At 39.9% G+C, this 72,089-nt stretch overlaps 3 protein-coding genes across 3 annotated transcripts; 1 reads left to right on the top strand and 2 right to left on the bottom strand.

Annotated features, from left to right (window-relative positions):
- The first annotated feature begins 9,947 nt into the window (after window positions 1–9,947).
- On the top strand, window positions 9,948–17,104 carry si:dkeyp-34c12.1 (uncharacterized protein LOC570187 homolog). Its single transcript, XM_056269737.1, has 8 exons — window positions 9,948–10,300; window positions 13,260–13,368; window positions 13,519–13,640; window positions 13,984–14,082; window positions 14,190–14,386; window positions 14,701–14,764; window positions 14,858–14,920; window positions 16,125–17,104. The coding sequence occupies exons 1-8, from the start codon at window positions 10,061–10,063 to the stop codon at window positions 16,977–16,979; spliced, it is 1,749 nt and encodes a 582-aa protein (XP_056125712.1). The 5' UTR covers window positions 9,948–10,060; the 3' UTR covers window positions 16,980–17,104.
- Window positions 17,105–41,772: 24,668 nt separating this feature from the next.
- Window positions 41,773–42,561, bottom strand: LOC130103504 (uncharacterized). Its single transcript, XM_056269750.1, has one exon. The coding sequence runs from the start codon at window positions 42,559–42,561 to the stop codon at window positions 41,773–41,775; it is 789 nt and encodes a 262-aa protein (XP_056125725.1).
- Window positions 42,562–42,732: 171 nt separating this feature from the next.
- On the bottom strand, window positions 42,733–54,641 carry LOC130103485 (uncharacterized). The gene is made up of 5 exons (XM_056269736.1): window positions 54,393–54,641; window positions 53,237–54,310; window positions 47,795–47,808; window positions 46,630–46,863; window positions 42,733–43,422 (listed from the first exon to the last, which is right to left on the bottom strand). Exons 1-5 carry the CDS (start codon window positions 54,639–54,641, stop codon window positions 42,735–42,737), a joined length of 2,259 nt encoding a protein of 752 aa, XP_056125711.1. The 3' UTR covers window positions 42,733–42,734.
- Between the last annotated feature and the right edge of the window lie 17,448 nt (window positions 54,642–72,089).

Genomic DNA, 72,089 nt, shown 5'->3' with positions numbered 1-72,089 from the left:
CCCCCTCTTCTGTCTCTTGTATTGATTGGTTAATGGCATTATTTGTGGAGTGTGCCTCTCTGGACGTAAGCCCTTTTTGGCCCCCTCGCTGTATTTGTGTGTGTGTGTGTGTTTGGCAAATAAAAGGCCATTGAGGCCTGACCGATGGTCATCTTTCAGCGTTATTTGCTTTCACACCAAAGGTCAGGGGGGGTCAAAAGAAGTCAAAGAGTAATAAGTTTAACCCTGATAGGGCCAAGGTCACTCATAGCGTGACTCCAACGACACCTAATCAATACGCCCCTCACACCATACTCTTCCTCATATTCTGAGCAAGACTCTTTCCCTCTAAACAAGCCTCTCATACCACCATGTGCAGACCTAAAGGTGTTACAAATATTCCTTGAAATACCTTGTTTTATTTTCAGGCTTATGCCATTTGTTTTACGTCAAATGTTCTGTGAAGGCTTTTTACAAATTTTTTTTTTGGTTTTAAAGCCATTCAAAGATGTTCGTGTCGTCTTAGGTGCAGCGAGCCAATTGTTGGAGGCAGCGCAGGGCAACACCCACCCCGACAGATTTGTGAACCTTCTGGAAATTATTCACTCTGTGCTTCTGCACCTGCACATGTCGTTCTTAAACCTCATTCTTAAACTGATAATCCTTTCACAAAATCTAATATCACTGTTAAAATTTCGTATCCAAAAATGGCACCGCCATAGAAAGTCTTTAGACAGTGTTGCACTGCAGTTAGGTGTGGATTTCGACTTTACGTCACAAGTCCTGAGAGAAAAACAGCAGGTGTTTGTGCACCATACCTTGCGATAGAGACCAACTCAATGTTTAAACATGAACCAAGTATGAAAAACGTTAGTGTGGGAAGGCCACCGTCTGGGCCACTGCGTACGATAAGAGCCTCCATCTTCACTGAGTCAGCCATTTTACTACAGTACTAATCATCTTCTAGACATCCAGTCTACACATACTGACACTAATCCTGATATTTGTACTCTTGTGAACAAAGATTTTCACTCAACTTTGCAAGGTTTTTGTGAAGTTCTCAATCTAGTACACTCTTCGCTATGTATGAAAACCGAAAGGCATGATCATGCAGTATGATCACAAATGCGATTTTGCGCAATTGTTTTTTGTCGAAATAGTGAGGCAAATTTTAATGACAGCATTCTAGAGTAGTAAATATACACTTACCATAAAACATTTTTTCACATTTTTTGTACTGTAATGCAGTCATACAAGGCAAATCGACTGTGTCAGATTCATTTATGGTTGGAAAGTTTTCCTAATTTGTTTATTTGCATTCTGGTAAGCAGAGGCACAAGTATGCTCTGATCTCTTAGCATTGAAACCAGGTTGACAAAATTTACAACAGCAGAAAAAACGACTATTAACTCACATAACTAATAAGCAAATGCTCAAGGATCCTTTGATCATCCTGTAGTGTTAAAAACAGGTTGATGAATTGCAGTCTACACAGAAAAACTAACTAAAACACAAACTTTCAATTTAAAAAAAAAAACTGATTTAAACACGCACTCTCTGTTTGCGTAAACCATGCTGTCAAAACATGCGTTATCTCATTAACCCGAACCTGTCTCAGCGAGGGAAACTTTAGAAGAGCAGCGTTATAATACAGGCTATGTGGGATATATTTCTGTAAACAGCCCTACTGAACAGTGTCACCCCTTCAACCAGGCCACATACACTCAGTGCTCTTTAACACGCACATACTACATTCCTCCTGTCCCGCCGGACAGAACAAGGGGAACGAGGGAAAAGGGAAGTGTCTTTTTCACATCTCTCCATCGGGCTCTCTATCTGAAAAAAAAAAAAAACCTTATGATGGCAGCTCTTTTAAGAAAACCAAGCAATGGTTAAACAGGAAGAAGTGACCTGCAGGGTGGAGCGCCTATCAGGCAAGCTGAAGATAGATCAATGAAGGGGGGCCATTGGAAGAAGGAGAGCCGTGTGCTGCTCTACAGTCAGAGAGATAGGGTGGGATTTCACAGGCTAGCAGCACATGCTCTCACCACGCCGAGAGCTGAAAGACGTATAGTACACGTGTGTGTGTGTGTGTGCTTGCACTAGAAGGCCCTGGCGTCTTGGGACTGTTGCTTTTGAGGAAAAGGCAAGGTAAGACACTTTTACCAGAATATACTGATAATATCCTGCTGTTGCACATTTATCTTCGGACAGGGCTCGAATGGTTGGTTTCGAAAGCAAAAAGTGCGACGCAAAACGTGTTCAGTACCTTGGCTATGTTTTATTCTTCAAACAACAAGATATCAATGTAAATGGTACGGTTCGCAAATTTGATCTTTTTATGTTGAGTTTTTTTTTTGCGTAAAAATGTGCTTTGTCACCACGGGCCCCTTGCCCATATGGCACCGCCAGTAATTCAGTTGATTGCAGTAATGCATTCATTGATTGATTACTGAAGCCTCTACTGTACAAGCACATCTGCTCACTTCACAATGAGACGAAGACTGACCTTAATAGTACTACTACTATACATTTTAAATATGATTTTACTTAATATTAAAACGGTCAAATTAAAATTTATTCAAAATAAAAGATTTTTTTTATAGACAAATAGGAGTGTGATTAAATAAATTAATTAAAATACACATGTTTTAGACTGCAATACGTTTAGTTACCAATTTGCCACACAGCTGGGCTGGTGGAAATTGTCGCAGGTACGGCTTTAAAAACATACATGTGACAGGGTGTGAATGTGGAAATGTGCAAGTTACTGTGTGTAATATACTATATAGATTATGTAGTACATGTTGGAACATTTGTTTGATTATAGTATGGTTCAATTTAGGCTGGGGGTCCATCACAAAAGGCTTCTTTCGTTCGTAAGCTATCACTAATTAAAGATGACTATTGCTCTAATTATGAAAACGTCTAAGACGTCCAGGGTACCAGAGTAGCAAAACTTCAGAGAACACAATATAACAGCCCTCATTAATGAGACAAGTGCAACACCATAGATCCTTCTGTCAAGGTCTGGTCATATTGTCTTTTTTTGTTTTCAATGTTCTACCAGACAATACGACGACAGAGGGGGGTCCCAGGCTACATCCACTGCCAAAGAAGCTGTTCCACTTTTTCAATTGTTTTTTTTCCTCTCGCCCTCTGCCCCTGGTGGGAAAGTATTTAGGACTTTAGGTCAGTGACAAATAAAAATGTCATCCCTGCTCAAGTCTGCCGCGATTGTTTGTGGGCAAACTGGTGCTCTGAGGTCTTGAGATGTTGCCTTACAGTGAGGGCAGATGCTGGGAATGGCTCCGTCCCCTTCACACGCCACCTTTGGTCAAGCCCAAGTTCTGGAACACCACTGGCCGTTCCTTAACAATACCACTCTCGGCACAGGGGGTCTTCTCAAACCCAAAGCCCGAACAAATGCACATAGAAACACCATTGTACAGTAGAAGCCTTTTGAATATGACCACCAGCTGACACATCTCATCTCAGTTTAAGGGAGGAAGAAAGTGGTTGCAGAAAAGTGACTCAAAAACAAGAAAGCGGGCCGTTCACACAGAACGTGCTTTACAATTCTACTGGGCTACTTTTCCATTGTTTTTCAATACAAACACACTCGCGTCTTTTGCAACGTCTCATTTATATATATCATTTAGAAAACTGCATTCTAATAAAATGGCGTTCGTGTTAAAAGAAGTTCAACTTTTAAAAAGGCATCTACAGATCTTGCGCTTCTCATTTTCGTTTTACTGACCTGCGACTCACGTTATACAAAAGAAAAAAAAAGAGTGTGTATGAGGTGGGAATTAGACGATTTAGCATGGTGGAAGAAAAAAATGACAAGAACAACAGAACAAAATCCAATTAAAATTCCTTTTTTTCCCCATTAAAACAACTGGGCTTTTGGAAAATATCGATATTCATAAAACATGCGCCACTAGAGATTTAATGGGAGGGGCACATTTTTGTTTTGAAAGGACCAATTCTGAGATACGACATTCAGTATCATACAGGCAAACATTAAATGGTTTATGATAAAACTGTAATATGTTTTCTCGTATGCTTTTAATATGTAAAAAAAATTAAAAAGCCACATTCACACCTATGTGACATCTTTTTGTCGAAAAATATTCACTGAGCACTAAACGGAGACAACAAAAACATTAGATTACTCAGCATTGGACATTCAGCTTATCGGTTCGGTTCAACATAAAAATGTCAAAAATCATCTCACTCTTTGCAGACATATTTAAAGAGCCAAAGACAAATGTTGTTCCACCCTTTAACCCTTTATTTCCGGCTCAAGATGTTGTTGTCCTATAGTAATGATCGAAAATATCTTAATTGACTGGACTTTACTTGACTGCGATTACAACATACTTGCCATGTCAGATGTATTGGTTTGCATTTTTAGTTAATGTGTATTTTCCCCCCTCAAGACAGTGAACATATTACAGTTCAATTTTTTTCTATCTTGCTACATTATTTAAAAATAAGCATGACACTGATGCGCTGAACCTTAAATTAGCGAACAGAGCTTTTTGAATTTTTATTAAAGTTTCCAAACAGTCAGATAGATAGATAGATAGAAGTTTTCAGTTTAGGGTGCATTAAAAAAGGCTAAATAACAAACCTATAACCTACAACACACTGAAGTGCTCATGTTTTCCTTTTAGATTCTTTGGTGGGTATCAGGTGTTCAGTAGTAAATCACTTTTCCAGCAATAGTTGAAATGGTCAGTAATGCAACTCCCACAAAAGCTAAGCCCCTCATGCTTTGTAAAAGGTCTACTAGTTTTGGAAGAACTGGCCTTTGATCTGGCCTACACGACTTAGTCTAGCAAACACACAACGGCTACTCTCTCTCTCCCTCCCTCATTCCCTCTCCCTCACTCCTTTCTTCCGTCTTTCTCAATTTGTTGCAGTGTTCAGGGGTGTCAAAGGACCCGAGCTGTGACTCTAAAGAAGAGACGGCGAGTGGGACATACACATCGGACGCCCTGACAATACAGGCTCGGGTTCCTGTGAGTTTGCCATGGCGACCAGCGGGCCCTGACAGCAGCGGGGATCACAGTCTTGCTGAGGAAGGGTGTGTGTGTGTGTGTGTGTGTGTGTAGTTGAGGGGGTGTGGGGGTTATTGGGGGACACACGCCAGATGCCTTGGGGAGACGCCCTTCAGCTCACCAGCTGGGAGAGGCTAAACTGCCCCTCACGCGTCGGTTCTCGGCCTTAACGGATTAGAGTGTTTGTTTACGGCACACTTCGACTATCATGCGGTCACAAACACAAAAACAACTATATATAAAACAGTGCCTCTCAATTGGATTCAGGACCTAATACCGTAGCAAAACTGTTTATCGTAAAACAAACATTTTCTTAAAGTCACCATCTCTGGGAGTACTTATTTATGGAATATTGCAGTGTTTATTATTAATTATTCATCTGTTTTGTTCACAACATTGTGTCCTTATAACGACATGTCTTCTCTCCTCGCCTCCAGCAACTAGTAAGTCAGATGAGATCGAAGCAATTGCAAACGACAAACAATCTAATCTTGTTTCAAAAATTTTTTCTCATTCGAGAAGCCATTTTGTTTCAATATACGTCACAATAGGGAAGAAAAGACAAGCGTGACTTCCGTTTCATGCCGACTTTAACTCTTTCCCTGCCCTTTGACAAGTTAACTCATCATTGATGAGAAAACGCTTCCCTGCCAATGACACGTTTTTACGGCTTTCCGTTTTATCACTGCTATAAGGTAGGGGGCGCTATTATATGGAAGCTTGTTTCCGCCACAGAATAAAACATTTAAAAAAGATAATTGCGTCTTTTTATCTCACAACTGCGAGTTAACATCTCACAATACCGACTTTATAACACGCAATTGTGAGTTTATATCTCGCAATTCTGACTTTATATCTCCCAATTTCTCAGAATTGTGTGATTGCGAGCAATTATAAAGACTTGACATTTTTCCTCTGAAATGCAAGTTTATATCTCAGAATTCTGACTTTATATCTCCCAATTGCGTGTTATAATGTCCAGAATTGCAAGTTTATTTCTCACAATAGCGACTTTATATCCCGCAATTCAGACTTTATAACTCGCAATAGCGACTTCATATCACGCAATTCTGACTTTATATCACGCAATTCTGACTTTATAACTCGCAATAGCGACTTCATATCACGCAATTCTGACTTTATATCACGCAATTCTGACTTTATAACTCGCAATAGCGACTTCATATCACGCAATTCTGACCTTATAACTCGCAATAGCGACTTCATATCACACAATTCTGACTTTATAACTCGCAATTCTGACTTTATAACTCGCAATAGCGACTTTATATCACGCAATTCTGACTTTATATCACGCAATTCTGACTTTATAACTCGCAATTGTGAGAAAAAATTTCAGAATTGTGAGATAAAAAGTCGCAATTACCTTTTTTATTTTTTATTCGGTGGCGGAAATAAGCTTCCATACTATTACACCTCTCCTGAAAGAGTACAGAATCTCCAGATAAAAACACAGGCAAAGAAGAAGCAGAAACGAGCGATCGCATATGTAAGCAGATGCATATGAAAAATAATGTGATCATCAACAATAAACAGCATATAAATCAAGTGGTATAGGACTGTGCAAGCGTTAGGGGTGTAGATGATCTTTCTGAATATGATCCAGATGTAGTCTTTGACAAAAACGCGATTTTCCCAGCTTTTTGCTTAAAAACGTTGCTTTTTTGATTAAACTTACCCACATTCAAGTGTTGATAAAAAAGAATGCATGAAGCCAGAATAAAACATATATTTTTTTAAAAAAAAGCAGGTTTCTTTTGATATATTGCATGTTCAGATATTCATACAACAAAATATTCTGGGAAACTTTTGTGAAAATGACTAAAAATGCTGGCGTAGGCTGGCAACATAAAAAAAAAAAAAAAAAAACGCTGGCAGGGAAAGAGTTAAAATCGAACATTGACATTTATTAATATTAGCCTGAACTGTCCAACTCGATAGTTTCATGCTCAATTCATCACTAACAAAACGCATGGCTATAGCACAAACCATGTTCATCCTTGCTGCAGACTACATTTAATGTAGTCTGTGATGTATTTTATTCACCTTTGCAAAATTTTGAAGATAAGCGCGTCATGCAAACTGTCCAAGCGTCTCTACCAAGTGAAATTTGCGCCAATCTGAATGCTCTGATTTTAAAGTTGGCATGAAATAAAACGTCACCCTATCTGCATGTTATTGTTCTTATTGCAAACATTTACCAGTGCATAAGTTCCATTTATTTATAAATGTTTTGACCTCGTAAACAAAATGTCAAACATAACCATGCTAGACTTCTCCAATCATTAAGTCCGCTTAAACCCCACCCCTTTCTTACAATTTAGTGGTGCAGGTATGACGTCAGAACCCGGAACACTAAAAAAATGCTGGGTTGTTTCAACCCATGTTTGGGTCAAATATGGACAAACCCAACGGTTGGGTTTAAAAATGTAATTTAACCATTTAATCCAACGGTTGGGTTTGTCCATATTTGACCCAAACATGGGTTGAAATGACCCAGCATTTTTTAGAGTCTAATTCGCCGCTGCTTCCTTCAAGATTTTCCAATGTGGTTTTATAATGGAGATCTACGATTTATGTGTAAAATAACGTCTGTGGTAAACATAACTTGGCTGTACTTTGACGTTTTGCTCTACAGCATAAATTACACACCCATAGTGAAAACGTGAATTTTGAAACAGTTATGTTCATTTTTGAAAACTTCAGTTAACTAGATAAGGCAGTTTGGGTTGTGAGTGTGTTTCTGTATGTTGTAGAACAAAATTTCAAAGTATAGTCAAGTTATGTTTACTACAGGCTTTATTTTACACATAAAAAAATAAAAATAAAAAAAATACAATATGTGATACAATTGGATGTATTGTACCACAACCCAACCCACACACACACTCCCTAAAAGTTGATAAGCAAATTTATTTTCCAATTAAGCATTGTTTTCCTATCATTGATCAGAATAGACGTGCAACCTTTTTTTGGGCCACAAGCCACCAGTTGAGAACCCCTGATAATGCTCAGTTCAAACCCAATCTCTTTGTTATTGACTAGCATCACAACAAACAGCTAAAGATGCAATGAGCCGACTGGGTAATCTCTGCAGGCAACTGTGATGTGTTTACAGTCTCACATTGACCTGTAGAGGTTGAGTAGTCTGTTTACACCCAAAACCTGAGAGAAAACCACCTCAACTGCACCTGAATCTGACTTTTACTTCAACACTCCATCTGTGCTAATCTAATGCTAAAATGCTAATCTGTTATTTTACAATAGCTGCTTCACTGTTACACCAAAGTTGATCAACATGTGCTTACAGCTCTCGAGTAGCTAAAGTAGTTGGAATGTGTTACCTTTTCTGGGACGTGAACATCTGTGCGCCCCCTGCTGGAGGACCCCGGTCTCGCGCGGCTGAGTTTTGGCATAATCTCAGCTGGCAACTGTGAGAAGTGTGTCACCCCTCTCACAGGCGCTGCTGGGGTTCTGTCACACACAGCACCCCCACACCATCGGATACAATAGAGACACCTGTGGAAAAGAAACCTGTGGATTAAAAATGTAAATGTTTGTGTTTGTTATTCATTCAATTATAAATTCACAGACTTGTTCGTCCATCAAAATCAATCCATCCATCACTAAGTTCTGGGTATCTACTGTGGTGGTTCTGGAGGACGTTCAGCGTTCCTGATCTGTGAGAACTTTCTGATGTTGGTGATACTGCATCAGGAACTGATTGGATGATATTTAGGAGCCATCAGTTCTTGATGCACTCCCTTCAGCATTGAAAGAGACATCTATCTTTTCACTTTTACAAGTCAGTGAACAGTACTAAACTATAAGATAAATAGCTTGATATTGTAATTGTTTTGAGAAGTTTGTATAGATATTAAAGCTGCAGCACTAAACATTTACAATCTGTTTGTTTGAGTGGCAAGATATAGTATTGCTGTATTATCGCTGTTGTTATTGTTATTTTTGATTGTAGCATTGCTTAAACACATCCTGTACAATAACTATAACATATTGTACATTCATTATTATTATTTTTTTTAATAACAAGTTGTTCCACGGTCTTCAATAAAGTTATATGCTTTACATTTATTGCTGAATAGAAATGATCTCTGCTCTGACACCAAACCTTTCACATATAGCTACTATATACTTTAAGATACTTACCAATTTGCTTAGTATTCTGACTATAGATGATTCGGACAGTCAGCAACACTAATGGCCGGTTTCATAGGCTAGTCTCAGACTAAAATGCATGTTTGAGCTGTTTTAAATGAAAGCAATTGCACTCACACATCTTAAAATATGCCAGTGCTATTGTTTTGTCTTAAGATTCACACCAGTGATGGGTTTTCTTAAGGCACATTTTAAAAAGCTACTTAAATGTCCTAATTTAACTAAGGGCTAATCCTGGCTTAATCAAAGCCCTGTCTGTGAAACCAGGCCTAGAGATGCCACACAAAATGTCATTGCATTAGAGAACAAAATATGGATAAATATTTGTTTAATATCTTTAATGTTTTTAAAATTTAATCTTGGGTTGTTATTCTGAACGAAACGACATCTACAGATATATACCAAATATTTTGGAGGATACAACGTGGCCAGTCACCACAGTTTTTGGCGCCCTCTGCCGATTAATTCATTGCAGCAGTCTGAGCTGAAGAGGCCTTGCGTAAAGATTACAATTGAATTTTGGAACAGTATATATGGTATAGAAAAGAAAAGTAATATTTACTAGCGAAAATCAGCTAAAAATCTAAGTTGTACTGCATCTGTCATGATTTAAACCGCTTGATAACAATGAGCGCTACAAGTAGCTTACAAGTGCTGCTGTCTAGTGGCCGTCGAATGACATACCAGGGATCAGCACATGGAGTAACTTTTCTTCTTTCTCCCCGAACTGCTGTTTGAGAGCTTGTTGTATTGTCCTTAAACCAAACCCAGCTACTTTTTAGCAGGTAAAAAAACAACAACACAGGGCTGCTAATATGAGCTCGAAGAGAGGCAAATTGAAACGTACCAAAAATGTGCTTAATTTGGATTCGGATGATAGGCCTTCACTAGCGCGATCAATAATCGATGAACATCCAAACATTGTACCTGGCGGGCGACAGTTAGAGAGGACACCTCCATCCAAAATTGAAAGAGTCACAACACACCGGCATCCCAGCAAACCAGATGATTCTCCAACATCAGAAAAAGTGGTCAAAGATGAGCCATGTGGCCAGGTAAACAAACAAACAAACAAACATGCTTACACAACGGAGGTATTTAATCAATAAGCTATTTTTACAAATACAGGTGTGTAAAATGACTTTAACAATGTATTAAAAATGCATTTTCTTTTCGTTTAGCCATATTACTTTTTTTTTGGCCTGTGTCCTCACTTCTGTTTCCAACTTCTTGATGCATTAGCCTACCACATATTGGAAATAGACTGATAGGCCTGATTTCTTTTACTTCTTTTCTTTTTCTTTTTATGACCCCTATGAATACAAATAATTTTTGTGTCTCTGATAACCCATGCGAACAATTTTTTTTAATTATTGTTTTTATGCTTTTTGATGTAATGATTAAATGACCATGACACACCGCAACAATAAAAACATGTTTTATATGTATTTTTTATTATTAATATATCTGAATATGTATAATTATAAATAACATTTATACAAATAAATAAAAAACAGAGCTCAACGCTCTGCGACTGAACCCCCCCCCCCCCCCATGCAAATAGAAAAAATACTAGCAAACATCTTTATCAGTTTGACAACACATGTGTGCTCCAAATACTCAAAACACAACCAATAAATACGCTGTGAAATACTCACAACGCAACTAAATACAGAAAGGTGCTGTAAATACTCCCAATGCAGAAATGTGCTGGAAATACTCACAACGCAACCAAATAAAGAAACGTGCTGCAAATACTTACAACGCAACCAAATACAGAAACACACTGCAGTGCAAATACTCGCAACGCAACATAACCCAGAAATGCGCTGCACATACTAAAATTACAAAATAAAATGGCAAATTACTTGCATACATTCTCTTATTCTCTAAAATTTCTGTTTTTAATTAATTTTGAGAGAATATTTGGGGGATGATTGCAAAAAATGTCAATGTGGTGTAACCGTAAAAACTTTGTACCAAATAATTGATCTTGTTTAAAAAATGTGAAATTCTCAATAAAACACCATGTCAGCTAGTTTGGCATAATCTTACATTAGAACTAGCCTATTTAAAAGTAAATGGAACACCATTGTTCTGAATATTATAATTAATTTGGGGAATCATGTGTCAAGTCAAATTCCTGAAGTGTCAAAGTGGTGTAACCACCATTCAAGGAGTCATTTTGTTAATATTGTGTAAGAAGACCATGTGACAGAAAATTATATCACAGAAGGACCCCTGGTGACACTTAATGCTGCATGCAAATGTTAGTAACTCCCCATAAAATGTGAGATAATTTGACATTTTTAGGGTATGGTCAGGTATTCTTAAGTATATGTCAAATGGTTTGACCCCAGGTATACATTGATAATTCATCATTATTATAAAAATGAGCATTAACTTAAAAAAATTACATTTAAATATTACCACCAAGGCCACATGCTTACATTTGTGTCCATGACAATGCCTGTCAAATTTGATTTTAAACTTAAATGTCAAATGGTGTAACCGGTTATACCTATTGACTCCTATTACAAGCCTTTCTGTTAGGGGCCAATTTAGTCAAATGTCACTAGTTTATGTTGCTGATTAAAATTTTTATATAAACTAACCTACTATTTGGAACTCTTTTCAAGTGTTAAATGTAAACAAAGTAACCTCATTGGTTCTTGCAGAAGCTCAAACGTGCTGCGTAACATGAGAATGCACCTCATTGGTTCTTGCTGAAGCTCAAATGTGCTGCGTGACACGAGAATGAACCTCATTGGTTCTTGCTCAAGCTCAAACGTGCTGCGTAACACGAGAACGAACCTCATTAGTTCTTGCCAGTTTTTTTCAGCATTGACAAAAATAAAACCACTTCTGCTGAACTTGTTGACTGTCATGCTTGATTTTCAGTCACAATTTCTTCAACAAACAATGCCCTTTGACTCTAGAAGCAACATGATCAGGTGGTGTAACTGGTTTGTGTCAATTGGCGTAACCGGTATTTTTCATAAAAATATATTTATATACAGGAAAATTAATGTGGGTGTTATTAATTAAATTAAAGTTTAGTGTAATAACATATTTTTTTTAAACAATTTTTAAATAATTTGTTAAAGATTATTTAGAAAACCGAGGTTTTTTTTTAGCATATGTCCTGCCAAATATTGCAAAAACAGATTAAAAAAATTTACATTTAGAGATAACTCTAATAAAATATATTTTCGTGCGACATATTCGTGTGAAGTATTTATTTCTATGAGTACACTTACATGCCATCTAGGTGGATAAAATATTTAATATTTCTCATTCTTTGGCAGTTACACCATTTGACACATTCAGGTACATTCAGTCTTAACTTTAGTAAAAAATGGTGCAAATGTAATTTTTAATGACATAAAATCAACATGAATACATTATGTACATTTTAACATACCTGATGCATGCTTTTAAAACAAGTTTTTACAAGATTTTCTCATCTTGACAAACCTTATTTGTCACTGACCCAAATACTCACAATGCAACCAAATACAGAAACACGCTGCAAATACTCACAACGCAACCAAATACAAACATACTCACAATCACAACGCAATCAAATACAGAAACACGCTGCAAATACTTACAACGCAACCAAATACAGAAATGCTCTTCAAATACTCACAACGCAACCAAATACAGAAATACTCACAACGCAACCAAATACAGAAATGCGCTGCAAATACTCACAATGCAGAATGAGAAAAGTTTCATGATTATTAAAACAATATATTTAATAATTTGTGAATAATATTGTTGAGGTATGTTCTTTCGAAGTTAGAATAAATGAATAAAAAATTGAATAACATTCATATTAATAATTATGAAGTAAAAGCTAGCATTTTGGTTTTATCTTTCGATTTTACTTGACATTAAAAATACTTATGTTATTATTTTAGCTTGCGATTAAACTATGCAATTTATTATTGTTTTAGAATTTTCACATTCTTAAGGATAACATTTCTTAATTAGTTCATTCTTTCCAAGGAAATAACTAAGCGCATTTCTTGCAATGGATCAAATGAAGTTCTCCAGCAGCCCGAGGTTAAAGATGAGAGGATGTCCATCAGGAGGTCTAGTTCTACAGCTGCATCAGGTGATTTCATTTGATCATTGGCATAAGAAATCATATTCACTTATCTCTCGGTTTCTAAATTTGTAAGTATTGATATCACACCACATATATGCACTGGTTCTTGTTGAGTATCATATTATTGCTTTAACATTCTCTTTTATGGATATCCAGCAATAACTGGGAATGCAGACCCTGAAACCTTCATCCAGGGAATGCAGGGATACCAGTGGACAGACACAGACCTGGAGTTTATCTATCAAACTAAATTGAAAAAGCAAGTCCAACAGGCGCAGGTTAATGAATGCATATTTTCAAAAAGGAAAATTAGTGCACACTAAATACTACCTACTATTTAAAAACAATTCACGTTATGCAATGCAAAAATCAAAGTTTATACTGTATATTACTTATTAATTTGCATGTGCACATTTTTGTAAATATAAGTCACCTGGTATTCTTTGAACATAGAAATGTTGCATACTGTGAACGCATAAATTAGTGGAATGGTATTATGAAATTTTGAACATTCTCTCCTATTTTTCCCATTTATGCCTGTACTGATCATCTGAATATTATCATTGTAAGATTTTCTTTTTCAAGAATTGAATTGAACCAAGAGAACGATATTGTTTACAGCAAGAGTTAAGCGACATGCAGAGGTCTCTGAAGAACACGAAACAAATGCGGGACATGGCCCTTGCTGCACGTGACAAAATACAAACAGAGCTCTCTAAGGTCTCTGACACATTTGCCATGCATTTTTCTCTTCAAATGTGCCATTTTAATAATCTGTTGCCTGTGAAACAACTGTCTGATCTCAATACTTGGCTCTGGTGTTTCAGGTGCCGTCATGCGAACGGATACAGCAAATTTCCATGGAAATACTTCTGAGGTCCCACAGCTCTAGTCAGCTGGAAGGGCTTGATTTTAAAGCTCTTATTGCTAAACTGAAGGTTGCTGATGTGCATTGTACTACTGCTAAGGAGAAGACAGAGGTCAGCAAACTCAAGGCGGAGGTGGAAAAAGCACAAGTAGTGAGGTATTAACCCAACAGCTTGTACACAATGGTTTTGACATTTTCGAATGGTGCTTACTTATGCTAAACTCGTTAGCATGATGCTAGGATATTGCCATGCGCTTGCTAACATGTTTTGGATGGTTTTAAGAACGTTGCCCACCCCAAACTCTTCGTGTCTTGTTCAGTCAGTGTATGTCTATGGGATGTTCTTTCCAGTTTCATATTGTCCACCAGGAAACTGTTTGCTCAATTGCTAATTTATCAATTCTACACTTCTCCTCAACAAGCTAAAGCAGATTAGCAGCATTTTAGATTTACATTTATTTTGTTTGTAGGGAAAAGGTGGAGCAACTCACGAAGGACATTGAGAAGGACAAGGAGAACATCAACCAAATCAAGGTGATTGCTAGCTAGAGCATGTCCCCATTGTTTGAAATTAGTATGTTTAAAGTGTTAAAAAAATCACTAGAGATGATCCTTTTTTCCGCAAAGGTAAATGTCCTTGCGCTTACATCAGAAATATCTGCACTGGAATCCAAGATGTCCAGTAAAGAGGTTAGTCGATCACTTTTAACCACTATTTGGTATTGATACTTTTAGCACTTTGCAGACATTCAAACAAAATAAGACTTAAAGGGATTGTTCACCCTAAAATTAAAATTAAGTCATGATTTACTGATACTGGTGTTGTTCTAATGTGTCGCCCAGAAAAAGCACACAATTTGTGAGAAACGCGACATGACATACAATGCCTAGAAATCCCAAAAAAGTATCTGTGTACTTTCTTCACTGAGACCAATATCACCAGACTGGAACTCCGTTGACGGATGTAAACGCAATAACTTCTTGTTACGACAAACACAACTGATATATTCACCTCAGAGAAGAAGGGTTCCTGGATTGTACTTCATGTCTCGTCTCGTTTTTGTTAATCTTGATTTCTCACAACTTGTGTGTTTTTCTGTGCGAGTCTGAGTGAACTGTGTCACTAATGGAGTCTCATGAATGCACAGTCGAGTACAGAAGACCCAACAGTCAAGGTCAGGGATTTTGTTAAATAATACGTAAAAAGTTTTTTTAATTTTTTTTTTATTACCAAACTCTATCATATACTTACGGTGGTTGAGGAGATTCCCCCTTCCATGTAAAAGTGCTTTGAGTGCCGAGAAAAGCATTATATAAATGTAATTAATTATTATTATTATACCCCCAGAACACTTGGAATATACAACATGTCGCATGGGATCATTTTGTGATACTTTTGCCTCTTTTTAAAAAAAGCTTGATGCTGGTCTCTGCCATTATATGAACGAGCGTGAGCGGGACATTATTATTTTCTTCTTCTTATGTTGTTCATAAAAGAAAGAAGGGCATATGGCATTAGAACTAGTAAATTATGACTTAATTTTCATTTGAGGGTAAACTATCCCTCTAAGGACCGTTTACACCAAGGACAATAACTATAATGCTTTAATAATCATACTAATTCTATGAGAATAGTCAAGACAACACACAAGATTTAACGATAACGACACAGAGGAACAATATCATTGAATCACTTTCAGAACTATTTTTTTTAACAATAAAAACATTGGCAGCCAATCAGAATCCACCCGACTTTAAAGAGATGGGGCATTGAAAGCTGCAGACAACAAATCTGGAGCACGCTTATAAAAAACTTTATCGTTCTTGGTGTGACCGGGCCACCATCTGCAGCTACAAATTTATAGTCAATGACAAGTACTTTTGGCTCACATAGGAGGCACTTCAGTCAACTAAACCACGGCAAAAAGTCCACAGAGGCCCTAAAGCCTCTGCTGCTCCTTCTGCTCCTAAACCCCTGAAAACCCCTGCAGTCCAAAAACCATCGAAACATCCTGCTGCTCCTTCTACTCCCAAACTCTCCAAACATCCTGCTGCTCCTTCTACTCCAGAACCCTCGAAACATCCCACTGCTCCTTCTACTCCAAAACCCTCCAAATCTCCTTCTGCAGCTTCTACTCCAAAACCTTCCAAAGATCCCACTGCTCCTTCTACTCCAAAACTCCCCAAACATCCTGCTGCTGCTTCTACTCCAAAACCCTCCAAATCTCCTTCTTCAGCTTATACTCCAAAACTTTCCAAAAATCCCACTGCTCCTTCTACTCCAAAACTCTCCAAACATCCTTCTGCAACCTCTGGTCCAAAACCCTCCAAAAATCCCACTACTCCTTCTACTCCAAAACTCTCAAAACATCCTTCTGCAACCTCTGGTCCAAAACCCTCTAAAAATCCCACTGCTCCTTCTACTCCAAAACTCTCCAAACATCCTGCTGCAACATCTGCTCCAAAACCCTCCAAAAATCCCGCTGCTTCTTCTGCTCCAGAACCCTCCAAACATCCCACTGCTCCGTCTGCTCCGAAACCCTCCAAAAATCCCACTGCTCCTTCTGCTCCAAAACCCTCCAAAAATCCCACTGCTCCTTCTGCTCCAAAACCCTCCAAACCTCGTGCCACCCTAAAGGCACAGACTGCCTCAAAACCCTCCAAAACCACCACTGGCTCAAAGACCCCAGAGGCTGAGGTCGTTGGCCTCCGCCGCTCTAGAAGAATCGCTGCTAAGAAAGAGAAGTGAATAATTTGCTCAGAAATGCTCCATATGAGTAAAGTTCACCTCAGGAAGTCTTCAAGTGTTCTCACACTCATTTATTACAAGCCTTGTTTTACTCTGTAATGACTTTTGTTTAGACTTTTAGACCTAGAGGAAATAGTGTGGTGCCCTCTAGTGGATATTTGGAGCTTAGCGTTTATTGACACTCAATGGTGGTTTTTCACAAATCAGATGTACTTCTGTCAGAATTTACTTTACAGTTTAATGAAACTACATTAAAATGTCTTGAACATTACTGTGTTTTTTGTTCTTTTCTCCACGTGTTAAGAGTGTGTTTTCTTTGACGATGAATAAATCCAACCCCAATTAAACAAACACAAACCAGCTAATCAAGGTCTTGTCAGGCATACTAGGAATCTCCAGATGTGTGTTGAGGCAAGTTGGAGCTAAAATATGCAGGACATTGGCCCTCCAGGACCGTCTTTAGACACCCCTGCCTTGGACAAATACTTTTTCATAAGATCTGGACTAACTAATTTCTTTGTGGTGCTTCCCTTTACAAAAACTCACTACCACAAATAACTAGCATGTTCTGGTGGCTGTGAGGACATTGCTGTGCAATTGTTGAAGTGTTTTTGTTGGTTGTTAGCATGTTGCTATTTTCCTGTGGTGTTTTGGGCGCTTTCTAAGCTGTTTTAGGGTGTTGCTGTGTAGTTTGCATTGCTGTGTGATTAATAACATGTTCCATGTTGGTAGTTGTTAGCGCATTGTTATTTGGTTGCTTCTGCATTCCGTGTGGATTCTTGGACCTTGTTAGATGGTTGTTAGTGTATTTCTTAGTGGTTGCTAGTGTGTTCTGGCTGGATTTTAGGGTGTTTTGAGTGGTTGCCAGACCATTGTATTCGATTAATAAGATGTTCTGAGTAGTTGTTAGCGTAATGCTAATTTAATTCTTGTGGTTGCTTACCTACCAAGTCCTTAGCGTGGTATATGAGACGGTTTTCATATAGTTTGACCATTAGCTTTGTATTACAAGTCACACTTAAGAGCCATTCACACCTAGAACGATAACTATATTAGCGTACACACCAATGGGCAATTTTGTTTATTATAAGTCCGCTGTAGTTTTGTCGTCTGATGCTTTAAATGCTAAATGGCTGTCAATGTTTTTTTTCATTCATCAGCTAGAAAAAATCTTTCTGAAAGTGATTCCAGTGTTATTGTTCCACTGTGTTGTTATAGTTATAGTTGTGGTGTGGACTTCCCTATTCCACTCATTGAATTAGAATCATGATTAAAACTTTAAAATTATGTCCCAGCAAACACAGAACGTTCCCCTAATTATATGTATTTGGTTCCTGTTTGGTTATTTTTTTTGGGGGGGGGGACTAAATTGTAATGTTCTGGAACATTCTTTTTAGGTTTTATTCTTTGCAACCATAAAATAATGTTCCCCAGAACGTTGCAGGGAGGTAATTTTTAAATGACCAAAAAATATCTTATAGAGAAGGTTCCCTAATGGTAATTTTTAGGTTATTATTTTGCAACCATGAAATAACGTTCCCATTATCGTCTTTAGTGTGAATGTCTCCTTAAAAACTTATAAAGTTAGTTTTGATTGAATGTTGTTGGAGATGATATATTGTTGATTATTTTGTGGTGATTTTTACCTCATTATAATGTTCAGACTGGAATTGTACACACATAAATGGTTGGAACATGGAAGAACTGTAGAGGAAACACATTAACGCTTTGCTGACTCAATCAGAGTCACCCGTTATTGTTGGCTTAGAAAAAGTGGATGAGAGGCCGAGAGAGAGTCCAAATGTGGTTAACATATCATACGGCAGGGAACAACTTCCACAGGGCTTACATCAACAGATTTCTGCTGGATCAGTTAAAATCGGCGTTGAAGCCGGGTACACTTTCAAAACAGTTGATTTTGGAAATTTTGTTTGTTTTCTCAATGCTAATGTCTTCCAGACACTAAATGGTTTCAGACTGTTCTTCAGCATTTCAGAGAAAAGACAAGTTTGTATCTCACCAGCTTTGCTAACCACTTTCATTACACATACATATAAGGGCCTTTGATCAATTAAACATTTGAATGCAGACATTGAGGGAAGAAAGTTCCCCCCAATAATTAGAAATGGCAACACCTAAACAATATTTGATATCCTTGATACTGCTACAAGAAGTTTTAAAAGTTGCATTTTTAGGCTGGTCTGCCTCAGTGGTCTAACAGCGCTTGTCAATGTCAAAATGATTGTGATGGCTAATCAGATCAAAGGAGGCGGGCCTTATTTATGTAATTCCAGAACCCTCCAAACCTCCTGCTGCTCATTCTACTCCAAAACCCTCCAAATCTCCTGCTGCTTCTTCTACTGCAAAACCCTCCAAACCTCCTGCTGGTCCTTCTGCCTCAAAACCCTCCAAACATCCCACTGTTCCTTCAACTCCAAAACTCTCCAAACATCCTTCTGCAGCTTCTACTCCAAAACCTTCCAAAAATCCCACTGCAACCTTTGCTCCAAAACCCTCCAAAAATCCCACTGCTTCTTCTGCTCCAAAACCCTCCAAACATCCAATTGCTCCTTCTCCAGAACCCTCCAAACATCCCACTGCTCCTTCTGCTCCAGAACCCTCTAAACATCCTGCTGCTCCTTCTACTCCAAAACCCTCCAAATCTCCTTCTGCAGCTTCTACTCCAAAACCTTCCAAAAATCCCACCGCTCCTTCTACTCCAAAACCCTCCAAACATCCCACTGCTCCTTTTACTCCAAAACCCTCCAAACATCCTGCTGGTCCTTCTGCTCAAAAACCCTCCAAACCTCCCGCTGCTCCTTCTGCTCAAAAACCCTCCAAACATCCTGCTGCTGCTTCTACTCCAGAACCATCCAATCCTCCTGATGCTCCATCCACTCAAAAACCCTCCAAACCTCCTGCTGCTCATTTTACTCAAAACCCTCCAAAACTCCCGCTGCTCCTTCTGCTCCAAAACCCTCCAAAACATCCCGCTGCTTCTTCTGCTCCAAAACCCTCCAAACCTCCCGCTGCTTCTTCTACTCCAGAACCCTCCAAACATCCTGCTGCTTCTTCTACGCCAAAACCCTCCACACATCCTGCTGCTCCTTCTACTCAAAAACCCTCCAAAACATCCCGCTGCTCCTTCTACTCCAGAACCCTCCAAAACATCCTGCTGCTTCTTCTGCTCCAGAACCCTCCAAACCTCCCGCTGCTTCTTCTACTCCAGAACCCTCCACACATCCTGCTGCTCCTTTTACTCCAGAACCCTCCAAACATCCTGCTGCTGCTTCTACTCCAAACCTCCCGCTGCTTCTTCTACTCCAGAACCCTCCAAACATCATGCTGTTCCTTCTACTCAAAAACCCTCCAAACATCCCGCTGCTCCTTCTATTTCAAAACCCTCCAAACCTCCCTCTGCTTCTTCTACTCCAGAACCTTCCAAACATCCTACTGCTCCTTTTACGCCAAAACCCTCCAAACATCCCGCTGCTCCTTCTACTTCTAAACCCTCCAAACATCCCGCTGCTCCTTCTGCTCCAAAACCCTCCAAACCTCCCTCTGCTCCTTCTACTCCAGAACCCTCCAAACATCCCACTGCTCATTCTACTCCAAAACCCTCCAAACATCCCACTGCTCCTTCTACTCCAGAACCCTCCAAACCTCCCTCTGCTCCTTCTACTCCAGAACCCTCCAAACCTCCCACTGCTCCTTCTACTCCAAAAACAAAACCTTTGGTCCCCCCAACGGTCAAGACATGGTAACGGCCTTTTAAAAAAAAATGAAATTGATTACTTCTTGTACAATCTAAAGACTGATTTTTTCTTTATGTAAACCTATCATATGGCTTCAGAAGTTTTGGAATATTATTCATAAGGTGTGCGATCCACTACCTTGTGCTTTTTGTCATTTTTGGAGCTTGACACCAAAAGGTTATCATTCACTTTCATTAAGGAAAAGGGCAACGTGAACTTTCTGCTAAAAATCTTCTTTGTTTTCCATTGAAAACAAAGTAATTCAGGTTCGGAATGACATGATGGTGAGTAATTGGTGACACTATTTTATATTTTTGGAAGTACTGTGTCTTTAAGAGGTTTGAATGGGAAGTTAGACTTTTTCCAGCCTTTTCCAGACAGACATTGGACAGTCTTCGCATGATAGACCAAGATAGGATGCTTAAATATTTGAGTGAAAAGATGCCTGCAAAAAAATGCCCAGCTGTACCAACAAGCTGTTTTCTGTGTCCAGACCCATCGAAGGCCTTTGTAGAGGGACAGGACAGAGGGAACACACACACTGGCATTAAATCATAGTCACTGCAAGGTGTCCTTCTGGCTAGTGTCTCAATCTAAAGCAAACTCAAATGTCACTGGTGACCTCATGGTTAAGATGGAAAGATTTCTTTCTCTTTGCTTTCACGAGTGCAGCCATCTGCTGTTCGCTCTCTGATTTCATCAGTGGAACATTGAGACAGACCCGGTTAAAAGGTGAATTCCTGGTCTTTGCACATGTCGAGTGTAGCCAGGTTTTATGACAGGTCTTGAGGGTCAGTCTGGGCTTTACCGTTATAAAATAAAGTTCTCAATAATAATCAACTGTTACGATTTCCTGATTGGTCTAGGGGAGGAAAGCAACAGCAAAAATAGATGGTGGTGAAATGAATGTGCAACAGCATGAAGCCACCCCGTCTCCATACCCAGAATTGTTTCACAACATCCCAAATAACCACATAATATTTCATGAAAGAAAGTAGCTTTTATTTACAAATTAAGCAAAAGAAAAAGAGGGGTATCAGATTCAGAAGAGGGTATTGCCAAAACAACAAACACAATCAGTCTAACTCCTTATTAACCAAACTACTTAAACTAAAAGAAAAGAAATCAAGACTACAGCAAAATAAGCTAACTCCCTTGCTAAAATAAACGGAAGAAAAAGGAAAGTTCAAAATAAATGGCACCCGCCTCCCTACTAACCCCACAAATAAAGAAATAAATGATTAAATAGCAAACTTCAAGTAAACCAAGAGAAAACAGATGATTTTACATTCCTACAAGAAATATGTTGTACAAGTTCTGTGGTTCCTTTGTCGGTATTGCATTATTTAATTCACTTTAACTGTGAAATTAACAGTTAATTCACTTTAACTGTGAAATTAACAGTTAATTCACTTTAAATGTTAATTCAACCGTAAATTTCAGGATGAATCCTGTTTTTACCAAGGAATCATGGGAAACATAGGACTCACCAATTGCTCCAGAATCATGCCGCCTTCATTACTTTGGTCAGATGGGTTTCACATTATCCCTGTACTGAACCTGAGGAATATTTGACCAAACAAATATGTTCTTGAAACATGGCCAGTATTGGACTCCATGAGCTGAATGACCTTGTGTTTGCTTTTTATTCTTGTAATTTTAGTTCTCTTGTCAGTTGAACCTGGAACATATATAGTTCATTGACAAAGAGAAATAAATGGAGGAATCATGTGATTGCGAACAGCCACCTTCTTACATATCTTTAACGGTCTGTTTTGGTCTGCAATAGTACTTCATTTATGAGGCCGAGCTAGTTCAGGGTGCTGTTAGCATGCTAGGTCCTCATGAAAGCCTATTATTATGATGATAAATGCGTTGAGCTGGAAGCCACATATGTTGGTGGAAGAGATTAGCTTCTGTTTTCCTAGTATTAGCGGTGAGTCCTCAGACAAGGTCAGCACAGGAGATTGTAGGCCCTCAGAAAGCCAGCTGTCCTAGTCCGATGGATACCACCGATCTCATTTAAAATCCATTGCGCCATTAAAACTGACTCCTGTATTATGAGACGACTAGCTCAGGGTCAGTCCTTGATTAATCAGCCACGAACTGTGATTTACTTCCAGCCCAAATAAAGCATGTTCCTTTGTTTTGGCTAGCAAGACCGATAGGTGCTTGTATTAGAACAACCCCAGCTTCTTTGATCTCATACACTGATCCTTTAATTGTAGTCATTGTGCTCAAGGCTTTCAAATTGACATGTTAAGGAATCCAAAACACACCTTTTCACTGAACCACACTGAGTGCACTTCCCATTGCAGCCACTAGAGGTCAGTGTGGTGCCAGAAGGGGCTTGAGTAAACTTTTGATAATTCAGCCAAGGTTTGGCTTGTTAGCATGGCCTTAGCATCAGCAATTAAAGCATTTTTACAGAATCCATGTATTTTGATTAAGCAATTTTAGAAGCAGCATATTGCTGTTATTGCATTATATTGCAGTAGATATTTTACCAGTGTGCAATTGGTTTTTAGAGGCCTCTAAAGATGTGAAATAGATATTTTTCCTTGTTGAGTGCATACATACATTTGTGATTGGTTTTGGACTAGGGCTGTTTCAGAATAGCATATTAACAATCTTAGGGAAAATTACCTTGAAATATTACAATATTGCATTACTCCCTGAAAAAGTAACTAATTGTATGGTTACTTTTGTGTTACTTTTTCTCACCTGGGCTGGGCTTTTTTGTTTGTTTTCAAAAAAAGTTCAAAAGGCCCCCTGTGGTGAAAATCAAGCTTTTAATGTTGTTTATATGTCTATGTGGTGTTGTTAAAATGCAATACTGAATCTGTTTTTGTGCATGTGAGATGAGTAAATGCCTGCTCCCATTTAGTCTAGAACTATACAATAACATCATGTTCACATACTAGCGCACACAACGTCTCTGCACTTAGGCTACTCACGATTTCTCTTAAAGGAACACTCCAACTTTTTGGGACTTTAGCCTATTCACCTTATCCCCCAGAGTTAGATAAGTCCATACATACCTTTTTCATCTCCGTGCGTGCTATAAGTCTGTTTGACGCACCCACCGCTAGCCTAGCTTAGCACAAAGACTGGATGTAAATGGTTGCAGCTAGCATACTAATCCAAATAAGTGACAAAATAACGCAAACATTTTCCTATTTACATGTTGTGATTTGTATAGTCACAGAGTGTGGGGGTGGGCGGAGTGATAACCGCAGCACCTGAGACGCGCTCTCTGCTCCTCACCACGGCGCGTCTCAGGTGCTGCGGTTATCACTCCGCGCAAGTAGCAGTGCTTCGCCTTCAGAGAATATAGTTCCCAGTATTTATACGGTTAAAATATGTCTGTGTCTCATGTGACTTTGTTTTTTGTACACTCTGTGACTATACAAATCACAACATGTAAATAGGAAAATGTTTGCGTTATTTTGTCACTTATTTGGATTAGTATGCTAGCTGCAACCATTTACATCCAGTCTTTGTGCTAAGCTAGGCTAGCGGTGGGTGCGTCATACAGACTTATAGCACGCACGGAGATGAAAAAGGTATGTATGGACTTATCTAACTCTGGGGGATAAGGTGAATAGGCTAAAGTCCCAAAAAGTCGGAGTGTTCCTTTAACATGGGGACAGGGGAGCTGTCAGTCAATAAATAGGAAAACAAAGTAACTTGAGTCGCTTATTTGAAACTGTATCTCTGATATTTTGTTGTAAATTTAAAAGTAATGCATTACTTTACTAGTTACTTGAAAAAAATAATCTTATGTAAGTCGCATTACTTGTACTGCATTACCAATATCAACTGCCATATCAATGGATTTTTAATGGGTTTTTGGTTAAGTTATTTTATTTGTCTTGAAACAGGCATATGCTAACAATTTCTAACTTGTAGATTTTAAATGAAGATCAAAAGAGTTGTTGGAAGATGCGACTGTGGTGTAGTTTATTTATAACCTTTAGCTTTTTATTTCTGGCGATTGTACTGTATTTAGGCTTCAAAATTCCTAAAAGTTGCGCTCATTTGTGAAGATTTTCTGCAGAAATCCTAAAAGACAATATCTTTTTGGCTTTTTGTCGAGGAAACAAGGGTTGGCCTGCAAAAATACGTCATCACTGCAGCGCTCTATTGGCTCCAAAAACTGAGTGCTTAATAGTAGTGTGTGTATTTTGATTCATCCCACTTAAATATTTTGAATCCTAGTTCAGATTCATTCACTGATTCAGAGATTCATTGATTCTGATTAATTCAGAAATTATTTTTGCAGAATATGTTATGTCAGCAGGGGTGACAAAAGTGAGTGTTTTTGAGTCTTATGAGTGAGTCATTGAATCATTCTCAACTGATTTGAACAAAGTTGACTAAAACAAGTTGTGCAAGTCTACTAAAAACTCAAGAGTGTTATTTATCATAAATGCCTTCCATGCAAAGGACAGATCCTTGATCCTTTGTTCATTTATAAGACTTGTTTAAATAACCGTCATGTTTAAAGTTGCAATGCCCTAGTAGAGACGGTCACTTTAGACCAGTCATTCCACTGCATAAAGCCTGCCCATCTCCCCATGTAATGTTTGTTGTTTGGGTTTGGAGATGATCTATAGTCATCTCCTGAAGCCAAGACAAATCTCATAAAAGTGTATTAGAGGGATGAAGGGGCTTAACTTTTGGATGTGGCGGCGGTCGCGTGAAGACTGGCCAGGCGGTGTGGCCGTGTGAAGCAGCTGTGAAACCAGCCATGCAGATGGCCCTGCCAACCCTGACACAATCCCAAAAATGAAAGCCCTGGTTCTGAGAGACTGTCTGACAGGGTTATTTGATGGTCTTCTAAAGTATCCCCCAAAATCTAAGCAATATTTCACTGGAACTGATTATTTTAGTCTAGACAAACACACTGCGGGTGTTACATTCAGACAACATTAAAGGAGTAGTTTCCCCAAAAAACAAAAACTGAATTTACTCACCCTCATGTTATTCAAAACTGTTGAATAGCATCATGAAAGTGGTCCATACAACTTTTGAGGTATATTCTAAGTCTTCAGAAGTCATACGATAGATTTGAGTGAGGAGATTAGTCATGAATGAAATAAGTCATAAATCACTGATTTTTATTCGTGATGGAATCCTTCAGATCAGTTTTGTGAACTAGTTCAACAGATTCACTGAAAAGATCCAGAAGCATTTGTTCACAAATCTATCATTGCTACTCTCATTAACTTTTATGAACATACCACAAACAGCTAAAGCGGATGTCAAGATTTTAAGCAAATCATTTTTCTTCAAATATTTGTATTACTTTACAGCCTGGTTTCACAAACATGGCTTTGATTAAGCCAGGATTAGTTCAATTAGGACATTAAGTAACTTTTTTAAAGGGATACTCCACTTTTTTTTGGAAATAGGCTCATTTCTACAACTCCCCCAGAATTAAACTGTTGAGTTTTACCGTTTTTGAATCCATTCAGCCGATCTCCGGTTCTGGCGGTACCACTTTTAGCATAGCTTAGCATACATCATTGAAGTGGACAAGACCATTAGCATTTCTAAAAAAAAAAATGACCAAAGAGTTTCGATATTTTTCCTATTTAAAACTTGACTCTTCTGTAGTTACATCGTGCACTAAGACCGACTGAAAATGTAAAGTTGCAATTTTCTAGGCTGATATGGCTAGGAACTATACTCTCATTCCTGCGTAATAATCAAGAAACTTTACTGCCGTACCATGAGTGCAGCAGGCGTAATGATATGACAAAGGTGAGTATAATCACATAATTTACATTTTTGGGTGAACTGTCCCTTTAAATCCTTGCTATTCCTCAGCAGCATTGAAAACATTCTTCTGTGTGTTGCACATGCGTGAGTTTTATTTTCGCTTTAAATCAGAATAGGCAGTTATAGTGGAGATAGTAAGCCTGCAGGACATTTATTACTCCAATATTCATATGACAGGAAACACACTGATATGTCAACAAAAAGATCTGCTTTTCTCAAGATAAGCTCATGTTAATGTCTGTTTATGCTGAATGAGTTACGAAGCTAGCACACCGGCTAGCACATTTATTATGACATGCTCCTTAGAGAACATGTGAAATTATGTTTATATTCCTCTCTTTTGCAAATTATATATTTCATTTATACTATTTATTAAACGCACAGTACCACATAAAAATATGGTAAAACAATCTAAGTGATATAATTATACTCTTAAAGGAACAGTACACCCATAAATAATTTACTCACCTTGGTTTTGTTCCAACTCCATATTTCCTTGCATTCGGTTTGTTCCTCTCACCGTATGGCTTCCGAAGACTTGTAACATTGTGTGCATGGCACTTTTCTGCAGTATGAATCACCATCCACTTTCATTGTATGGAAAAGAGCAGCACGGATGTTCTCCCTAACTTTGTGTTTCATGGATTAAGGAAAACAATACAGGTTTGGAACAACTTGAGGGTGAGTAAATGTTGACAAAACAGACATTTTTGGTGAATTATCCCTTTAAGTTCTAATTAAATCATGTTCATCAATGCTTTTCAATTGGCTTGGTTGCATATAAGGCCTAAACAGGAGGCAGCAGGAAAGGCTTGAAGTCATTTGTTTTACTACTCCATGAGGAATGCTTTCAGGAAGAAAGTGGTTTCAGGAGGAAGGGGGAAACAGGAGTGTTGAACGAAGTCTCAAATGTGCACTGGCAACAATTTGTAGGGAAGGCAGTAGAATAAAGCACATGAGACTAAACATTTGGACAGCGTCTAAGTACACACTCTGTTCAGGATAGGAAGAGGGTGATGGGGGTCACTGGTCCAGCTGAGAAACTCCGAGACCTTGCATTCTTCAAATCCTCAGCCTGAAAATTCATGAGGTCCGCTTTGTTGCGTTGTGGATTATTTGCTTCCCAGTTACTCTGGAAAAATCTTTTGTAACATACCAGGCACTGGAACCCACTATCAGACTAAACATGTGAACATTTGGCCTTTCAGAGATACACAATCCAGTTTGTATCAAACATTGTTCCTCAATGGCTATTGGATCTTGAACACTCAATAAGCATCAACTGGAAACCCTGCTATCTTTGCCATGAGTATCAGATGTAAACAGAGGTTTCTGTGGATGTGCCCTTTTGGATGACGCTTCACTAGTGGTCTTGAGATGAGATCCCATGATGCACTGGTTTATGGATATCTAAAGAACTAGTATTTTTCCTTTTTCTGCTTTAACTCTTTCAGCTGGAGCAGCTATAGCTCCATAGGAAAATAAGGGTGTGTCTACACAATACTTTTTTCAACTAAAAATGGAAAACTTTTTATGCATTTTGGCCGTTTGTTTACACGACAATGGCGTTTTGGAGGCCTGAAAATGCAAACTTTTGCAAACGGGTTTCAAAGTGCAATTTTTTTTTACCGATACCATTATCATATCCATGTAAATTACAAAAACGTGAATTTGTGAAAATAGTGATGTTATGCATATGCGTATTACATGTTTAGTCTACAGGTCCTTCTAAAACAATTAGCATATTGTGATAAAGTTCATTATTTTCCATAATGTAATGATAAAAATTTAACTTTCATATATTTTAGATTCATTGCACACCAACTGAAATATTTCAGGTCTTTTATTGTTTTAATACTGATGATTTTGGCATACAGCTCATGAAAACCCAAAATTCCTATCTAAACAAATTAGTATATTTCATCCGACCAATAAAAGAAGTGTTTTTAATACAAAAAAGTCAACCTTCAAATAATTATGTTCAGTTATGCACTCAATACTTGGTCGGGAATCCTTTTGCAGAAATGACTGCTTCAATGAGGCGTGGCATGGAGGCAATCAGCCTGTGGCACTGCTGAGGTGTTATGGAGGCCCAGGATGCTTCGATAGCGGCCTTAAGCTCATCCAGAGTGTTGGGTCTTCCGTCTCTCAACTTTCTCTTCACAATATCCCACAGATTCTCTATGGGGTTCAGGTCAGGAGAGTTGGTAGGCCAATTGAGCACAGTAATACCATGGTCAGTAAACCATTTACCAGTGGTTTTGGCACTGTGAGCAGGTGCCAGGTCGTGCTGAAAAATGAAATCAGATGGAAGCATGAAGTGCTCCAAAATCTCCTGATAGCTAGCTGCAATGACCCTGCCCTTGATAAAACACAGTGGACCAACACCAGCAGCTGACATGGCACCCCAGACCATCACTGACTGTGGGTACTTGACACTGGACTTCAGGCATTTTGGCATTTCCTTCTCCCCAGTCTTCCTCCAGACTCTGGCACCTTGATTTCCGAATGACATGCAAAATTTGCTTTCATCCGAAAAAAGTACTTTGGACCACTGAGCAACAGTCCAGTGCTGCTTCTCTGTAGCCCAGGTCAGGCGCTTCTGCCGCTGTTTCTGGTTCAAAAGTGGCTTGACCTGGGGAATGCGGCACCTGTAGCCCATTTCCTGCACACGCCTGTGCACGGTGGCTCTGGATGTTTCTACTCCAGACTCAGTCCACTGCTTCCGCAGGTCCCCCAAGGTCTGGAATCGGTCCTTCTCCACAATCTTCCTCAGGGTCCGGTCACCTCTTCTCGTTGTGCAGCGTTTTTTGCCACACATTTTCCTTCCCACAGACTTCCCACTGAGGTGCCTTGATACAGCACTCTGGGAACAGCCTATTTGTTCAGAAATTTCTTTCTGTGTCTTACCCTCTTGCTTAAGGGTGTCAATGATGGCCTTCTGGACAGCAGTCAGGTCGGCAGTCTTACCCATGATTGCGGTTTTGAGTAATGAAACAGGCTGGGAGTTTTTAAAAGCCTCAGGAATCTTTTGCAGGTGTTTAGAGTTAATTAGTTGATTCAGATGATTAGGTTAATAGCTCGTTTAGAGAACCTTTTCATGATATGCTAATTTTTTGAGATAGGAATTTTGGGTTTTCATGAGCTGAATGCCAAAATCATCAGTATTAAAACAATAAAAGACCTGAAATATTTCAGTTGGTGTGCAATGAATATAAAATATATGAAAGTTTAATTGTTATCATTACATTATGGAAAATAATGAACTTTATCACAATATGCTAATTTTTTGAGAAGGACCTGTATAGTTGCTTAGTGTTTCTTTACAAAGTGACATCGCCAACTACTGGCCTGGCATGAATAATTACATTTTTCAGAATAAATACAGAACAAAGCATCTTTAGTCGTTTTTCGCGGATCCGTGTGAAAATTATTTAAATTTTTATTACATCGTTGTCTTGTAAACATACTCTAAGATGCACTCAGGAAGTTTTAGCTTAAGTTTAGCTGGCTTGTATTAGTCCCAATAGGACCTGTTTTAAATGTTAAACTGACACCTGTTGGCCTGGATGTACAGTGTGAAGTTCAAGCACCAATTACTGCCTATACAGACTTATTTATCTTGTTTTTTTCTTTGTTTTTTACATATCATTTTTATTGTTTATATAGGGTCAAGCATCTGTAGCCCACTACAGTATTATATCTTCTGGTTTTCTTATTTTGTTATTCTATGGCACCCCTATGAACCGTACATAGGAAAATGATGAAATTTGGCAGCCTGATTGCGTTGTTCCAGAATAGTAACCTGACCAAATTAAATCTCTGTTATAACTTTTGAACCCTTTGCCTTAGAAACTGTTCTAACAATTCTAATTTTGGTAACACTTTATTTTGATGCTCCCCAACAGACATCCTACTGACTAGATTAACTTTGCAACTACATGTCAGCTTGTTTTACTAACCAGAACCCTAACCCAACAGTCTAACAGTCCATTATAGTCTACTTATACTTTAATGAGAGTTAGTTGACATGTAGTTGCAAAAGTTATGTATAGTTAGTAGAATGTCTAAAGTGGACCATCAAAATAAAGTGTAACCCTAATTTCACATTGAATCAATACAGTGGTCGACAATGTGGTGTTTAAGTTGTTTTTTTTCACTACTCCTTCAAATTTGATCAGATTCTTCCCAAAATTGGCTCAGATGATCACTGGACCAAGCCACACTGAAATGACCAAACAAAATATCTATGTTCAAAAAAGTTATGATGACGTGAACTTTCCGATGTTGACCAAAAATTGGATGCAAAATAGGATAGTGTATCCTGAAAATACTTTGATCTATTGAAACAAAAGTAGGTATGATTCATTAGCACTATGAGTGTACATGCAAATTTGGGAACAGTGTCACCTATTTCTGCTTGCAGCTACTGTATGTTTATTATTAGGGGTCCAAGCACCGAAGGTCTTGAAACAAAATTACTTTTTTCCTTGAATCCTTGAGTCAAGCCCTACAAAATGTACTGTGTATCTTTGATTTCATTTTCAACTTTTCCACCATTTGGATTTTTTTCTAACTTTTTAAACTTCTCCTAGGCCGTTGGTCTTTTTTTTACCCATATCTCCTGACAGCAATGTCCAACCTTAACGAAACTTAATACACACAGACCACAGGACATTTTGAGAACGCACACCAAGTTATATAAAAATTGCTACTATAGGGGGCGCTACAAGCTGACCATCCTTTATAATGCCGTAACCGTATAATCTGTGAAGTTGAAAATTGGTGTGCATCTTATCTGGTGGACGTGTCTTTCAATAACACTCAGATACTTCCAAAAACATGGCCACCAGCCATAGTAACTTTTTTTAGTAACTAAAAAATGACTGTGTGCTCCTTTAAGAGCAACTCATTTGGCAAAATTGTTTGAAACCTTTTTTCTCACAAGCCTACTGCGTTCTGAATTATGGGAGGCACTTCCGGTTTGGGAAAGTTACACTCAAAAAGAGCGAAACAAATCATTTCAAATTAAAACATTATAATCATTTATCTGTCAGTTTGACTGAAAAAGCTGCAAAATTTCCTTATAAAGAATAATGTAACGTTTGGTATTTTAATGTGACAGGGTATTGCGAGAATATCTATGGCAAGAGCTCTTTTCAGTCACCGCGTTCTTTTCCTCCTGATTATTTCCTTTTTTTCTTTTGAATTCCGCTGTAATGGTATGAAAAAAGACAACATATATTTCACATTTGTGGTCTGTTCTCTTGATTTAATTTATGATATATCCCATTAATAATTAACTTTTCCACCATTTGGATTTTTTTCTAACTTTTTAAACTTCTCCTAGGCCGTTGGTCTTTTTTTTACCCATATCTCCTGACAGCAATGTCCAACCTTAACGAAACTTAATACACACAGACCACAGGACATTTTGAGAACGCACACCAAGTTATATAAAAATTGCTCCTATAGGGGGCGCTACAAGCTGAACATCCTTTATAATGCCGTAACCGTATAATCTGTGAAGTTGAAAATTGGTGTGCATCTTATCTGGTGGACGTGTCTTTCAATAACACTCAGATACTTCCAAAAACATGGCCACCAGCCATAGTAACTTTTTTAGTAACTAAAAAATGACTGTGTGCTCCTTTAAGAGCAACTCATTTGGCAAAATTGTTTGAAACCTTTTTTCTCACAAGCCTACTGCGTTCTGAATTATGGGAGGCACTTCCGGTTTGGGAAAGTTACACTCAAAAAGAGCGAAACAAATCATTTCAAATTAAAACATTATAATCATTTATCTGTCAGTTTGACTGAAAAAGCTGCAAAATTTCCTTATAAAGAATAATGTAACGTTTGGTATTTTAATGTGACAGGGTATTGCGAGAATATCTATGGCAAGAGCTCTTTTCAGTCACCGTGTTCTTTTCCTCCTGATTATTTCCTTTTTTTCTTTTGAATTCCGCTGTAATGGTATGAAAAAAGACAACATATATTTCACATTTGTGGTCTGTTCTCTTGATTTAATTTATGATATATCCCATTAATAATTAACTGGAATGCACAAAGAATCTCACGTTTTTCTCCCCAAGTCCTCGCGTCTCTTTCCAGGTTTGTTTTCATACGGATGCTTTAAAATGTAATTCTCTCCCCCTTTCAATTCTAATCATATTAGCAGTGTTTACTGGGTTGTTTCTGAAGCAGGTAAATCTGTCACCTTGAAATATTTTCTCTTTATGTTAAAGTTAATGATTTTTTTAATTTTATTTAGGCAACATATGTTACATAATATACACATATATTACTACAGTCCCAGTCAGCAACATGGTGTTGGCCCAGATCCGGCCCACATCTGGTTCGTGTGGAATCCACGTGTACCAGATGTGGGCCAGATCTGGGCCGACACTATGTTGTTGTCTGGGGTGATATTAAACATGCCATTGCTACGGAAAGCTTTTAGCTTTTGGGGTAATTTAAGGTCTGTTGAAAGTCATTTGTTAATGCTTTTACACTTAAGTTTTAAACATTTAACACATTATCACTGCCACAAAATAAATCCATATTCACCCTCTGAAGGCAGTTGAGATATTGTGAAGGGAAACGGATGATGTTAGCTTTTGCCTAGGAAGCCGTATGACACCCTAGGGACTCCTCTTCCATCATCGGTAGCCCTCCCCATCCCAGATGAGCTTTGATTATCGTAAATCTCCCAGCCTGCAGTCGTAGCGCTCCTGCCAGGGTTGACAGATAGTGAGGAGCCGCATGGTGTGTACACTGGCATGGGGCTGTATGAGCATGTGTCCAATATGTGTTTGGAATATTTGTGGAGCTGTCTGAGACGCTCATGGCCTCGGTATTCAAAAATAAACGGTAGGACGGTATAAAGCGACAGAGTGATTTGGCCTCTAGAGCTGATAGGGGCGAGGGAATATTTGCATCTGTGACAGACTACGACATGTCTGGAAATCCCACCAAAAATCCTTGCGAGTACTTTCAAGTCTGTTGACTGATTTGGCTGGAGGTTTGATTTGTCCGGATTGTGACCCTCGATGTTCCAGCGGTCGTCTTGAGGTCAAAATTTGAGCCTTAACCACCCAAAGCCATCCAGATTCTATTGGAAACTTGCCGTTATTCCTCGTTTGATACATTTGGCTGATAACAGTGTTGACATTGTTCACAGTTTGATTGAGAGAGCGACCATTAACCATTTTGGAATAATCAATGTTATGTTATTCCATTCCACAAAGTCTTAAAGGGGAACTCAAAATAGAATGCATTTGACATTGTCTGTCAGAGCGTCTGCTTTCGCTTACAGTGTGTGACTGTGTGTGATCTCGAGGTTGACTGACACACACACACACTGTCTTGTTCATACTGCCAGGATAAACGTGTTGCATTAAGGAGCCATGGAGGGAAAAAAAACAAAAAAAAGTTGTCAAAGTACTGACTTTGGTACCAGTACTGAAATTTTAAAATGTGACTATACCAGTATTTCCCTCTAGCATTTTGAGCGCTGTTGAATGTGTTCTTAATCACCTCTGATTGGGCATTGTGTTGATGGCCAATCAGAGGTGTTTTCACCGAACTCTTGCATAGATACACACGGGAGCGTTTAAAAGCAGACATCTATCAGCGGATCCCTAATATATCCACTAGATGAATCCGCTGATAGGCGCATGCTTTCAAACGCTCCCGTGTATATCGGTGTAAGCGCTCGGTGAAGAGCGTCAAAGAAAACATGTTTTTGAAGCGTTGATCATTGTAAAAAATCCAAAAATGCCCTCAACATATATGTCTCTGATTGGCCATTGTGTTGACGCCCTCAACATATATGTCTCTGATTGGCCATTGTGTAGACGCCCTCAACGTATATGTCTCTGATTGGCCATTATGTTGACGCCCTCAACATATATGTCTCTGATTGGCCATTGTGTTGATGCCCTCAACATATATGTCTCTGATTGCCCATTGTGTTGACGCCCTCAACGTATATGTCTCTGATTGGCCATTGTGTTGACGCCCTCAACTTATATGTCTGTGATTGGCCATTTTTTTGACGCGCTCAACATGTATGTCTCTGATTGGCCATTGTGTAGACGCGCTCAACATGTATGTCTCTGATTGGCCATTGTGTAGACGCGCTCAACATATATGTCTCTGATTGGCCATTGTGTTGACGCCCTCAACTTATACACTCACCGGCCACTTTATTAGGTACCCCATGCTAGTAACGGGTTGGACCCCCTTTTGCCTTCAGAACTGCCTCAATTCTTCGTGGCATAGATTCAACAAGGTGCTGGAAGCATTCCTCAGGGAGTTTGGTCCATATTGACATGATGGCATCACACAGTTGCCGCAGATTTGTCGGCTGCACATCCATGATGCGAATCTCCCGTTCCACCACATCCCAAAGATGCTCTATTGGGTTGAGATCTGGTGACTGTGGAGGCCATTTTAGTACAGTGAACTCATTGTCATGTTCAAGAAACCAATTTGAAATGATTAGAGCTTTGTGACATGGTGGAAGTAGCCATCAGAGGATGGGTACATGGTGGCCATAAAGGGATGGACATGGTCAGAAACAATGCTCAGGTAGGCCGTGGCATTTAAACGATGCCCAATTGGCACTAAGGGGCCTAAAGTGTGCCAGGAAAACATCCCCCACACCATTACACCACCACCACCAGCCTGCACAGTGGTAACAAGGCATGATGGTTCCATGTTCTCATTCTGTTTACGCCAAATTCTGACTCTAACATCTGAATGTCTCAACAGAAATCGAGACTCATCAGACCAGGCAACATTTTTCCAGTCTTCAACTGTTCAATTTTGGCGAGCTCTTGCAAATTGTAGCCTCTTTTTCCTATTTGTAGTGGAGATGAGTGGTACCCGGTGGAGTCTTCTGCTGTTGTAGTCCATCCGCCTCAAGGTTGTGCGTGTTGTGGCTTCACAAATGCTTTGCTGCATACCTCGGTTGTAACGAGTGGTTATTTCAGTCACTGTTGCCCTTCTATCAGCTCGAACCAGTCTGGCCATTCTCCTCTGACCTCTGGCATCAACAAGGCATTTCCGCCCACAGAACTGCCGCTCACTGGATGTTTTTTCTTTTTCGGACCATTCTCTGTAAACCCTAGAGATGGTTGTGCGTGAAAATCCCAGTAGATTAGCAGTTTCTGAAATACTCAGACCAGCCCTTCTGGCACCAACAATCATGCCACGTTCGAAGTCACTCAAATCAACTTTCTTCCCCATACTGATGCTCGGTTTGAACTGCAGGAGATTGTCTTGACCATGTCTACATGCCTAAATGCACTGAGTTGCCGCCATGTGATTGGCTGCTTAGAAATTAAGTGTTAACGAGCAGTTGGACAGGTGTACCTAATAAAGTGGCCGGTGAGTGTATGTCTCTGATTGGCCATTGTGTAGACGCGCTCAACATGTATGTCTCTGATTGGCCATTGTGTAGACGTGCTCAACATATATGTCTCTGATTGGCCATTGTGTAGACGCGCTCAACATGTATGTCTCTGATTGGCCATTATGTTGACATGCTCAACATATATGTCTGTGATTGGCTACAATGATCAACAATGACATCTTTAACACTCTCACCAAACTCTTGCATAGATACACACGAGAGTGTTTAAAAGCAGACATCTATCAGCGGATCCCTAATATATCCACTGATAGATGGATCCGCTGATAGGCGCATGCTTTCAAACGCTCCCGTGTGTATCTGTGTAAGCGCTCGGTGAAGAGCGTCAAAGAAAACATGTTTTTGAAGGGTTGATCATTGTAGCCAATCACAGACATATACTGTATGTCTCTGATTGGCCATTGTGTTGACACGCTCAACACAATGGCCAATCAGAGGTGTTTAAGAATCCGTTAAACAGCGCTAAAAATGCTAGAGGGAAATGCTGGTATCGTCACATTTTTTAAATTTCAGTACCGACTTGGTACCAAAGTCGGTACTTTTGACAACTGTACATTTATATGCTTCATAAACACTGTCTGATTCTAAAGCATTTTCTTGTGGAGACAACAGACGTTAATCTCTAGATATGGCTCGGGTTGATGTATGTATGCCTGCAGGCAAAAATCGCACATTCGATTGCTTAGAAAAGTACCAGCACACCTCTCCTCAACAGGCCACAGATTTTGAAGTATCCAAATAGTGCCAGATAAGTGTGTGTGTGTGAGTTTATGTCTTCCTTCAGCATCTCTTTTCACCACCCATCTCTCGGTTTCTCTCATATATAAACACACTCACACTTACTCGGCCATGAAAGATGCGTTAGTGTTTTAATTTCCATATTTTCCGTAAACACACATCATCATACCGAGGCTGAGACCAGTCGTATTTGTTCAGATGGAGTCGGGCAGTGATACTGAACTGAAAGCGCTTGAAGTTTTGGGCCGGATTTCAGAACTGGACGCTACATGGGAATATGACAGGACTTTGGTTTAGTATCAAAGACACATCTGTTAGGGCCATTAAACACTCGCATTTACTTGAAAAGGCTAATACTTAACAGAGGTTTACAAACTGACGTGTATAAAAACAATCCAGCATTTAGTTTGACACGCAACCCTGTCCGGCATCAGTATCTGTCCAATTCAAACAGGGCTTGTTTGCGTAATAGATACAAGCGGAATAATTCCTAGCAGTTTCTCAAGTTTTATTAGTCAGCTGCGGCGGCATGCGGTTGGTGGTGTGTTTTTTTGCGGGGGAAATGTTAGGCATGTGTTTATATTTGAAATTGTCTGTGAATGTCGTGAGAATGAGGATCCTGGCACGTTCGTTAACACGCCGAACCTGAAAAGAAATAAGCGCTTCTCATCTCAGCGATATTCAGATGAAGTAAGAAAATACTTATCGATCTCTGTGAAGTCGTTGCCAGTTGAAATTCACCATCAATTTGAGCAAAACCTCTTGTTAAAAGTCCCAGCCTTTGCTAAACTACTTTAAACAGCCAGTTCCTGTGATTATGAGCAAATGAGTTGAGCCAAGGCCAATGGGAACATGATGGAGTGCTCATATTGCAGAGAACAGTGCAATTTAAAGGTATAGTTCTCGTGAAAATTTCAATTCAGTGTTTTGTAGGGGTGTCTTGTGAGACCTCATGTCTTGTGTACAGTACACAACGAATTCAGTTTTGTAGCTAACCACCATTAACACCAAATAACAAGCTCCGTGTTTTGTTACTTTCGATAATAAGCAAGGTGTAATCTTTCGAATTTGTCTATTTGATACGAAATTCAAACAATAAATGGCGTTTTGGCGCTCTTTGATGTGGCGTGACAGATCGCTCTATGCCTACTAAGCTCCTCATTTCAAACGGCAACGCGGCGCGCGGGTAAACGCGATCATCTCTTCCTCAGTTACGGAATGGACACCTGAAGGTATGTTGAAAGATGCAGTATACTTACTGAAAGGCATCATAACTCGTGTAATCGCTCAATCAGTGTTTCAGCAGCGGAAAGACGTCAATAAAACAGCATAGCTTGTCACTAGCATTATATTTACCTCAACAGGCAAGTGATTCAGTGTCCATTTTTTTTTAATCCTTGTGAAACGTTTAATTGTAATTGAATTAATTTAAAGACAAAGACCATTTATTCATTAAACCACTGTTTAAAAAAGAAAAGAAAAAAAAAGAAGCAATTTTAGCTTTCTAAACCGAACCGAATCGAACCGAACCGAGACGTCAAAACCGTGGGAAAACCGAACCGTCAATTTTGTGTATCGTTACACCCCTAGTGTTTTGGATGGTTGCCAGTGGCATTGGTAAATATACAGTAGGTACTTGCGTACCACCCCAAGTCAAAAGAGTCCACCCTCAAGTCTCAATATACTCTTCTCTATTAAAAGTCTCAGTTCTAAAGTCTCCTGCAGTACATTCTTCATCCAGATGCAGTTTATTGTCATTTCCACCCACGATAAATTCTTTTCACAAAACAGCATGCATCGCAGAGGTTTACAGATCCATGGCGTCATTGATATTTTGACCTATGATATTGTAGGTTTGGTTGATTTGGTCTGTTGAAAGTTTCCAGATGGGCCTGATGTTTTAGGTGTGCTTAAAGGGTCATTTGCAAGCTAAAGGCTGATTAAAGAGCTGTGGCTATAATAACAGCTCTGTAAAACACCGTCTTGCTGATGGTTTATTGATGAGGTAATGCTTAAGTTAGATAGATTCTTAAAGATGAAGTGCCTAATTTCTAGTGCCAGCTATTTTATTTTATTTTTTATATTTATTATTAAGAACTAAACTGATAAAACATTTCGGAACTAATCATTTTCACGATTCTTTGATGAATAGAAAGTTCAAAAGAAATAATTCCAAGAAATTGAAATATAATTATTTTAATTTTAAAAATGTTAAATTCTTTACTATCACTGATCAATTTAACGTGTCCTCGCTGAATAAAAATATTAATTTCTTTAAAAAAAATCTTACGGACCCCAAACTTGCAACTTTGATATAGTTTAATATAATATAATGTAATTATTACTGTCAAATCGATTAATTGCAATTAATCGCATATATATGCATACATAGGTGTGTGTGTATATATACACTCACCGGCCACTTTATTAGGTACACCTGTCCAACTGCTCGTTAACACTTAATTTCTAAGCAGCCAATCACATGGCGGCAACTCAGTGCATTTAGGCATGTGGACATGGTCAAGACATTGTCCTGCAGTTCAAACCGAGCATCAGTATGGGGAAGAAAGTTGATTTGAGTGACTTTGAACGTGGCATGATTGTTGGTGCCAGAAGGGCTGGTCTGAGTATTTCAGAAACTGCTAATCTACTGGGATTTTCACGCACAACCATCTCTAGGGTTTACAGAGAATGGTCCGAAAAAGAAAAAACATCCAGTGAGCGGCAGTTCTGTGGGCGGAAATGCCTTGTTGATGCCAGAGGTCAGAGGAGAATGGCCAGACTGGTTCGAGCTGATAGAAGGGCAACAGTGACTGAAATAACCACTCGTTACAACCGAGGTATGCAGCAAAGCATTTGTGAAGCCACAACACGCACAACCTTGAGGCGGATGGGCTACAACAGCAGAAGACTCCACCGGGTACCACTCATCTCCACTACAAATAGGAAAAAGAGGCTACAATTTGCAAGAGCTCACCAAAATTGAACAGTTGAAGACTGGAAAAATGTTGCCTGGTCTGATGAGTCTCGATTTCTGTTGAGACATTCAGATGTTAGAGTCAGAATTTGGCGTAAACAGAATGAGAACATGGAACCATCATGCCTTGTTACCACTGTGCAGGCTGGTGGTGGTGGTGTAATGGTGTGGGGGATGTTTTCCTGGCACACTTTAGGCCCCTTAGTGCCAATTGGGCATCGTTTAAATGCCACGGCCTACCTGAGCATTGTTTCTGACCATGTCCATTCCTTTATGGCCACCATGTACCCATCCTCTGATGGCTACTTCCACCATGTCACAAAGCTCTAATCATTTCAAATTGGTTTCTTGAACATGACAATGAGTTCACTGTACTAAAATGGCCTCCACAGTCACCAGATCTCAACCCAATAGAGCATCTTTGGGATGTGGTGGAACGGGAGATTCGCATCATGGATGTGCAGCCGACAAATCTGCGGCAACTGTGTGATGCCATCATGTCAATATGGACCAAACTCCCTGAGGAATGCTTCCAGCACCTTGTTGAATCTATGCCACGAAGAATTGAGGCAGTTCTAAAGGCAAAAGGGGGTCCAACCCGTTACTAGCATGGGGTACCTAATAAAGTGGCCGGTGAGTGTATATTAGAGGTGGGCATAGATTATTTTTTTTTAATCTAGATTAATATTGAAATTAATCTAGATTAAAATGGCTCATTTGAATTCTCCCGAAGGCATTCAGAATATGTGTGCTACCCAAATAATGACTAAAAGTAAGTCTTTGAGAATAGTTTGCCTCGTGTAGGGATGTGCATTTCTGCCAAAAATGCCATTCGACAATCGAGGAGCAAAAGTAGAATATCGTAAAAAAAACAAAAAAAAACGCAATGACAGAAAGGGAGGCCAATTTCATCTTAAGCGATTTGTCATCAAACAAACTGTTTATTAATTGAACAAGTAACATGTTTTCGTCCTTTTTTTAAACATAGTAGGCTAATTGGAAGAAGAAAAAAAACAATACGCACGACAGTCTGTTTTTGCATCGCCAATGCTCGTTAGATCAAAAAATAATGTCATCATATGTCATAAGAATTTTATGTGAACCTGCCTTGTTACTGCAATAGCCTCATTTTTAAACAAATTAGTTTCAATCAATGTAAACTATTCGTGTGATTATGCCACTGCGCAATACACACACAATGTATTACCTGAATGAAATGAAATCGAATGTATCGTCCTGTGGAATCATTCACAGAGAGCTTAAGAAGATGTTCAACTAATAAAGATCTTCATCGCTGGCAAAAATATGATGCATTTGCAGATTTGCATTCACTAGACTAGACTGTAGATCGGCCACTTCATCCAACGCTCTTGATGCTCTTAAATCAATAGGTTACTATCGTAACCCCGGTTCTCTGAAACATCGAGTGGAGAGATCCACCTATGGGAAGGGCATCCGTACCTGACCTCTGCAGAAGCATCCAATTGCACCAAGTCTGGCTAGACAGACAGAAGCGCGCAGCCAATGCCAGGTGAGGCCACACCCCCTCACCTACGGGCATATAACATCTGGGCGCGCTGCTATTCCTCAGTAAGTATATTCGCTTCTCGTGCGGCAAGCGGGGCAAAGCTGGTGGATCTCTCCACTCGATGTTTCAGAGAACCGGGGTTACGATAGTAACCTATTGTTCTCTTTCATCATCTCGTGTTCGAGATCCACCTATGGGAGAGACATGGACAGCTCACCGATTGCCCAATACACTCACAGTGAGGTTCTGAAAGCCAGAGAAAGACGGTCACCTCGGGGAGGCGGTGCCTGACACGTCCATTAATCATGAACCTGCAAAGGTGACGCCACACCGACTGCTGTGGACAAGCAGGACATGAAGCATGCATGAGACACATACATGATAGTACCCCCAACCCACCAAGGCACATAAACTATACCCATAACGGGAAGTAAATGTTTGGTGGCAAAAATGAACATGACCAGCCGGCCCATTCACTCTTATTGGTTTCAACAGGGTACAGGGAAGAGCTAAGAAGACCCCACCCCTAAAACCGAATGTGCTACCGAGGTTCTGGTGACATCTAGCCGTTAGTAACGCACAAAGGTATGAGGAGAAGCCCAACTGGCAGCGGAGCAGATGTCCTGCAGTGACACTCCCCTAAACAAAGCCCAAGAGGCGGCTAAGCCCCTTGTGGAATGAGCTCTGATGCCCCTTGGGGGCTGCACTCCCTTTGCTTCATAAGCCATAGTTATAGCGCCCACAACCCAATGTGAGAGGCGTTGCTTCGATATGGGACTCCCTCTGTGCGGAGGGGCCCATGAAACAAAGAGCTGGTCGCTCTTCCGGAAAGCGTTGGTCCTGGTCATATAAGCCTGTAAAGCACGGACTGGACACAAAGCATTCAGCCTCTGATCCTCCAGAGAGGTAAAAGGTGGAGGGTGAAAAGCGGACAGCTCCAACACCTCCGAAGTGAACGCAGGGAAGCACTTCGGCATGAAGGCCGGGTTAGGCTTAAGGGAAACCTTATCTCCACTGAGGGAGAACTTAGTGCACGAGGGGTGAACCGAGAGTGCATGTAGCTCACTGACACGTTTAGCAGATGCCAAGGCCAAGAGCAAAGTTGTCTTGAAGGACAGCAGCTTAAGGGAAATACTCCCCAGGGGCTCAAAAGGATGTTGAGACAGTGCTTCCAGCACCATGGAGAGGTCCCATTCCGGAACAGTTCTCCTGATGACTGGCAACGAGCGGCGTGCACCCTTCATAAATCTGCGGATTAGAGGGTGCTGCCCGACAGTAGAGCCCTCAAAACCCACATGACAGGCTGAAATCGCAGCCAAATAGACCTTAATGGTGGAAAAAGACCTCCCTTTTTCCATGAGGTCTTGAAGGAAACACAAAATATCAGGAACTGAGCACTGATAAGATGTGAGACCGCGCCCATCGCACCACCCTTCGAACACGTGCCACTTACAGCCATATAAGGACCGTGTAGAGACGGCCCTGGCATTCTGAATAGTGGCGACCACACGCGGCGAAAGCCCAAGTGCGTTCAGGTTCGTCCTCTCACGGGCCAGGCCCAGAGAGCCACTCTGTCCGGGTGGGGGTGGTAAATCTCCCTGTTGGCTTGGGACAATAGATCCGTGCGAACGGGAAGGCGCCACGGCTCGGCGTATAACAGAGGAATTATCTCCGCCAGCCATGGTGCCTTGGGCCACCTGGGTGCTATCAGAATGAGAGACAGGCCCTGCTCTCTCACCCTGGCCAATGAGGGAATTATCAGGCACAGGGGAGGAAAAGCATACAGGAGCACTCTGGGCCATGGGTGGGCCAGTGCGTCTACCCCGAGGGGCGCGTCCATGTCCCTTAGAGAGAAGAACATAGGACAATGGTAGTTTTCGCGCGAGGCGAATAGATCTACGCTCGCCCGTCCGAATCTCATCCATAGCATTTCCACTATCTGAGGGTGAAGACGCCAATCTCCGTAGATTGGGTTTCCCCTTGATAGCAGATCCGCACCTCTGTTCAGAATGCCCGGAACGTGAGTTGCGCGTAACGACAGGAAAACCCGTCTGCTCCACACCAAAAGCTTGTAAGCTAGAGCGTGGAGTTTCGACGAGCGCATGCCGCCCTGACGGTTGATATAAGCCACAGCCGTGGTATTGTCGCACCGTACTAGAACGTGATGTCCCTGCAGGCGAGGCAGAAAATTATTCAGAGCTTTCCAAATGGTTAACACTCTGGGGTCGGCGGTCTCGCCGGCGATACCAGCTCACTTTTTTCCTTATCAGTGCAAAAGAGACTCAAATTACTCTGTTAATTTTGATCTTACATATAAGTGTTGTACATCATTCGATCCTGTTAAGTTTGTATTTTTTTTGTGGAACCTCATAATAAAAACAAAGTGTTGTGCTTTTCGCCTAATAAAGAAAAATAAACATGATGCGCGTTCTGCGTTCTCTCTGTCAGTGAAGTCCATTCTGAAACGCGTCCGAAAAATCATCTGTAACTCTGCAAATACTCAGTCAAACAGGTATACAGGCACACAGGCATGAAGCCTGAATTATCTTCTTTTAAATGAAGTAATTTATATAAAAATTTTTTTCTCATTTTATGTAATCTGTACGAAAAGAGAGAGATGATAGTCGTTCTCGTCTCAGCTCATTAAAGTTAATTTGACCACGCCCACGGAGCGCGCGCTCTATTCAAACACAAATGCTCTGAGGCGATCCACGCCCACACATCAGCTGGATAACCCACCGAAAGAGACTCAGATTTACGACGCTGTGAGGAATAATAGTACTATCTTAATAATAATCCTGGAAAAAATTACCTCAGAAGTAGGCTACAGGTAGTTTCATTTGGAGGAGCAACGGATCCAGCCGAGGAAATAGGTACATTCTTTATTTTCAAGTGCTTTGTGCTAATCGCGATATGGAATAGTGTCTGTAAACAAAAAGACTGTTTGAATCGCGTTTTTGTGTGTGAATGAATGAACAGCTTTTACCTAACTATATTCCAATACTGAGATGAGTAAAAATCGACTGAAATATGTTGAAATAAAATATTTTTGTATAAGCAACGTATTAAACTGCAAATTAACATTTATATGTCCTAATCATAAAAACGATATGTTACATATGAAAGACAAGATGTCGTTTTTACTGTAACATACTGCCACATCAAATAAGCTTGTTTGCTAAGATGTTATTATAGTGTTTGTTCGATTGTAAGCTATATTCAAACTAATTAATCCGCAACTGTGAAATATGTATGATAAAATGTATACTTTAGTATATAATACAAAGAAAGATTACATTTGAAATATAGTTAAAATTTTAATTGTTGTTGTAATTGTAAACTTTTAATTGTTGTTGTAATTGTAACCTTTTTATTAAAATAGCAAAAATATATGTAGGCTACATAAATAAATCTTAGGTAAATCTTAAAAGCTCAATATAAGCCTCCTCTTTAAATTATTTGTATTGTGTTTTATTAGTGACACATTTGGGATACATTCCCAAACTTTCTGTAAAAACAGTATGATAATTAACTGCACAATTACTAGAAATTTTTACATTTGATATTATACAATTTGCAAGCACAATTTGAAAAATAAATAAATAATTGGAACTGTGAACCAATTTTGTATTATATATATATATATATATATATATATATATATACACTCACCGGCCACTTTATTAGGTACCCCATGCTAGTAACGGGTTGGACCCCCTTTTGCCTTCAGAACTGCCTCAATTCTTCGTGGCATAGATTCAACAAGGTGCTGGAAGCATTCCTCAGGGAGTTTGGTCCATATTGACATGATGGCATCACACAGTTGCCGCAGATTTGTCGGCTGCACATCCATGATGCGAATCTCCCGTTCCACCACATCCCAAAGATGCTCTATTGGGTTGAGATCTGGTGACTGTGGAGGCCATTTTAGTACAGTGAACTCATTGTCATGTTCAAGAAACCAATTTGAAATGATTAGAGCTTTGTGACATGGTGGAAGTAGCCATCAGAGGATGGTTACATGGTGGCCATAAAGGGATGGACATGGTCAGAAACAATGCTCAGGTAGGCCGTGGCATTTAAACGATGCCCAATTGGCACTAAGGGGCCTAAAGTGTGCCAGGAAAACATCCCCCACACCATTACACCACCACCACCAGCCTGCACAGTGGTAACAAGGCATGATGGTTCCATGTTCTCATTCTGTTTACGCCAAATTCTGACTCTAACATCTGAATGTCTCAACAGAAATCGAGACTCATCAGACCAGGCAACATTTTTCCAGTCTTCAACTGTTCAATTTTGGTGAGCTCTTGCAAATTGTAGCCTCTTTTTCCTATTTGTAGTGGAGATGAGTGGTACCCGGTGGAGTCTTCTGCTGTTGTAGCCCATCCGCCTCAAGGTTGTGCGTGTTGTGGCTTCACAAATGCTTTGCTGCATACCTCGGTTGTAACGAGTGGTTATTTCAGTCACTGTTGCCCTTCTATCAGCTCGAACCAGTCTGGCCATTCTCCTCTGACCTCTGGCATCAACAAGGCATTTCCGCCCACAGAACTGCCGCTCACTGGATGTTTTTTCTTTTTCGGACCATTCTCTGTAAACCCTAGAGATGGTTGTGCGTGAAAATCCCAGTAGATTAGCAGTTTCTGAAATACTCAGACCAGCCCTTCTGGCACCAACAATCATGCCACGTTCAAAGTCACTCAAATCACCTTTCTTCCCCATACTGATGCTCGGTTTGAACTGCAGGAGATTGTCTTGACCATGTCTACATGCCTAAATGCACGTAGTTGCCGCCATGTGATTGGCTGCTTAGAAATTAAGTGTTAACGAGCAGTTGGACAGGTGTACCTAATAAAGTGGCCGGTGAGTGTATATTGTCATTGCATTCTTGTGGCTCAGTGACACACCTGAATGAAAGGGGTCATTAGTATGCAGCCCCATTATGCGCTCATTATGCGGGCCCATTGTCTTCTCAGGTGTGAATCACAGCAGGTCACACCCCTGCGCATATTGCCTTTCCAAACAAAAAGTGTCATTTTTAAATTTAAACCAATCTATTGTTTTATGTGAATAATAAGGCAGGATGATTTTCAGATCATTTTGAAGAAAAAACTCTAGGCGACAACATCCATTAGTCAAATGTCTTGTGGACAGATATTTAGTATGTGTTTTGTGGCCTTATTTCAGAAACTTTAAGTTTTAGTTTTTTCAATAACCACGCATAAACAATATTCTCTCAAAAATACAAAAATGTACATACATGTTGATAACACATTATGGGAGCCCTGTGTGTGCTAAATAGAGTGTAATTACACCTTTGCCAGTAATATGTTTATAAGCAACTGAAAAAAGCACAAATGTCAGAGTATGTCAAAACATCTCAAGGACCCCAAAAACACCTTGGACCCCAGAGGGTTAAAAGCTCTAAATAGTTTATGTGCGCTGAACGTAGTCTGTTTGGCCACAGACCGTTCACCGTTCTGCCCTCCTGGGTGGCACCCCAGCCTGTCAAGGACGCATCTGTCGTCACAACTTTCCGCATCGTAACCGCCCCCAGAGGGGTTCCCCATGCGTAAAAGTTCTCGCTCTCCCAGTGGCGCAAGGTCGCCGAGCAGGCGCGTGTCACTGTTACCGAGCGGCAAAGGTCGCGAATCGGGCTGAAATGTAGTGACAAGTGTTACGACCCGCTAGTATCAGGCCGCAACACAAAAGAGGATTCAAACAGCACGTTGCAATTCAAAAGAGTTTTATTACATTAAACATACAATCGGAAACAAAAATAAACAGAAGTCTAGGGATAAAGGAAAACAACAGGTTAACAAACAATAATATCTTTGACGCTACATGTGTAAGACAAATACCCGGAGGAGCCACTCCTGAGGAGAGTTTCTCCAAAGAGTGCCCTCCCTTAAGAAGGCACAGTACTCTTTTATACTCTAAGCCAATTAATAATTAGTATGGGGAAAACCAATCAGGAACTCCCACGGCTGGACCAATAGGATCAGAGGACTCAGGGACGTCACACCTCCCAATCCAAAAGGAGGTTCTCTAAAGAACCGACAAAAAGAGAGAAAAAAAATAATACGAATGCAAAACCATCATTCCAAAAAAAAATGTAAATGTATAATAACTTTAATACTCATCTCCATAAATCTCACTCCATTTCAATCCTGAAATCCTGGGCCCTAGGACATCAGAGAAAAATAAAGGAGAAAGAGAGAGAAGAAAAGATACCAGACACTACTGGGACAGTTTACATACGGGAGAGAGCATCAGCAATTATGTTATCCTTGCCACGTATGTGTTTAATCTGCAAGTGGAAAGGTTGAAGAATAAGGCTCCATCGCATTATTCTCTGATTCTTACCGCGCATTCGATCTAGGAAAGTCAACGGATTATGATCAGTGTATACCGTAATCGGACCACATACCGAGCTCAAATAAACCTCGAAATGTTGAACGGCTAAAATAAGAGGTAATGCTTCTTTTTCCACGGTAGAATACACTTGCTGATGACGATTGAATTTCTTTGAAAAATAACTGACTGGATGTTCAATTCCGTTAGAATCTTCTTGTAGAAGAACAGCACCAGCACCGTAAGCGCTTGCATCAACTGCAAGTAGAAAATGCTTGTCAAAATTAGGAGCAGACAACACTGGAGCATTTGCTAATAAAGATTTGGCATTCTCAAAGGAACACTGACATTGTTCTGACCATTGGAAAGGTCTCTTAGGGCTTAGCAAATCAGTCAGAGGGGCAACTACACTTGCAAAATTATGACAGAAACCCCTGTAGTAACCCACCATCCCAAGAAATCGTCGCAACTCACGACGGGTAGTTGGTTTGGGAAAACTACAGATGGCATTCACTTTAGCGTGAATCGGCTTCACACAACCCCTGCCAACCACCTTCCCTAAGTATGTCACAGTGGCCTTTCCAAACTCACTCTTAGCAAGATTTACAGTTAAATTGGCTTTGGCTAAACGCACAAAGAGCTCTCTAATTTGATCAAGGTGTTCAGACCAAGAAGAACTATACAAAACAACATCGTCCAGGTAAGCTTCACAACCAGTCATCCCAGACAAAACGTGATTTATTAACCGCTGAAATGTAGCGGGAGCATTTCGGACCCCAAAAGGCATAACTGTGTACTGCAGGAAGCTATCAGGTGTAACAAAAGCAGATAGTTCTTTAGCACGAGATGTCAATGGCACTTGCCAATAACCCTTCAGGAGGTCAAATTTGCTAACGAACTGCGCTGAGCCGACACGGTCAACACAGTCATCAATTCTTGGTAAAGGATAACAATCAGGCTTTGTCAGAGAATTGAGCTTTCTGTAATCAGTACAGAAACGATACGAATTATCAGGTTTATTCACTAAGATACACGGGGAACTCCAAGAACTAAAACTAGGTTCCGCTAAATCATGATCGAGTAAATAATCTACTTCTTTCTGAAGTAACTTCCTTTTAATCGGGTTGACACGATAAGCATGTTGTTTCACTGGTTGAGCTGTACCAACATCAATATCGTGCTCCACGATGGAAGTTCGAGTAGGAACATCAGAAAAGATTGAGTGAAACGAGCTTACCAACTCAATAATATCAGCCTTCTCCGACTCGGACAAGTGAGATAAAATGTGAGCTAAGTTAGCAAGAACTTCTGAATTATTCAACCGCCCTTCCACTTCTCCTCGAGAGGGACCTTTCATCTCTTCTGGATTGTCAACCATCTCTACAGATGTTTCCAAAACACTTGGATCTGCCATTCCAGTAGCTGTCACAACATCAACAGAGAGAGAAGGAACAGGAGTCACATAAGATTTTAGTAAATTAACATGACAAAACTGTATTTTCTTTCGACGATCGGGTGTGTTTACTAAATAGTTGTTATTCGGGAAACACTTCGCAATCGTGTAAGGTCCAGCAAACCTAGCCTGGAAAGGAGAATTCAAAACAGGCAACAACGCCAGCACTTGGTCACCGGCTTGAAAATGTCTGGACTTCACTTTGCGATCAAACAGTCTCTGCATCTTTTTCTGAGATTTAGCTAACTTCCGCAGAGCAATAGCTCTAGCTTCGTAAAGTCGATAACGGAAACTACTTACATAATCTAAAACATTCTCAGGAGGATACAAATTAGTCCACTCATCTGCCAAGACAGCAATAGGACCCCTAACAGTGTGTCCAAACACCAACTCATTAGGGCTAAAGCCTATGCTCTCCTGTACAACCTCACGAATAGCGAGCAGCATCCAAGGAAGTCCTTCCTCCCAGTCACAGTCAAGTTCGACACAATAAGACCTCAACAGTGACTTAAGAGTCTGATGGAATCTTTCCAGACAACCTTGACTTTGAGGATGATAAGCACTCGATATATTATGTTTAACTTTAAGTTGTCGCATGACCTTAGAAAAGTTTCGGGACATAAAATTTGAACCCTGATCGGATTGAATAGTTTCCGGAATGCCAAAAGTTGACATAAAACTGGTTAAAGCCTTTAAAATAGATTTGGAAGTTATTGATCTCAGGGGATAAGCTGCAGGATAACGTGTAGTCTGACACATTACGGTGAATAAATATGCATGTCCAGCCTTAGATCTTGGTAACGGACCAACACAATCAACAGTCAAGTGTGCAAAAGGTGTTGTAACTGCTGCAATAGGCTGTAAGGGAGCTAATGGAACCTTTTGATTCGGCTTACCTGTCATCTGACAAGTATGACAGGTTCGGATATAATTAATCACATCTCGCTTACACCTAGGCCAATAAAATTTTCTTAACACTCTATCATAGGTCTTCCGTACCCCCATATGACCAGCCATGCCCTGATGTGATAATTGTAGGAGGTCTTGACGGAAATTAATTGGAACCACGATTTGGATCCTAGGATCGAGTGAAAAGTCAAAACTCATAGGTTGTTGTCTATACAGCAATCCATCTCGAAGAAAATAGAAAGGAGATGAAGTCTTGTCTTCTCCGTCACGAACTAAAGAAAACAATTCTTGCAGAGTGCCATCCGCCTGCTGTGCTTTGATAAGGTCATCTCGAGTCACACTATAAAGCGGAGATAAAGAGCAGGATATGTTATCATGGTCATCACAGATAAATGGAGATTCTGACACTATATCAGACTTAGTCTCATGGTTATCAACAGCATGTGAATCATGCACTGGAATCACATCTTCCACATCCGTATACACAGTATTTAATTCTGGCTGAAAGGAATTTTCAGAAACAATAAAAGTATCACAGAGAATGTTTTCATCTGGCATACTTTTCTTAGCCATCGCTCGAGTTATTGCACATGCAGGGTATAAATTTGGACAGTCAGAAGATCCATCCAATTTATCAACAACAGAAACCACTACAGGTGGAACATCAGCATCAGACTTTTCCCAAACATTTCCCCCGGCTAAATCATTGCCAAGTATGAAAGTGACACCTGAGACAGGAAGCATAGCACGAACTCCAACTACCACCTCACCTGACACGAGTTTAGAATCGAGATGAATGCGGTGTAGAGGAACTTCCATGAACCCCATCTCAAGTCCTCTAACCAGTACATGGGTTCCCGTATCAGTACGTTCAGACAACGGCAAAAGTCCTTCTAACAAAAAGGATTGCCCCGCCCCAGTATCTCGTAAGATGCGTACAGGTACAGTCTTATCTGAATTAGGCAAAGCCACGGTTCCTTCAGTGAGAAATGGTGCAAAATCAACACAATTTTCCCCATTCTCCTTCTCAGTAATATCTACCCGTTCAACCTGTTCATTAAATCGAGCAGAAATATGATTCACATTCGATGTAGATATTAAACCCACAGGTTTAACACCCTTCTCTTTCTTTTTGAGAGCGAAACAGTCTGCAATTTTATGTCCTACCTTCTTACAGTAGAAACAAACCATCTCAGCTTTCAAACGTGAAGTGTTATCAGAACTATTTGACACAGTATTCTGGCGTGAAACCATCTGTTTAGATCTACCAGTAACACTCAACTTAGGCCTGCTCAAATCATTGAAGTTATTGACAGAAATTTTATGAGTAAGAACAAACTCATCTGCCATAAGAGCAGCATCGGACATTTTACTCACTTTATGCTCATTGAAGTACATAGCAACAGCATTTGGAACACAGTTTTTAAACTCCTCTAAAAGAATCAGTTCTCTAAGCTGTTCCTTGGTGGTTACTTTTACTGAGGTACACCAATGGTCAAACAAATTCTCTTTCTCTCTAGCAAACTCAAGATATGTACAGTTTTCAGCCTTAAAGTGACTTCTAAATTTCTGGCGATATGCTTCGGGTGCCAGTTCATAAGCATGCAAAATAGCAGACTTAACAATTTCATAATCACCACTTTGTTCCATAGTCAACGCTGAATAAACATCCTGTGCTCTTCCTACTAAAACACATTGCAATAGTAAGGTCCAAAATTCTTTTGGCCATCTTAAAGACTCTGCAACACGCTCAAAATGTTGAAAATATTTCTCTACTTCCTTCTCTGAAAACAGCGGTACAAGTCTAATGTTTTTGTAAACGTCAAAACCAGGTGCAATTAACACAGTTTCCACAGACGATGCATGACGTGGAGTTTCAACTGTTTGTGCATGCAACTCTAATTCCATTTTCCTCAACTGAAAATCTCTTTCCTCCCTTTCAGATTGTAACTCCAGTTTACGTAACTCTAGTTCCTGTTGTAACTCTAGTTTTCTCATTTCAAGATCACTTTCTTTCAGTGCACAAGCGTCACGCTCAGCACGTAATTTTTCCGCATCCACACATAACTGTTTCTCTTGCAAAGACATCTCACTAAATTTCACATTTCGATCGGCAGCATAAAGAGGAGAGGTTAAAGACTCTTCAGGATCAATATCTTGAGCTCTTACCTCTAAAACACCCCGCTCAAAAAGTGCATTTTTCACAACTTTCACCAACGTGTCTTTCAGCTTCTTATCATTACTCGTTACCTCCACATCAAAGCGCTCGGCAATCTGCAACAACTCTTCCTTCGTGCATCTCTCCAGTAAGATTTCCGAAGGAAATGAGAAGAAATCCTCGATCACCGACGACATTTCTGTTAAAAGAGGCAGCAGAGAAACACAACAATACAACCGCACACGTGAGACGCCGCTAAACTAGAGCACTAGGACTACAAATCCCATCAGCCACTTCGCCTGGTATTGTCACCCACACATGCTCCAGTTAGAATCCGCACTTTCGTTATGAGATAAACAAAGACTTACCACAAGTCATCTCAAATTATCTTCATAATCAGCAGACATCAAATATGCGGATGCAGAAAACAAAAAGTGTCACCTTAAATGAAAATGAGAGACTCCAGTTCCTAACTATAAACAACACTAACTAAACCTACCTAGTCTTCAAAGGTGTACCGGACTCGGGGCGGTATTTAAACGCTGAGCTCAAGGACAATTGGCGTTTTAAACCAAAAGCCTGAAGCGTACCCCAACAGAGATTTAAAACCCCCGTCCAGAATAACCTTCAAAAATAAGAAAGGCAAAATAACAAAAAAAATAACAAACAGTGCCTCGACGGAAGAGTTTTAAACCCAGCTGAGAACACTCTAACTACCTGAAGTCTACTCATTCAAAAAGAGTGAACACCTTAAACACTATGTATTTACTTACACATGCAGCATCCAGGACGAGCGCCCAATTTTATGTTACGACCCGCTAGTATCAGGCCGCAACACAAAAGAGGATTCAAACAGCACGTTGCAATTCAAAAGAGTTTTATTACATTAAACATACAATCGGAAACAAAAATAAACAGAAGTCTAGGGATAAAGGAAAACAACAGGTTAACAAACAATAATATCTTTGACGCTACATGTGTAAGACAAATACCCGGAGGAGCCACTCCTGAGGAGAGTTTCTCCAAAGAGTGCCCTCCCTTAAGAAGGCACAGTACTCTTTTATACTCTAAGCCAATTAATAATTAGTATGGGGAAAACCAATCAGGAACTCCCACGGCTGGACCAATAGGATCAGAGGACTCAGGGACGTCACACAAGACCCATTTCATGAACGCCCTTCATCCTCAGAAGTCCCAATGGCACAACTTGGGTGGATGAAGCCATGAGACCCTGTAGCCTGAGACATGTGCGATATTGCACTTTCGCCCCTTCTCTGAACTGCGTCAGACAGTTCATCAGAGAGCGAACGCGCTCTTGAGAGAGGCGCGCTCGCATGGAGACCGAATTCAACTCCAAGCCCAGGAAAATGACATTCTGACTGGGCGTGAAATTGCTCTTGCTCACATTCACTTGGAACCCGAGCGATGTGATGTGCGCGAGCACACGGCCGGTGTCCTGCAACACCTTCTCCTTTGATTCGGCTATGATGAGCCAATCGTCTATATAAGTCAGGATTCTCAGACCTGATATTCTCAGAGGTGCTAAGCCCGCCTCCGCGCACAGACAGAAAGACCGGGGACTCAAACTGAGTCCAAACGGAAGAACTGTGAATTCGTAACATATGCCCTGGTAGGCGAAACGAAGAAACTTCCTGTGCGGAGGATAGATGCTTATGTGAAAGAAAGCATCTTTCAGATCGACTAATGTGAACCAGTCGTTCTGTTTTATGGCACGGGCGAGTGCGCCTTGTGACAGCATTCTGAAATTGTATTTCCTCAAATGTTTGTTCAACACTCGAAGGTCCAAGATAGGGCGGAGAGAGCCGCCTTTTTTCGGGACCAGAAAATAACGGGAATAAAAACCCTGGTTCATCAGATTGGGGGATACCACCTGAATCGCTCCCTTGTTTAAGAGAGATGAAATTTCCTCTTTCAGAATGTGAGAGGCATTCTCTTCCGTGTGAGAACAGAGAATGCCGTTGAAATGCGGGGGTTTTACTGCGAATTGCAATCTGTAACCCTGCATTACTGTACGCATCACCCACTCGGGAGCTGAAACGGTTCGCCAAGCCGCTTCGTGACTCGCGAGAGCTCCCGCTCGGGCCAGAGCGGAGCTGTGTGAGACCGACAGGTTTATTTGTGATGCAATGGCGCCATCTAGTGGGCACACTAGAGGCGACATGCAGGGGTTTGGAGGGATTTCCTCTCTCTGCAGTGAGATGAATTCTCTCTGCGGAGAGAGGTTTTCTCTCCGAAACGAATTCATTTGATTCATATTTTTTTGTGTTTTGTGTGTTTTGTGTTGGGCAAACACTGGGGCCGAAGCCTTTATTGAGAGAGTGAGGGGAACAGAGTGTGGGCAGTGTGGTGTCACTAAGCTTAAAATTTCCCTCACAAAGGGCCCCCTGAACGTGGGGGGAAAACACACATTTCTCAAACACACGAGCTGGGCAGTCTCGTTTACAGGCGGAGAGCTGACCCATCCGCGGGACCTCCTGGGTTTTTTGGACGGGGGTCCTAGAAGAGGAGGGGAGTCCGAAGGGCTTGCGGCCCATGAACATGGACTCGAAGCCCCCATCGGCTGAACATCAGGCAGGCCGCTTGCGTTTCGAGTCGGTGGGGTTGGAATTCGCAGGTCTCCCGGCCGCGGCCGCGGCGGGAGCGGGCTTACCCCAGTGCTTGTGTGTAGGTGCTGGGTTATGTTGCCGAGGGGGTGGTTGGTTGCGGGGCTTTTCTTTGCCCTGATGAAACTGTCGTCCCGTGGCTGGTGGGTTAGGCAAACGCACAGGGGGCGCCTGGCGTGGGACTGACTTCCTGGGAAGGCAAAGCTTGAAAGCCTCATCCTCCTTCTTATCGTCACACCGTTGTTGCATCAGTGCGACGGCGGGGCCGAAGAGAGCCCGGCCGGGCTCCACCGGCGCGCCCGCGATGCGCCGTTTCTCACTGTCAGGGAGTCCCGACAGGTTCAGCCAGAGCGCGCACTCTCCGACCACGGAAAGCGCCATGGAGCGCCCGCAAGCTTGGACGGCCTGCCGAGCGTTGCGGAGGACGAGGTCGTTCACCGTGAGGATCTCCTTCCACAGGGTTTCAGAAGGATTTCCCTTTTCCAATTGTTGCACTAACTCTTCGAGGATCTCCGCCTGGTAGGCGGAGAGGAGCGAAGAAACGTTAAGGGCCCTGACAGCCACGGCCGAGGACTTATAAGCTGCCTGGTGAACGGAGGCAGCAAAACGGTCCATCTTGTTGGGCAAGACCGGCTTAGGGGGAGCGAGCAGCCCGCCCTGAGCGGGGTTAAGGTGCCTGGCGATGGAAGGCTCAACGGTGGGAGGTTCGCCCATACCGTGCGCCGCCATGTCCTTAACCTCGAGTCCCGTGAGACCGTGTTTGAAGTCGAGCGGGTCGCTCCAATAATTTCTCATGTGCTTCGCGCACGCCGGGAGGATGGGGAAGAGTTGTTTCCTCGGGCCGGGAGGGGTCCCAGCACTTTCCCATCATAAATATCCCTCTCCTGGTCGGTGGCGCTCTGCGGTGCCGGCCATTCGATGTTGAGACGAGCGGCCGCTCGCTCACACACTTCCAGGAGGATGGCTTGAGGCAGAACCGCGTGGGCGGTAGCCTGGGGAACACCAGAGGGCGGGATGGCCTCCTCGTCCTCTGAAACCCCAAGAATGGCCGCATCCTCCTCTTCGCCAGAACCGGGCAGTTCGTGGACGAGAGCGAGGTTGTCCCCGAAGATGTCCTCCTCGGGGAAGGCGGGATTGGGCTGGTCAGCCCAGACGAGAGACGTTGCGCCCCGGGAGGCCCCCGGTAGCGCGTCGTCATCACCGTGTCCCCCGTCCGAGTCAGAAGGGCTGAGCCCGGTGCACTGTGTCACTGCCACCTTAAGACGGCGTTTAAGCAGCTTCCTAGGCAGCATGAGGCAGAAACTGCAATTCTCCGGGTTCTCCAGGGCTTCCAGAGCGTGCTTAAGACCCAAACAGACCACGCAAAGCTGATGAAGATCCTTAGCTGCGATAAGGGCACCACACGCGGCCGGGCAGGCCCGTGATATGCTATCCCCTGGAGAGGCTGCAGGCTTAGACAGTGACATACCAGCGAAGAAAACGGAGAAATCCGTGGCGGGCAGCCGTGAGGAGAAACGGTGAAAATAGCGAGAGCGTGGGCGGCTCCGAATGCAAAGCAGCAGTAGTTGAAAAATAAACAACTGTCACGTCCGGCGGAGGCTAATCTGGTAGATATGTCCTCCTGAAGACACGAGGTGAGCAGTGTAAACAATCAACCGAGCTGTGAGATGCAGAGATCGCGAGAAGCGAATGTCAACTGAGGAATAGCAGCGCGCCCAGATGTTATATGCCCGTAGGTGAGGGGGTGTGGCCTCACCTGGCATTGGCTGCGCGCTTCTGTCTGTCTAGCCAGACTTGGTGCAATTGGATGCTTCTGCAGAGGTCAGGTACGGATGCCCTTCCCATAGGTGGATCTCGAACACGAGATGATGAAAGAGAACTTCCTGTTTCGACTCAGAGTGTGAATTGAAAGCGCTTCAGACGATTCAGTGCGCGAGGAACTGAACAGATCAACTGATTCGCGAACCTATTTAGACAGATCATCTGACAACTTGTTTGATGAAGTCTTTGAACAGAATCGACTCAAAAGAGTGATTCATTTGTAAATGAGCATCGCTCATGCCCATACAAAGGACACAGTGCGCTTGGAATAAACTCATTTAACAACGTATTGCATTAAAATAAAGTAACGAGAGGAACGTCGCCCAACGTAACAAAGTAAAAGTACACCTTGTGTCCCTGACAGGAAAATACCCTACTGCGCGATCTGTGACAGTAGGCGCGGCGTCATACTACACATTAGAATTGCGCGAAAATATAACGATATTCGAAAAAGCTATTTATGATCCCAACCCAACTTTGATTAACGGCGATATTTTTTTTATCGCCCGATAAGAGTCTCACGTTAACGCAGCACGTTAACGCCGATAACGGCCCAGCACTAATATATATATACACAGTATATGATCGATGCAATTAATCATGATTAATCGATTTTGACAGCACACAATATAATATAATATAATATAATATAATATAATATAATATAATATAATACAAACGATTTTACAACTCCAAATCAAGAAAAGTTGGGACATTTTGTAAAATGCAGTAAAATCAAGAATCTGTGTTGTAAAAAACATAATTGTATTTCGTAAATATAAACAGTTGTGTATACGCAACACACTCCAAAAAAGTGGGAACATTGGCAAAATAAAAGTGAAAAGACTACAGAATCAGACTGATCTCATGAAATGGCGTATGTATGACACGCCAATTCGTATTTCCATTTTTGGCGTGCTATCAACACGCATAATCGCTTTTCAGCGTGTTTATCAACGCCTTTGACTTAACGTTATATTACTGTATTATGCATATATAAATATATGACCTACCCCAACCCCGTCCCTAAACCTACCCGTCACTGGGGTTAATACCATTTATGAGTCTTCTCCTACCATCCTAGGAAAAGAAATATCGCTCCACAGATGTAGATATAGATTTTGCTTCGTTTCGCTCGGACATTTAACGGCGTAGACATACACGCGGAATCACTCGGACATTTAATGGCGTAGACATACACGCAAAAGATTTCGGCGTGGACATACACGCGGATATTTCAAAATGCGTATAGATAACACGCCACTTGAATTGAAAGTGGCGTGTATGTTTACGCAAAGTCATGATGTCATGTTGACAGAATATATAAAAAGTTTAACTCTTTTGAAACAGTCCACAATAAGTGAACTGGTAATAGATGAGGGGGTTGTAGAAGTTTATCCTGCAAACATTTTAGGACATCACTTGTTCTCTTGAAGGATTTTGTCTGTAGTTCTTCTGGTTCAGAACCTGCACCTAATATCATAGAGTTGCTTGTGCATTACCATAGACCCATACTTGGAAGAAAAGAGCATAACTGGAAAGTAGAGATGATAATTCTTCCCACTTTAAATGCGACTGTCTGTCTGAATCTGTTGGTCAAAATGATTTCGGGGGATTTAGCCAGACACCCACCAAACGACCAGACAGTGTCTCAGAGACTGTTGACCTCACGGGGTTTGGGACCAAACACCTCCAAATATTCATATTCAATTTGATTTAAACGAACAAGCGGCTCCAGTCAAAATAACCCCATGCCGCCACAGCTTCCAGACCACAGCGAAATAAGATACTGGCTACATGTGCTAGCCAAACAAATAAGAGGCATTTAATAGAGAATAGTCTTGACGGATACCATGGTAGTCTGGCATAAATACTGTAATTATCACATGAAGGCAGTGTTCCCATGATATTTGCCATGAATTATTTCCTAAGCACACAAATCAGAGGAACTGAATTATTTTAGTGTGTTGTTAAGGCAGTACTCTCAAATATTAACTTCCAGGCTTTTGCATCATTCCCAGTTTGAACGCATTTCATCCTTATATAAATCCTTGATTTATTTAAATTAGGTGTCAAATTGTATTAATTACTTTGATAGTATTTACTAGGGGAGGTGTGCCAACATCACTGTATCAGTATAACTGGATTCTGTCAATAATTTAGATTATTGGTCTCAAACTACAGGCATGCAGGCCTAGATCTTTAAACATGGCCGTGGTATGTTTCATTTTTTATTTGTTCTATTTTTTTATTCGTTTGTTTTACCTTGCTTTGCTTTTTTTTTAAAAAAAAATTTATATTTAGTTTTTTAGTTTCGCTTTGCTTCGTTTTTTGTTTTTCTGTGCTTTGCTTTTTGTTTTGCTGTGGTTTGCTTTGTTCCATGTTTTGCTTTTTGTTTAGTTTTGCTTTGTTCCATTTTGTATTTTGCTTTTTGTTTCATTTTTTGTTTTGCTTAGCTTCATTTTGTTTTGCTTTTTTGTTTTGTTTTTCTTTGTTTTGCTGTGCTTTGCTTTGTTTTGTGTTTGGCTTTGCTTTGTTTTGCTTTGTTTCGCTTTGTGTTTTGCTTTGCTTTGTTTCATGTGTGTTTTGCTCTGCTGCTTTGTTTCATGTTTTGCTTTGCTTTGTTTTGTGTTTTGCTTTGCTTCGTTTCGTTTCGTTTTGCTTTGCTTCGTTTCGTTTCGTTTTGCTTTGCTTTGTTTCGTTTTGTGTTTTGCTTTGCTTTTCTTTGCTCTGCTTTTTGTTTTAGGCCTACAAGTCATGTGGACTATTTTAAAAGTGAAATTATGGTTATTTTTGTCATATTTTAAGCTTGATAGCACCTGTACAGATTCACTTTCGTTGTATGAAAATTGCAGCTTGAACATTCTGCTAAATATCTCTTGTGTTTCACCGAAGAAAGATAATACATGTTTGAAATGATATGAGGGTGAGTAAATGATGACATTTTTGAGTGAACTCTCCCTCTAAAAAGTTTCTTCATGCCTAAGGAAGTTTCTGAGCATATTAACAGATGCTGTTATTTTTACATGGGACACTGACGATTAATAGTTTAACCCTCAAATCCAATAACTAAGCATTTATGAAGCGCCTCGAACCGGCAGCCTGACCCCATGACTGCATCTTTGTCCTTGTATATCTTCCTTTCTCGGCTTCTCCTGTCAGCTGACCTGAGTGATGCTCCCCTCAGCTCTTGTAACACATCTGTGCTGACTTTCCGCCATCAAACTGCCTCTCCACCTCAAAAATAAAGGCCCTAAGGGGAGAACATTTCGATAATAGACTCGTCACAACCGCCATACATTCACCGGGAGACAGGCAAGTTGCGGTTTTGGTTGTATTTCTTCGGTTGGATGCAGCACAGCATCTTCCAACAAATTTTTCATTTCTTCTCACCTTCATATATGGCTGACAGGACCGTGCACTCCTGCTGCCCTTGTCTGCTTTTATCATTAACTTAATGACTCGAAGGGGCAGCAGGTGCTACGATGAAACCGCAAATGTTTCTTCTTGAGTGAAAATGTCTACTCTTTCACAAACTTCCAATCCTTAATGAAATAAACTACCAGGATGTGATATTTATTCTACTACAAGTCATGTTTTGGAACAGACACGGACGACATGTAAAGCTACGTTCTGGTGGGGGAATTTGGAGATAAACTGACCTGTTATAATGATTCTGTGACCTCATAAAGATACCTAGACTATCCTCTAGAGTCTCTGAAAATATGCTGAATATAAATATGAAGACAAATATACACTCTCATAAATAGGTACAAAACCTAGTGAGCTGCCTACATAGGGATTAGTTTAACTTCTAAGATTCCTTTTTTATCCACATTCTAATGCAGTGTTGCATGTATTACTAGAGCTCAGTGAAAAAATCCATCTAAGATGCCTGACTAAGCTAAAATTAGATTTTACTCAATTCATATAATAACAAAAATGTTTGATTTTAAATTTACTCAATTCATGTTAAAACAAAAAAAAAATGTTTAATATAATTAAAACTTTGTAATATGATTAAACTTCTTAAACAAATAAGAATCATTTTGTGTGTGCTTAGCTATGTGAAGTGTCATGTTGTTAGCTTAGCAACATGCTAACGGCAAATTTATGTGAGTTGAGTCTGAGACGATATGCATAAGGTTTATTACAAGGTTAAATGTTATTTAGGTTGCTGCTTTAGAGGGCACCCAATGTCGGTAGCTCACTAGGTTTTCGGAACAGAGTCATTGTAAACATTACTCGCATGTTTCCTCCATGTGGCTTCATGCTAAGCAAGCTACAACTCACCTTTATATTGGCCCATTGAGAACCTTCTCTAAAATTCTGTTTGTAGTCCAAAATTCTTTTGGACTACAAACAGAGCACTATGCATTGGATGACAGCAGAGGGGAACGGGCCAAAATTTGGTCCTGACAAAAGCCATTCAAGCGTGTCTGACAAGAAAATTGGCAACGTTTATAGTGCTGCTCAGTGATATATATAAAGGTTTAATACTCTCCCTCTGTAAACAAGCAGGATTTTACACGTCCCATTACCCAGAACAAGACACAGACAATGTACCTTAATGTAATATTATGCCTGTATATGTATATGTGGCGAGCAGGACGAGGCCGAGGGCCGGGGTGGCGTGATTGATAAGAGCGACACACCGGTCTCGTATCTCTCATGTAGGAGCTGAAGCATAATATATGTGTGTGTATATTAATATATATATATATATGTATATACACATGACACACACACACAATGGCACAGAATGATTACAGTACTGCTTTCATACAGTATACCCTAGTATTTGGAATGGTACATGTCCAAAAACCACAGTATGTGATAGTGATATATGTAGGCCTATAACACAGTTAAAAATTAAATGACTCCAGAAGCACTTTCCGAAATCTGCAGCATGTTTACACGGCTAGAAAGGAACTCTGCAAGCATATTTTTTTTACGCTTATTTTCTTTTGCAAATTACTGCACAAACATTAATTTTACAGAGCCATGCCTGTTTAACTGGTCAATCTGTCAATTAACTTCAACATTTTAAATAGCTCCAGCAAATATGGAAATTTACGTCTTTGCAAAAACTTGACCACAGTTTTTTTGGCACAGAGTCGACATTACATGGATAGTTCACCCACAAATGAAAATTTCATCATCATGTACTCACCCTCATGTCGTTCCAGTACGTTATGAATTTCTTTCCTTTGCAGAACACAAATATATTTTGAGAAATGTTGGTAACCAAACATTTTTGGTGATCAGTAACTTCCACTGTATGGACAAACAACAACCACACAAACGTTGACATTTCTCAAAATATCTTCTATTATGTTCAGCAGAATTAAAGTCATACAAGTTTGGAACAACATGACATTCACCTTCATCAAACTTTATTACAGACTCAAGGTCCAAATTAAAAAACAACAACAATACGTAAAATAAAATCAACAACAACCTCAAAAAGTAGAAAAGAAAAAAACTACAAATATTACAAATCAGTGTAATACAAGAACACAAGACATTGAGTAAATGACACAATTTTGGGTGAACAACCCCTTTAATGCAGAAAAATTGAAGAGTGGACCAAAATATCCAATATGTGCAAAATATTTCACCATATACAAAAGAGATTTCGTTTTATTGGCCATGTAATAATAGTCAATGGGTTCCATTGTTGTTTTGTCATTGTATAAACCAAAAATATTATAATCTTAGCAATACGCAAAAGAAAGCCATGCTGGTTTAGAACGACATGAGGGAGAGTAAATCATGACAGAATAGTCTTTTTCGGGTGAACTATCCCTTTAATGTTGCCACTTGTGGTCGGGGCCAGTCTCAAAGTATGCACAAGGGGGCGGAGCCCCACATATTTGCGGTGTGCCACTGATGGCGAGATAATGGCCTGTTTCCTTTGATTTAAGTGACATTTTACCCTTTCTGCAGGCAGTCCTGACCTCATCCACCGCAGCGAGGGCGTTCCAGTGCCTAATGAATTGAACACAGTGATCTCGTAATGTTTTTAAACCCTTCGTGTCTATCATCACGTGCGCTGGCTCATGAGTTCAGCATAAATGGTCTGTGGTGACGACTTTTATTACTCTGACTGACTCAGGCCGGACAGGTCGACGGAGAACAAACAAGGATGTTGTGAGAGCAGTTAGGCTCATTTTCACAAAAACGGGGCCTGTCACCGACACGATAATGTTTGTTGTGGACGTCTGGAAGGGAACGTTCAGAATGTGTGAATGCCTCTTTGATTTATTTGACCTGTAAATTATAGTTTCTGCGGCGTCAGGTCTGTGCTCAGACAGGTCCTCGATCACAGAAGAGACGTATTTCTAAACAGCAGTTTCATACTGGGTGGTTGTGTAAAAAGTATTACATTTCTGCAGTATGATGATGACTGAACATAATTCGTGCGCCTTCCAAAGCTGTCGCTTCATCTTTCTAGAAAAGAGCCTTGGGTTGGATCGAGCCCAGTGCATTATGGGTGTTGATGTTTTCCTACCTTTTCAAAAGGGAGCATCACAGCCCATTTTCTCTTTCTTTTTATGGCATTAACAGCTGAGTTTTATTAAAAGCTCATCTTGCCAGCGGTGAATTACCACTTTAAATACCCTGATATACTCACGGTGAAGTTCTTTTTCGTTCTTCGCTTAGAAGTAAAAAGAAGTTTGAAATACGTGACCAGCGATATACTGTTTGTATGAAGGAGATATGACCGCACACTCGTCTCACTTGCAAATACTTTATTTCACCAACGTTTCGGCAACAAGCCTTTGTCAAGGTGTCAAGGCATTACAATAGATTTCTTAAACTCAATACAGTATTAAACATGATAAAAAATAAATGACATTGCCACTTTTAGTTAGAATTACAACTTCAATTTCATTTAATTTATAAATTTTATTTTACTATAAAGCGGTTCTCCAGTGTGTTCATGTTTTTTACTTGCTGCTTCTGTCCTCGACGGACTGAACAGAAGAAATGAACCGGAGAAGATTTCCACATCAAAGAAGGCGGAGCCTCAGAGCCACACCCACCTATTACATCATCACCGCCATCCAATGGGAGTTTGAAGGCCGGCCGCTGCAAAAATTTTACGGAAAGTTCACTTTGGCAAGCTTTTTTTAAACGCCTGAAACAAACACCAAACGAATCAGTCACTGGGACATTAAACATCTTTATATTCATGATAGAAATTTCCATGACTTTTATGATTTTATTAAATGACTTCCCAGCCCTGAAAATCACAATTTTAAAAATCCTTTCCATGACTGTGGAATCCTGTCATTAATTTCAATTGTGAACCGCTGCAGCTTAATTTGTGTGTTCTACTGCAAAAAAAAAAATTTCGTAAAACGTTTTCGTAAAGAAAGTTCGGCCAGGTGCAGACCGACCTAGACGAACCCAAACTGACCCAGGTGCTGGTGCATAATAGATAGTGTTATCCAAGACTCTCTTAGTTGTTCACTGCAAGAATGCTCTGCTTGCTCTACAAGCTGGACGTGTGGAAACTTCTTTCTAGACATCAAGGGAGGTTCAGTGTTTGGTTTGATGAAAGACTGCTGCTCTGTCGAAACTCCCTGTGAGATGAATCACTTCCCAGAGAGGAGCAGAAGAATAACTTTGCTCATCATGTTTTGTGTTCATGAGAGCTGAGGTCCAGTTTTGCATAGGCTCTAGCATAAATCATTCACCTACAACATTGCTCGTCTTGGAGGAGCTTTTTGGACCCCGAATAAACGAACAAATAATAATAAACTAATCCGTCTGCCATAGGTATGTGATTATTCATGGTTTTTGGCATTGCGTGGACTAAGAATTTTGTTCAAGATGAAAATGAAATAAATACACTTTTAAATATACACGCATGTGAATCAAACATTAAAGCCATAGACATATTTTTATCCATGACAGTCTGTTTCTTAAACAAAATGAAAACAAAAAACAACCAGTTCTCGTTTCTCTTTATTTCATTTTAAATAGGAAATCAAATGACTAGAAGGTACATGCATGGACCCATACTATTTCTATTTAGCTTTAATTTATTTTTATTTCAGTTTCAGCAATTATAGTACTGTAATGACCTGGCAGTCAGCGCTAGCAGCTGGGTGCATTATGGGTAATTGTTTATTGGGAGTTGATTTATGTGTTATTACAGTAAGATCTTTAAGTTTTTGTGATAGTAAAGTTATGTGTGTTAATGTTCAAGTTAGATCAGATGTTATTGGTCTATTTACTGCCTAATGTTAAAATGTGTCTCTCACCGTCATGGAGAGAGATGTGTGAGGCAATAGGGCCTTGCCTGAGTAGATATTTCTGTGTTCTGAAATTAAAGAAGGGAAAGACAGTGTTCCTGCCTCCTGTTGGTTTATTTAACCAATGCTCCACCTGTAGAAACACTCTCGGTTGTTCGGTGTAAGGGACATGAGTGTTCTTATCTCCTGTTAGGAATTAGCTTAGAAAAGTGTAAATAGCATAATTTAGCTCCGGTTAGACTCACGATTTATTTGATAACTACCAGTTATTACAGTACTTTAACTTAAGTTTATGGAGTTGCCAAAGCATGATTTCTAATTTTCATTTTTAGTTTTTCCATCTAATATTTTATTTTATTTCAGCATTATTTCAGTTACCAAACCCAATTTTTAATATTTTAGTTATATATTAGCCATTTTTACTGTCATATTTAGTTAGTTGTTATTTAGTTGTATTAGTGCTGTCAAATCGATTAATCACGATTAATCGCATCTAACATAAGTTTGTATATATATGTATATATACGTAAATACTGTATATGTGTGTGTGTGTTTGTATATACACATATATATATATATATATATTATATATTTATAAACTTTTGTTAGATGTGATTAATCGCAATTAATTGACTTGGCACTAATTTTAATTATATTTTAATGTGTGTGTGTGTGTGTGTGTGTATATATATATATATATATATATATATATATATATATATATATACACTCACCTAAAGGATTATTAGGAACACCTGTTCAATTTCTCATTAATGCAATTATCTAATCAACCAATTACATGGCAGTTGCTTCAATGCATTTAGGGCTGTGGTCCTGGTCAAGACAATCTCCTGAACTCCAAACTGAATGTCAGAATGGGAAAGAAAGGTGATTTAAGCAATTTTGAGCGTGGCATGGTTGTTGGTGCCAGACGGGCCGGTCTGAGTATTTCACAATCTGCTCAGTTACTGGGATTTTCACGCACAACCATTTCTAGTGTTTACAAAGAATGGTGTGAAAAGGGAAAAACATCCAGTATGCGGCAGTCCTGTGGGCGAAAATGCCTTGTTGATGCTAGAGGCCAGAGGAGAATGGGCCGACTGATTCAAGCTGATAGAGCAACTTTGACTGAAATAACCACTCGTTACAACCGAGGTATGCAGCAAAGCATTTGTGAAGCCACAACACGCACAACCTTGAGGCGGATGGGCTACAACAGCAGAAGACCCCACCGGGCACCACTCATCTCCACTACAAATTGGAAAAAGAGGCTACAATTTGCAAGAGCTCACCAAAATTGGACAGTTGAAGACTGGAAAAATGTTGCCTGGTCTGATGAGTCTCGATTTCTGTTGAGACATTCAGATGGTAGAGTCAGAATTTGGCGTAAACAGAATGAGAACATGGATCCATCATGCCTTGTTACCACTGTGCAGGCTGGTGGTGGTGGTGTAATGGTGTGGGGGATGTTTTCTTGGCACACTTTACGCCCCTTAGTGCCAATTGGGCATCGTTTAAATGCCATGGCCTACCTGAGCATTGTTTCTGATCATGTCCATCCCTTTATGGCCACCATGTAGGCCTACCCATCCTCTGATGGCTACTTCCAGCAGGATAATGCACCATGTCACAAAGCTCGAATCATTTCAAATTGGTTTCTTGAACATGACAATGAGTTCACTTTACTAAAATGGCCCCCACAGTCCCCATATCTCAACCCAATAGAGCATCTTTGGGATGTGGTGGAACGGGAGCTCGGTGCCCTGGATGTGCATCCCACAAATCTCCATCAACTACAAGATGCTATCCTATCAATATGGGCCAACATTTCTAAAGAATGCTTTCAGCACCTTGTTGAATCAATGCCACGTAGAATTAAGGCAGTTCTGAAGGCGAAAGGGGGTCAAACACAGTATTAGTACGGTGTTCCTAATAATCCTTTAGATGAGTGTATATTACACATTAATGCATATATTATTGTATATAAATTCAAGTTATGAAGTAATATTCAGACCTTTCATCAGACTTGGCTGCTGTACTGCTTCAGAAGGCTTGGAATATTGTGCAAAACCAACGGAAAAAATAACACTTATAAACATTTGTCTTTCAAATGCAATTGCTATCAAATGCTGCATTTCCCAAATCAAGAACTGATGATATCGTGTTTGTTCAGTAGTTCACAGTCTGGTATTTAGAGCCGTCAATCATTGCAGTGACATCATAAGCGTATAGCGTGAGCCGCGTGTAAGAGGGTGATGACAGGCACATCCTTTCAAACCGAATTTACCCCTCAAATACGTTCCACATGATTTCTCCTCAGCCGGGACATAAACCAGAGGCTGACCGTGATAGCAAACACCACAAAACGAATACAAGCCTTCAGAGAATTGCAGACCCGGGCTATTTAGGGAAACCTGCATGAAAGCTTCTCTTTGTCACATTTGGCCTTAATGTGTTTTTCACATTCACAAAGCGAGGGCTGTTTTACATCTTTTGCTCACTTTGTCATGTAATGCTACCATTACAGTCTACTTTGTCATTCTCTATAGTTTTGGTAGTATAATTTTAAGCTGTTTTAAAAACATTATGCTGTGAATTATGAAATAAATATAGGTATATTGGATTTAAATGTGAATGTGAGTGCGGATTTACAACGTAGTGACACATCTGGCTTCACATTGCAAGTCACAACAAAATATTAGCATGCTAGCTTGAGTGTGCTTAAACATTAGGTTATCTCAGAAAAACAGCAAGTGCAATATATAAACTGAGATAAGTAAAAAAAAAAACAGAGTTTGCCTTTATACTGATAAAAAACCTTGCTCACCTGTGTTAACAGTATTAGCATGTTTTTTTATTTGGTAATTAGACCACCAAATATGAGCTCAAACTTACTTTAATTTTGTAATTTTGTCCATTTGAATGTCTCTCTTCAAATATAGGCTAAATCTGTCACTTCAGTGAGGATGCTAATGCTAATACAGCAGTATTTTCTAAGCACTCTCTGTGCCTCATAGTAGTTAGAAATTGACTTTCACTGGAGCAAATCAACCAGCAGAAGCTAACTGAATCATGCTAGCCAAAACTTGATCTTTTGGGGTAGGCTATAGCTACGTGTTTTTTGTTTTTCAGTTCTGTAGCCAATGATTTGAAGAAAGAAGATTTGCTAGTCTCCTTCGTTAGCCTACCTTTTGCAGGGGGAAAGAATGTTTAGAGTAAAAATGTGCTGTCGCAGCGGTTCTTCTGCTAAGCGCATTTATTCAGAGCTGTCTGTTTACGTCTCCAAGTCTTGAACAAGTGACTCTCACCGGCTATTTGAAAAGATTCAAATACCTTGCGGACTTGGAAAAGTCCACCGCCGTCTCAGACATATGCCTTAATATTTCAGAAACACCTCTTGAGTGTGTCATGATGTTTTTATCTGAGCCTGTTTTATGGACTTTCTTCAGGTGCTGTGTTTGCGCTGAGAAAGCAAGAATTGCGAGAATTAGGACTAGGAAATGATCTCAAATATTTCCACAGCTGCACTGTATCCAAAGTAAGGCCTGCAGCGTAACTACAACAGCAGGCTCACATTGTGCTTTCACACCGACCACGGTCAACAGAAACGAGGCGCTATACAGAAAACAACATGTTGTTAGTATTTCTTTTCATAATGCTGATAAATTGATATGGAGTGATAATTATTATGAACTTAATGTCTATTGCAAACTACTACAAATGTTATTCATCAAATATAACTGACATTGTGTTAAACGAGTTTTCTCAACCCTTCATTTTGTGTATTTGTTTAATTATGAGTGGCACAAACTTGGCTATTGATTATTGTTTTAAAATGTAGATTATTGTATTTCTTTAATTACTTTATAACATTTCATATTGTTACTTTATAACATTTTATATTTTATAATGTTATGGGCTCCCTCTAATAAATGTATAAAATATGTGTTGTGAAAACATTAAATATTCAAATTTAATAAAGATTTAAATGTAATTACATTTTTATAGACATCATAGTCTGAGCGTAGCTTTATCCAATGTCATTACCAAACCAGTTTGTATTGACGAATGTGAAATCCACTTGCAGGTTAACCCTTTCACGGCACACATAGAGGTCGCTACGGTGGACAGCTATTCAAAAAGCGTTTTCTTGCATATGCATGAGTTTTGATGGCATAGTTTTGATGGCATTAGTGTATCATCCTACACTGCCACCAAGTAGCAAGCCGTTGAATGTGAAGTTTTTTCTTCAAATCCAAGATGGCCGACAGCCAGTCAGAAATGCCAAGTTGCTCTGAAATATCCATTCATTCCTTCTATCCTAGGAGACTCTTGCAGGTAAAAAATAAAATACTTTTTTTTTAATAGCATCAAGTAACATCTAAGGAGTCATATCATTGTCGAATTTTCCAAGTATTGATTTTAGATTTGGAAGAAATTCTGATTAATCATCATTTGGACATCATGCATCACTAGCTATATTTCAGCTACAATTCATACTATTACCTTGAATGTTGTTCTTGGAAAAAAACTTCATCTGCAGTAATGCATTTGACTGTAAATAAATGCATTTGTCTTATTATAATGTAATTTGCAGTTACATCAAAAAAGTAATGTGATTATGCAATGTACATTACTTTCATAATTACGTACATAATTCTCTACATCAGAAAAGTAACCTGATTACTTGTAATGTGTTACTCCCAACACATTTCAAATGAGATTTGAAAACACCTGATCGCTATATTTTCCACAGTCTGAAAACATTATTATATCAATGTAGATTTCAGTCTGAGTCTGGTTTGTCTCAGAGAGGAGAGTTACGGTAGAAATATGTCAATTTTGTGCATAATCAGAATGATCAGCTAACAAGGGTATTTTTCACATGATTTTATATCATTTTATTTATTGGTTTGTTAAATACACACAGTATTGCTGTGTTTTTACTGTTTATTACAGTATCAAAAGTGCACCTAACTGAAGAATCATCCATACACAGATGGAAAGGGAACAAACAAGAGAGATTGCAATGGTGTTTGCCCGAACACCTGCCTATAATAACTCTTTAAATTGACTGTTGCATGTCAACATCTGTTTAGACCACATGGGGAAAACAGTTTACGGCATCATTGTTGCCCTATCACTGAAAATAAAAGCGTAGAAACAATTTCACTCTGAAATTGCTAGTAAATTTGACAATTACTAGCATTGAAACAGAAGTTGAATTAAATATGAACTTTTTGAAGTAGAAAGACTGAAACAGTATTTTCTTGTCCATTTTCTTGTTGCATTGCCAATTCTATCTAAAAATGAATTTGGAGAATGTGAACTACCCTCACTGTAAATCAGTGGAAAATAGTTTCACCACATAAGAATGATTCTTAACTTGTTCAGTTGAGTATTAATATGAGCACTGGGCAAGATCGCGCCATTTACGCCATTGTGAATCCAAACAACATGATTAAACACGGTGGGTGTTTGGCTGTGTATGGCAGTGTGCGGCAACAGCAAATAATATCCCGCCATACAAGGCAACATTCCAAAACACAATAGCATAATCCGCTTAAAGGGAATGTTGCTGCTTGAAAATCTGGCTCTTGGTTTTGCCAAAAGGAAGATTTTTGCCACGCTTTGGAAAACACATGGCTTGGTGTTTGACACAGTGTTCTCTTGTCTCTGAAATGAATCGAATCAACTGCAGTCTAGGTCTCATTCACTCTATTGAAATGATAAATAAACAAACTCAATTTCAGGTCAAATATATTTGAGTTGTTTTTGAACAAATGTCAAGAAATCTCACCTCTTTAAAGTTAGCTTTTTCCGCTGTGGCAGAAATAATCCAGACGCCTTCAGTCCGTTGAGATTGTCCAACAGCTCAAGAACAGAAGGGAATAACAACCGGAGGTTTACATCCACCTGTTAGCGTGAGTCACCGGATTCAACTGCCAATCTCACAGATTGAAGCCGTTTCATCGCACAGCAGGAAACAGAACATTAATAATCCATTAATGAACAGAGCATCTGGCCCCACGCCAAATAACAACCGATTGCAAAATTGGTGCGACGTACAATTCAGCTCCAGATTTTGAGGGAGATCGTGCTTTTCGGCCGCTTGGAATCAAAGATCCGCTTGTTATTTAGAAACTAGAAAGCAGTATTAGAACGTCCCTTTATAGTCATTCAAACGATTTTAAACCATTTAAGTGCAAGACGACTCGAAAAAAACTCAATTTTGGCACCATTTTGGCAAGTATCCTTTTAAGCAGTCTCAACTGAGTAAAAAAAAAAAGTCTTAATCAACGTAAACAGTCTGATGTTTGTCAAATCGGCGGATTAGGTCTTAAAGTGACAGTAGCTTAGTATACCTGCTGTCTGTTTTTAATATTAATTAAATAAGAGCATAAATCAAATCTGCTCTTGACTGAATAACTTCTTTAGCTTTAATACAATTAATATTAGTGCTGTCAAATCGAATAATCACAATTAATCGCATCTAACAAACGCTTTTTGTTTATATATATATGGGTGTTTCTGCGGGCACTTTTGACTATCCCAATTAAAAAAAATCAACCTCGGCTCTATGAATTTCAATTTTAACCATCACAGTCTGTAATACATATAAAAATGTACACAAAATAGAATGTAGTCGTTAAGATTTTAATCTGGAACATGTTTATTTTTTTAATGTTTTTCGGGTCATCTTCTTAAAAAGTGTCCTTACCGCAACTTTAAAATAACGTTCATTTTATACATTTTTCTTTAGTAATTTCTATAAAAAATTATATATTTAAATAGCTTTTTCAAATTTGATACAGTTTTGTAAATACTGATATAATAAAATAATATTCAAAATAGAGAATTTCATGTTTTTTTTCATGCCATGTAAAAAATGTACAGTAACCTTAGATGTCAATTGTCTCCATACACACAAAAGATGACATATTTAACTTATGACAGATGTTGTAATTTCAATGTGTTAATCATCATCATGAAATTGTGAAAAAAAAAGAAAATAGAGCAGTGCTGTGGTAATGACATCTTGTGTCGGTAAGGACACAATGTTAAACTGCCACGAAAAAAAAAACAAAAGAAAAATGCTACAGAAAACAAAAGGTATTGCATGTGTAAAAGATAGTAGCAGTTTTGCAGTAAATAACTATTTTAATTAACACTTACTCTTTTAACTGTTTCAAAAATATTGTCTCCTAAAGTTGATGATTCATGTTTATATATATACTAATATATATACTAATATATGCTTCAGTAATAATAATATACTGAATATTAGTAATTTAAT

This window comes from Rhinichthys klamathensis, unplaced genomic scaffold (genome assembly GCF_029890125.1).
Source record: "Rhinichthys klamathensis goyatoka isolate OS25496 unplaced genomic scaffold, OSU_Roscu_1.1 h1tg000289l_1, whole genome shotgun sequence".
NCBI classification, from domain to species: domain Eukaryota; kingdom Metazoa; phylum Chordata; class Actinopteri; order Cypriniformes; family Leuciscidae; genus Rhinichthys; species Rhinichthys klamathensis.
The sequence above is the reverse complement of the archived record's forward strand: the minus strand, read 5'-3'. Positions and strand labels throughout refer to the sequence as shown.

Excerpts from the sequence above, each read along its gene's own strand:
- si:dkeyp-34c12.1 (XM_056269737.1), top strand. The coding sequence starts at position 10,061 with ATGAGCTCGAAGAGAGGCAAATTGAAACGTACCAAAAATGTGCTTAAT. Across the intron at positions 14,083-14,189 it reads TACAAACAGAGCTCTCTAAG|GTGCCGTCATGCGAACGGAT; the intron begins GTCTCTGACACA and ends CTGGTGTTTCAG. Across the intron at positions 14,921-16,124 it reads CCAAGATGTCCAGTAAAGAG|GAGGCACTTCAGTCAACTAA; the intron begins GTTAGTCGATCA and ends TGGCTCACATAG.
- LOC130103504 (XM_056269750.1), bottom strand. The coding sequence starts at position 42,561 with ATGGAAAAAGGGAGGTCTTTTTCCACCATTAAGGTCTATTTGGCTGCG.
- LOC130103485 (XM_056269736.1), bottom strand. The coding sequence starts at position 54,641 with ATGTTCATGGGCCGCAAGCCCTTCGGACTCCCCTCCTCTTCTAGGACC. Across the intron at positions 54,311-54,392 it reads ATAAAGGCTTCGGCCCCAGT|AGAGAATTCATCTCACTGCA; the intron begins GTTTGCCCAACA and ends CTCTCTCCGCAG. Across the intron at positions 43,423-46,629 it reads GCGCACATAAACTATTTAGA|AGTGTTAACCATTTGGAAAG; the intron begins GCTTTTAACCCT and ends CGCCGACCCCAG.